Below are 72,089 nucleotides of genomic sequence, written 5' to 3'. Positions count from 1 at the left end.
ACATGAAGTAATAATAGAAGAAAATAACCATGAAGTTGAAGAAGAAAATAAACAAGAGCAAGAAGTGGAAGCAGAGAACACTGTTGAAAAGTCATTTTGGGTAATAATGCAAACCTTCATCACATAGTGTTTAAAAATTGTGAAACAAATAGGTTTTAATCATTTCATATCAAGATGTAGCATTGGTTTCTTTTAATCACTTGTAGGAGCTGCCTGATGAATATCCAGTATCTGTGGATGACTGTTGTCCAATTTGTCTGGAGCTTTATTGTCTCCCTACAGAATGTCATCCTTGTCATCACATATTCTGTAATTCCTGTCTGCGCAGATTGGCTCGGGAAAGGCCCTGGAGCACGCTCTGTCCATTGTGTAGGAAGATCATAACGAAATGTATCAGAGACAAAGGTATGAACTTTTGTACACATATTTATTATGCTGGAGTAGAATGTGTATTAATAATTAAGGAACCGATTTCTTAATTTTTTAAAATTGGGATTTATGATTGCAACATTGTTTAAAAACATAATGCAAGTAAACAAAGATCTATATTTATTTCTCTGTAAATTATTAAGGACAAATAACACAAACTTTTTTTTCAGATACACTACTGTATCTGCAATATTTATCATAGATTAAAACTTAACAAGGTAACCAGATTTCCGGAATTACATTTTCCAGATCAAGTGAAAAATTGTGTAAGATTTTGTCAAAATGTCAAAAATAGTGCAAAATTTTGTTAACAATTTCATAAAAAGCAAAATAAAGAATTCTGTGCCAACTTCCATGCACCTACATAGACATTTCATGCAAGTCATTCAACACAATTAACGAGGCCCGATCTAGTTGAATTGTGCATAAGTTTTAACGCAGCGTCAACTCAGGCACGTCACAGTACCCTTGACTGCCGTCACAATTGAACACAATAACGTCACAATTAAAATGACGTCAAATTGCGCTAAAATGTTTCGCTGATCTTGCATACTTGGTAACTCTATAGACTGTACATGTTGAAAGTTGGTATTTCTATTATCTACATGTTTTTTTTTTATTTTTAAAGTGATAAACAACTTTGGAACATGATTTATTTTGAGGTATCAATTTCTTGGTACATATTCATTAATTTTACCTTATTTTATTTCAATTTGTTAGTTAAAGAAAACAAACATTGCAAACCATTGCAAACCAAAAGTAAACAATTTTAGTCTTTCTCCTTGAACATGTGGAAGTCTTAATACACACACACCCTTTTTTTATTGAGGACTTAAATATGCATGAATTAGCTTGATTAAAGAAAAATCAGTCTATGAATCATTTCAATGCAACCCCCGACATATATTTTATTTTTCTATATATTACATGATATAAGTCATTTGTCGCCTTTACCCCCCCCCCCCCCTTTTTTTTCCACGTATAATAACGTCGCGTTTAAAAAAAAAAAAGAAAGACGAAGAGAAAATTATTTCAAAATGTAAGAATTATTTATTTTTTAGAAAGTAATACAGTATTGTAATCGTTTGTTGATGTTATGTACACCCATGGCTACTTATTTCATGTCTAGTTGGATAAAATAAGTGCTAATTTTGTGTTTTGATATGCCCCCTTTTCACTGCAATAAAGGCTACCTTCAATTTTCTTTTCATTTTTTATAAGAAGAATGAAAATTGCATAATATATGTGAAAAACAAAATATTTCATCATATATTTTTTTTTAATTTTCAATTTTTTTGTTTATTAGAGGGTTTTACTATGTAATTGTGTATAAAAACACAAAAAATGGTCCATATCTTGACAGTGCCCCCATTTGACTACAATAAAGGCAAGGTAATAAAATTTCATTCTAATTTTTCTTAGCATAATACATACAAAAATATTTCCAAAAATTAAAATTTTTTATCATTCCGTTTTCGTAATTTTCAACTAGATCGGGCCTCGTTAAATATTTACTTATGTAATTTTTTTTTACGCAAAATACATTATCAATAATTTATTTTAAAAAAATATTTTATACTGAAACGCAAAAGAAACGCAACACTCTACTTTAGGGGGAAATAATTATGTAAAGAATTTTGTATCTTTAAATTATGGATATCTTCATACCATAACCGGAAGTCAAGTTTGAGTCTGCTTAACAGAAATCAAAAATTGCATGTTTAACATAACATTTGGCAATATTATGGAGTTTTAAGGGTTTGTACTGTTCATCTTAAGTAATGCAGCAATATTTCAAAAAATAAAATCTCCTTTCGATTCCCGTAACGATGCTAAGGCTTCTTGAAAATGGCTAAAGTACGCATTCTCATTGCTCTAGCTGGAAAATCTCAAAGTAAAGGTGATGGAGAGTTGATGATGCGAAAATACACTACATTACTCCTCAATGGGGTCTTACGTATCGTATGCATAAATGCTAAGTTAGAGAAAATTCTACCTAATTATCTGAAAAACAGGCATTTAAAAATGGCAAAGAATAATTCCTTCGCTTAGATATCGATATTGATGAACCTACTGTATCGTAGAAATTAAGCTGCAATTGTTGTTTAGGGCAGTCTTGCACGTTGTAATTGAATGGCTGGGAGGGGGTGTCTTAACAGTCATATGTTGCTTTGTAAAGTTGAAAGATAAACATTTAACACTTTTATCAGAGTCGGGTTACATGAAACATACTTTTTTAGAATGTTGCCCTTGAATTTATTTATATATTGTAATTTATTTAACTCGTATAGCTACAAACATACTAGTATGATGTGCATATTAATAAAATTTTCCAATTTCAAAATGTACTTAAATGGGTATTTACTTGGGACCTGTTCAATTTAATCCATCTCCGCTCCCTTAGTAACTTCATATGATGATGTAATGTATAATTTTCCGATGCACATTGTAATTACAAAGTAAAATATAAATTTAAGAGTAAATGTAAATCTTAACATGATTTACTTTCATTTTTACAACCAACTAATATTCTATTCGTAGGACATATATTAAAAGATTTTCCTTAAACTTAAACATTTTCAGAGCTAGAGTTGAAGCTCGCAGACCTTTATCCAGAAGAATACAGGAAAAGATTTCGTAAGGAACATAAACTGTGTTCAGACCGCTATCATCCCCTCCCTTCCTACAGACACCACACTGTCGGGAGACGTCGGAACAATGTACTAGAGTTCAACAAGACGTGTGTGGTTTTGTTTGCTGTTTTGCTTGCGATTATCTTCTGTATTACGCCTTTGATATCCCTGGGGTTTGTCACGGTTAAATTATTGGCGTTTTTTCTAGATTCCTTGTTTAGTTTTTTGGACTCTGCTCTCACTGTTATAACTGTGCATGATATTTTACAGCTGTTTTGAAAATAAATTTGATATTGAACTGTTTTGATATATGCATGTATATAAATTGTACCAAGTGAGTAAATTGTTAACTTTTAATCCTTGGTAAGGTTTCTGTTATTTGTGATAAAATTTGTTAATTCTAATTTTGTTATTTAATTCAAATTAAAGAATTTTATTATTTTTTGTGTTGAATTATTTTAGTTTTTAATTTATGCTCATGATGTGGAAGACAAAGAGAATATTGTTCTCTCTCTCTCTCTCTCAATTGGAAAGCTTTACTTAAGTTAAATATACATGTTAAAATGTTCTTGGGAGCCAAAAAAGGCATACAAAGAAAAGCATAAAGTTTATTCACACAATAGACTTAGGACAATTTATCAAAAATGTGTATAAAAATAAATACAGTCAAAATAAATATCTACAAAGCTCAAATTACATCCCAGAATCTAACATAAAACCATTGTTTGTATAAGGAGGGTAGGAAATGTTAGTGTAAGTATCGTCGTCTTTTTCTACTCTCTTCTTTTTCCTAGAGATAAAAATAAAAGTAACATTATTCACCACATTGTATGGATGATCAACCTTAAAGGAAGAATGGTCGATAACATATTAAGAACACCACCCACTTTGTAAGCTAATGTAAGCTTGTACTTTGCTAGATTTAATTAATGGTTCAACATCTTGCTATAATTAATTCAGTCACACAAAGACAGAGATTCAAGTTCCTTTATTTCCTCAAGATGTGCGGCAGAGTTTGTTACCTGTTCAATGTTTAATATTAAATTGTGGGGAAATTGTTCAATAAGAAATCACGTTCACTGTAAATAATTTTTAATATGATTAAGCACTATGAATGAAATATGATTGTCTTTATTTCCTTGTAAATGACACTGCAGTTTTATTGACGTGTTTTCACAATCTCTATTCATGTTTTACATTTTCAAAACAAAGAGCGATTTGAAGACTAAAGTCATTTAGGCCGTAATTAAAATGTGGGTTATGCTTAATCTAAAAAATAGATATCTGATTTGTATTTAATGTTAATTGTTAATGTGTCGATAGCTGACTAATTCGAGTAGTATTTTGAATGGGAATAATTTTTTTTATTTTTGGTTGGGGAGGGGTTCTTTAGGTCCATTAACAGTAAACCATTCACATCTCAATCTTTAAAAAAGTAACATGTCACCTACTGCTAATATTAAAATTAACAATTTCTTTGTACTGACCCTTTCAGCCTTCTCTTCTGTAACCAGAAGATTACCCCTTACCTGCAGCAGAAAAAATACGTGATGATAACGATGATAGCCACACCAACTATAGCTGCTATTACTGCCCCCGCAATCATTCCCATACTGGGTATGGCTGTACTCTTACTGGACTCTAAAATAAAAAAAAAACGTTTTATTATTTATAAAGAATACATAAGTATGTAAGCAATGAGAATCACAGAATTTTCAAAAATCTCAATTTTATATGTTTCCAGTTCAATTTAATTTTTAATTTTTTTACCACTACAAGTGATTCCTTTCCAGCCCGGCACACAGCCTGTTACACAATGTCCCTGGGTCCGTTCACACGTGCCATCTATACAGTTTGGGGGACACCTCTTCTGGCACTGGTCACCGTACCACCCATCCTCACAACCCTGAAGACACGCCCCAGTGACGTTGTTACATGAAATAGAGTTCACATTCCTGTTACAATATTTACTGCAAACAACCATGCACTGTCCTGTTTGCTGGTCACAAGTGTCACATTTGGCGGGGCATCTTTGCTTACAGTTTTTGCCCCACATTCCTGCAATGCAGGAACTACATTGTTTTGTCGCTTGATTGCATGTCAGACAAGACCCTAAGCAATCTGTGGTTGGTATTTTTGTACCATCCATTGGAGTATTGCAGAGTAAGCCTGTCCAGCCCTCCACACAACCCTCTAAACACTGAGCAGTTGTTCCTTCACAGGCGCCATTCTTGCACGTGCTGCTGCACTTCTGACACAAACCATATCTAGTGTAATAACCATCCTTACATTTTGTACAAAGAGGCTCACTAGGGTTTGACACTGGTTCACATGAAATGCAGTTTTCTCCACAAGAGCGATCACAACCAGCATTGATAAGGTCGTATCCAGTATCGCATTTCAAGCAAGCATCTGAATTGCAAAAAGCACAATTTTTTGCACATTTTTGGTTACATCGTTTTCCAAACCAACCATCTACACATCCAGATAAACACACTTCATCTGCATCGCATGACCTGTCTGCACAATTTGCACACGATGCCTTGCAGTAGTTGTTGACTAACTGAAATCCAGGTGAGCATTTAGTACACTTTTCAGCAGAGTCACAAACTTGGCAACCTTTCATGCACGATCCAGTACATTGCGGACCAAAATGGCCGTCTTTGCAACCTAAGTGACAGTTTCTTTGTATGTCACAGTCTTCTTCAAGACAGAAATCACACCCAGCAATACACTTGTTTCCAGATAATTGATAACCACTTCGGCATTTATCACATTTTTGACCATCAGCACACGATATACAACCTTTCACACATTCTTCAATGCATTTTTTACCATACCAACCTTCATTACAACCATGATCGCAAACCCCATCGCTTGAACACAGCTGGTCTTTGCAATTTTCACAGGTAGATATACATCTCTTCCCTTCCCATTTAAACCCTCTTAAACAAGAGACACACGAATCTTTAGAATTACACTTTGAGCACTCAATAGGACATGGATGATCACATTTCTTTCCATACCATCCGTCAACACAGCCTAATTCACATTCACCTTTTTCGCTACATCTACTGTGAACACATCTGCTACATGAACTATAACATTTTCCATTTAACAAGGCGGCTTGATTATAACACTCCTCACAAATTTCAAAAGAACTACACTTTGAACATCCTTCCATACACATTTCGTTACACTTCGTTCCAAACCATCCCTCCTCGCAACCGTGTAAACATTTTCCAGATACCTCGCACTCATTCTTAATGCAGTTGTCACAGGTCTTTGAACAGTCCTCCGAGAATCGCCCTGTAACACACTCTAGACAAGATCCTGTGTCTCTAGAACATTTTGTACAGTTTGTTGCACAAGTCTGCGAACAAGATTTACCATAGTAACCATATTTGCATGACTGACACGTGTTTGCAGTATTATCGCACTCTGCACAGTGTTCAGCATGACAGGTAGAGTCGCATCGATCTCCAAACCATCCCTCCTCACAACCATCCGTACACGAACCTGTAGTCGTGTGACATTTTTCTTTCCCTCCTTTGCAGTTCTCACTACAAGGATAACAATAACCATCTTTTTCCAGGAAATATCCACTATCGCATCCCACACACACTTTTCCATACCCAAAGAAGGGCTCACACCAGGTACAGTGTTCTAGATCGCAAAAAGTATCGCATCCTTGATCCTTCGGATAATAGTTAGGTTCACAACCATTAATGCACGTTCCATCTCTAGAACAAAACTGATTTCCACCAGCACAATGTTTGCATGGACAACAGGCACCTTGTGATAAATACCAACCGGAGTTGGCTTCACACTCATCACAATAACTTCCCGCCCATGTCAGCATTGGTTTGGTACATTTGGACATTGTACATGAACAGTTTTTCTGAGGTTGGCTGTATCCTGCAGCACATTCACTACAAACAATTTCGTTAGATATCATATCCTGGGAACAAGAAGAACAAATTTCAGGACATTTGATATCACACCTACTTCCGGCTAATCCAGGAATACACACCATGCATTCATCTTTAGATGTACATTTTGAACAGTTCTGAATGCACTTTTGATCACATTTTCCTCCAAACCATCCATCCTGACAGCCATACTCACAATACCCGGTATCCTTTTCACAAGTTAGACCTATACAGTTCCCACACCGTTCCTGACATTTATCTCCGTGGTATCCTTCTACACACTCCAAACACTCGCCTGTAGACACGTGGCAAAAGTCGCAGTTGGTAGGACACGTGTAATCACATTGACTTCCCCAGAGATTCGGTTGACACATCAAACATTCGCCATCGGTTTGGTTACAGACCATGCAGTTCTGAGAGCATTGTTTTTCACACGAGTCCCCATAGAACCCATCGTTACACCCAAACTGGCAGGTTCCCGTGGCTCGGTCACACAACCCACGGCGACAATGGCCACACTGACTAGTACATCCATCTCCAAAATACCCCTGAGCACAGTGAATACATTGACCATTTTCTATGCTACACACGTGACAGTTGTATTCGCATTCATTCTGACACTGTGGTCCCCAGTAGTTTGGTTGGCATGATGTACATGCTCCAGAGTCTTTGTGACATGAAAAACAGTGAATGCATTCAAAATTGCAATTTTCACCAAACCATCCATCAATGCATGTCAAACATCGACCATTTGACTTTTCACACGTTGAGCATGTATTCGGGCATGTGTTCTCACACTTTTCACCGTAGAAACCCGTCAGACATCTCTCACAAACGCCTGTCGTGTTGTCGCATGTTTTGGGTTCGCAGTACAGGCATGTGGCATGAACTGTTGGGATAAAGAATATATATAATGTAGTACACATTTAAATTGCTAAAATGGGTTGATCAAATACGTATTACAGAAACCTGTATCCTCGTTTATCTATTCCGACTTTATTTATTTTTCAACTCTCTGTAAAATAACAAGATTATAATATATTTCAGTTTTCTATACTATATAGACCATCCCTGATAGGTAGAGAATTCCTATAGATTCTTATTGAAGTGTTTCTTGTCATAGGAAGTTTGTGTGCATTCTATTCTCATTAACCTTAAATCAGTGTTGACAAGATGCATGATTCACAATTGGTCAGAATTTTACCTGGCAATAAATTATCTATTTTCAGGTGACTGTTTTAGATCTTAGTATGAATGGGCGTTACAGGTGCACGATTATCATTTAATTTATGAGACATAATGAATAGTTTTCAATTAATCACGATAAAAGTATTGTCAAAAATCACAAAAAGGATCCGTGTTATTTCAACATACATCATGTCATTAAGACACAATAATTTAATTTAATGACACGCCCACTTAACATTTTATCGATTATAGAATTTGAATTTTCATAAGAATAAATAATTATTTACATACAATAGTTCCGACATCCCTACGGCAGCTGAATAAAAGTCTAGATGTAATGTACCAAAAGTTCTATTTTCAAACTCCAGAAGACTGATTGATAAACACTAATAAAATGTTATGTAAATCTTTAAAACTACAACTTTCTTAAAGCAGTTATGAACATTCATCTTTCATATATAATTACCACTGTTATGTAATTTTTACAGACTGGACTCTTCGTGATTTATGAAGATTTCAGTCGATTGTAACTCAAGTATTTTTTATTGTTTAATAAGAAATAGCCGTCTTTCTATGGATAAAAATTGCTCTAAACTTTCACCAAGAATTTCTCTATTTATTTGTTTCACTGTTATGTGTAAAAGTGTGAAATGGATGGGCATGATAAAAGCTTGCTGATTGTTGTATGGTGTGTTTAAAGTTTACTTACTGAAGTTTCCGCTTCTGTCTTTTATAGAAAATCCTTCACTTACAGGAAAACACAAAATGATCCCAAAAGTCACCAGAACCACACACTGGACACAATCCATCGTTGTCGACCTTATTTTTTTTTTTCTCTTCTATATAGAAAAATAATTACTGATGCGTATTAATTGTCCCTCGATTGAATCAAGAAGAAACACTGCTTGCATACATAATTAATTCCGATGTCAGATGGTTAAGTTTCGCTCAATCTCTGGATAATTCCTTTTGAAATATCGCATTTTTCCTAAATTAATTTCTTTGTTTGTATTCTTCACATTTTCGATGAAAATAAATTTGTCTCTTTTTTAAAAAATAAACATATGTTTAATTAGCTCTAAAGGTCTTCTTTACATGAAAATCTCGACTGCGCAATGAGAAGATAAATCATCGTTAAGTTTTTCCGTCAAAGGTAAGGACTTGAAATTTGCATACCTATGGTATGATTGGGCAATGTCTGTGCACACTTTAATAAACTTACGGATCGCTGAAGCCCAACTTTGATTAACTTTATAAGATGGTGTTATGATTAATTTTAACAAATTTTTAATTATAAAGACATAATTAGAAGTTGTTTGTAAATTTGATTTTTTGCGGACTTTGTATATCATACGATTTGCATTGTAAAAGGCCAATGTTGACATATTCATTACCTTTGTAAATAATCTTTTTTTTTTAAGGTTAAGGAAACGAAGAAGGAAATGTTGACTAATGACCATTTCCCTAGTTCCCTCTTTATTTCAATTTTTCAGGTACATTTATTTTAAGATTGTACTGAAAAACGTAATCACTTTACATACTAAATGTTGTTTTGTTCCATCTGTTTCTTTTCTCCTTTTTTTTTGTATATGAAATCATATATTAATGGCTTATACCATGCAAAGCAAGTTTTCAGTTCGAGGCTACACGTATATAGAATTGATAACTAAAGAACATTTTAAGAAATTATATTCGGTTTTATATGTAATGTTGTACTTGATGGAGGTAACGGCAAAATTTTACAATATGACAATGACAATTTGTTTTGACTGCAATCCTGTAAATTCGAAATTTACTGCAAGACATCTATTTCAATATTGCTAGCATGCAAGTTTGACAGTAAATCAGTGAAGGAACTGTATTAAGTAACATCACTTGTGTTCATTCAACCATATGCACACATTTTTTATAAATTCATCTTTTATACATGTACACATTTTGATGAGTTAGGTCTTGAATAGAAAAATCATTGCTTGATTTCCTGAAGCATCTTTATATGGACGTAGTGATATATCATATGTGGTCTTTAAGTAATTAAAAATAATTACAAGCGAATCCGTATTTCTTGCATTTGCAATAATGACATTTACTTTTCTCTTAAGGTTCGTTATATATATTTTTATTCAATCCTAGATCCCAAATGACATGTACATATTAATGATGCTTTGCAAACAACATGTTAAGAAGTAAACGTGAGAGGCATTTTTATGCAATCACTTGATGGGCAACTGTACATGCATGTCTATTAAAGAAAACTTTTTTGCATTAAAAAAATTTTGATGAAGACACCTCATTAATCATTTTGGAGATTTATCAAAAATATCGATATATATATCACTATATTGTTGAACATCTGATCTATGCAGCCCAACACTAAAAGCAGAACCCCTGATCCAGGAGCCTGGAATTTCACAATTTCGGAAATAGCACCCTTGCTCATCATATTCATGCACTCAGTTTATCTGATAGCTTCACAAAAGCAGAGGACATATTTTCACAGAATTTATGCATTTTACAAAATAATTTGTAGAGCCTTATCCTAAAATTACATAACATTCATCATAACCATGCTTTATTTTTCTTTATCATCCAGAAAAAGAAATGAGCAGAGAATTTAAGATTTACAAAGATATGAATAAGCCGTAAAGATTCACAATTTTGAAAGAGGTTCCTTTGCACTTAGTTTATCTACAAAATATACAGAAGATTTTCAAAAAAATTATTATTTTACTTTATGTTCATTACAGCTGTTCATCGGGCCCTGGGGGGGGGGGGGGCTAACTTGGAATTTATAATGTTATGTTTCACTTCATTTAAAGATGTTTCTATGCCAAATTGGCTGAGATTGGAAGAAGTAGAAAATGTTTGTAAACAACGCATTACAATGGAGAAAAATAGATTCCAATACCTCCCCTGTTTTATTCAGGTAATTCTAAAGATAAAGAACACTTGATGGTTTAAATATTTTGACTAATTTGTTTGAATATCGGACCATAATTTTTCTAGATATACAAAAGCAGAAATAACTAATTATTATATCATTATAGAGTTCATTTAAAGGTATTTTTTTAATTATTACAAATTCTCCGTTATCTGGAATATCATTAAAAGTGAATTCCAAATTTAGTCTATACAAAGTCAAACTTTCCAACGGCTTGTCATTTTCGAAAGTTCAAAATCACAAAAAGTCTTCTCCGAAAGAAAATACAATCAAAACAAAACAAATTTTCACGAGTGATGAAAACCTCTTTCATCTTCATTATAATTGAAACTCCACGTTAATTGATTATATATGAACGCATCAATTGTTATAGATTTGAAATGTACGTTTTGAAAAAAAAAACACTCTTAGTAAATGAATTTTAATAAAGAAGGTTTTTTTGATTCACAGCGTCGTTAAAAATGAAGACGCTACTAGTTCATGTTTACAGATTGATTGCTTGTTATTTACGTTTTTTTCGAGCACTAGAATATAAAAAGAGGCTTTATACTCTAATATATATATATTATATTTATATACTTTGAATATTTTATGATTGATTTATATAGATACTAACGACAAAACTCGGATCAGAAGTGTGTTTTAAAAATTAGGAGACAATGTCATTGTACAGTGTTGCTACATTAAATTTGATGGTCTTTTTACACATGTTACAGCTTTATTTTAAAACTCCTTAATTACCCTTCTTACGTTACAGTGAACCTTTCAACAGAATTTCAAAGCTTGGCAATTTTTTGGTAAGTTTCAATTAAAAAAATGAGCCATTTGATCTAGAAAATACGGAAGCCCATAAAGAACCTATAAAAATATTTTTGAATTTGATATAACGAATTACCGAATTTGTTATAACGAATTTAATTCATTATAACAATTTCTTTGAATTTGTTATAACGATTTTAATCTAGTATAACAAATTTGTTGAATTCATTATAACGAATTCTTTAATTTGTTTTAACGAACTAAATTCGTTAAAACGAATTCAAAAATTTGTTATAACAAATTAAATTCGTTTAAACAAATTCTAAAGTTTGTTAAAACAAATAAAATTCGTTTAAACAAATTCCAAAGTTTGTTATGACAATAAATCTGTTATAACAAATTAAATTCGTTTTAACGAATTCAATTAATCTGTTTTAACAAATTAAATTCGTTATAACGAATTCTAAAAATCTGTTATAACAAATTAAATTCATTATAACGAATTCTAAAAATCGTTATAACGAATTCAAAAATATTTTTTGATAGGTCCTAAATGGGCTTCCGTAACGAATTAAGTTCGTTTAACCAAATTCAATAATCAGGGCCTATTGAAAAATACATGAATTCGATATAACGATTTGTCGAATTCGTTTGAACGAATTTAATTTGTTATATCAAATTATGGAATTCGTGTTAACGAATTCAATTCGTTTTAACAAGTTTTAGAATCTGCTAAAACGAGTTTAATTCGTATTAATAAATTTTTGAATTCGTTATAACGAAATCAACAAATTTGTTATAAGGGATTACATTTATTATAACGAATTCGAAGAAATTGTTATAACGAATTGGATTCGTTCTAAATGGGCTTCCGTAAGAAAAGACAATGTCAAATTAATTAAAACAGGCTTTGTGTTTTTGAGTTTTTAAATATTACTTTTAGAATTTTTAAGAGAAAAAGAGACAGGGTGATTACGTGTAAAGGTCAAATAACCTTTAAAATATGTTTTGTCTGTAAAAGAAAGTCATGTTTCTACCATCGTTGGCATTCTTAACTTTGAGTAGAGTGAGATTTTTTTTCTTTCCTTCCTGCCAAAGGTAAATCCCAAAAAGCATTGCTGATTTAATTTTATTAATGTAGTAAACTAAATGAAGCCCACTGTGTAGTGCAAAAAAAAGTTTTTAAAAACTATATAAACGTATATACCAGGAAAATATATTGCCGATAGTCACTTGACTGACTCTTTACATACATTGTACATTTTTTTTTGCAAACAGAAACAACCTCAATTTTTTTTTGCCATTCATGCATGAAATACGACTTTCGTCTTTTCCCGTATGCAAAACGTGTTTTCAGCCCTACCTCAAAATAAAATAGGTGAGGAGAAGAATATTATTTTTAATTCAGTTTAATTATCTTGTGTATGAAACATCTAGAAATTAAGAACATTTTTAAAACTATTGTTTACTTTTTTGTATTATTTTGTGAATCAATACCCTAGGATTGATAATGCATTAAACAGTTTCGAGCAAAGTTACCCCAAAATGCTAACTACTAAAATTAATTTATCTTTAACAATTTTTGATGAATGAAAATGTTTTCATAAATTAAAAGACAAATACAAGAAGCCATTGGCACAACAGATGGTGACAGATAACAATCGGTTGTCTCAATCTGCGTAGAGTGTTAAAGATCAACATATTTTATTCTATAAGACTAAATAAGTAAGTAGTATAAATGATTGTACTAACAAGAGAAAATTGCATTCTCTTATTTTTTAAAATAAATTGTTTCCAGCAAAGGCTTTCTTGTTATCATGCACTTTCCTTTTTCATTTCCAATGCACCTGTAGCGACATCTTTTCCCTAGCCAGCCGTCCAAACAGCCGTTTAAGCACTCACCGGTAATGCTATCACAAGGTGACAACTCATTGCCCGTTTGTTTGCAATATCTACTACATAAAACAACACACTTGCCAGTCTTTATGTCACAGGTTCTGCAATTTTCGGGGCATATTTTGTTGCATCGTGATCCCCAAGACCCTGCATGACAGTTAGCACATTCCCCAGTCATAGCGTCGCAGGTAAAGCAATTTCCTCTACAAAGCTTGACTCTTGGGTTGAATTTCTTCTCACTCTTCTTAACATTACACCATCCTTTTGTCCAACCGGGCTTGCATCCTTTAATACATGTACCAGTAATTTCGTCACAAACATCTCCTAAACAGTTAGAACTACACGGCCTGCATTTTCCTTTATAAGTATGATATCCGGTTTTACATTTTTTGCATTTCGCGGCGGAGTCTGTCGATTTTTCACAGACATCACAATTTTGAATGTCGCAAACAGGTAGAGGGCAGTGCTTATCGGGACAGAGAGAGTCACATTTTTCTCCATACCCTCCTTTCTCGCAACCATCAAGACAAACCCCTGTCTTCTGGTCACAGCGGAATGAACCTCCCTTACAATAGGAGCTGCAGGGTTCGCATCCATCATGCTTTAAGAAGTGCCCTTGGTCACAACCCTTACATATTTTGCCATGTCCATAAAATGATTCACACCAGGTACAGTGAGGAATGTCGCAATACTGGTCACAACCTTCAGTTTCTGGGAAGTATTTCGGTTCACACCCTTTCTTACAAATGCCACCCGCATCGCAAAATTGGTTTCCACCTGCGCAGCGATGACATGGACAGCATGTTCCTTCTCTAAGATACCAACCTGTAGCACACTTTCCACAAGTGAATCCCCCAACACTACTTTCTTTTAATTGTATGCATTTTGTACTCGTACAAGAACAGTTCTTTTCTGGTATTTTGAACTCTCCGCTACATTCCATACACTTGATATCGCCTGAGAACATATCGGTCACACACGTTGGACATCGTTCTGGACATTTAATATCACATTGTTCACCGGCTAATCCCTTCTCACAAAGCATACATTTATCTTCAGCAGCACAGCGTCGACAATTCTTCATACATTTCTTATCGCACTTGGCACCGAACCATCCATCTAGACATGAGCCTTGGCAATATCCTGTATCTTTCTCACAAAAGCCATCCAAACAATTGTTGCAGTCATTTGTGCATTTTTTACCATGAAAACCTGGGTTACACTCTAGACAGTCTCCAGTCGTAATATTACAATAATCACAATTGGTTGGGCATTTGGTGTCGCAGTACTCCCCCCAAAGTGGAGGTTCACACATCAAACATGACCCGTCAGCTTGGTTACATACACGGCAGTTGTTAGAGCATTCCTTCTCACATTTTTCCCCGTGACGCCCGTCATTGCAGCCATATAAGCATTTTCCATTTTCTCGATCGCACAAGCCTTGTCTGCATATACTGCAATTCAGATTACACCGTTCGCCATAAAACCCATTTGCGCAAACTTGGCATGTCCCCGTCAGGACCTCACACCTCTGGCAACCATCCTCACATAGATTTTGACAATTTTTTCCCCATTTATTTGACAAACAGGAAGCACATGCTCCAGTGACTTTATTACATGTATCACACTGTTGGCATTCCTGCTCACATTTTTCACCGAACCATCCATTGACACAAGACTTGCATTTGCCGTCTGTTTTGTCACAGGACAAACATGTGTTTGGACAAGTTTCTTTACAATTCTTCCCGAAGAAGCCATCTAAGCACTGGCCACAGGTGCCCGTCACGTTATCACAGGTTCCCGGCGTGCAGTAAATACACCGGACATCCCCTACACAGGAAAGAAGTTCAGGCAAATTATATTACGATAATTTCTCAAGACGTTATAAAATATAAACATGACATAATGAACTATCTAGGTACTAAAATTGGGACAGTTAATCATTTAACTTCAGTGTGATATGGGCAAATTCTGTGTGTCCTTGATTTTAAAATAATCCAGTGGGAACAAAGTAAAGAACCACCTTACTTAGACTGTTTGATTTTATTAAATAGAACTAGGACAGGAAATAACACTGTCTCATATATTTCAGAATTATATGATTAATGAATGATTACATTTATATTTTTTTCAGTCTTGATGTTAAGATGTATATCGTGAAAAAGATATGATAATGAGATTAAAAATAAATTTATGGATCATTACACAGGTGTAATAATTTGACAATTTAATCAAACATGGTAGAAACAAAAAATGACTACATTCTTATGAATATTTTGAACACAATTTCAAAAATATGAAATAGAATGTACTTAATTGAATGTTCAAAAAAAAAAAGAATAACCTGTAATGTTAAAATAATTCGGTAACACATTATCAACTTCAAGTACACCCATAACTATGTATATACTTGTATAATACTAAGTATAATAGATTCGTTTCCTGCTGAACATCAAAAAATAGATTTTGCCTAAATGTATTACCAGTAAACCAGACATTGTCAGAAATTGGTGAAATGCTCTTGAATTATACGTGTTACATTGGGGTATTAAAGTACCTCTTTGAAGAAATAATTTGACTTTGCCTGTGAAAATTGTCAAAGAATAAGACAAGAAAAAATGAGATTGATTATCTGCAGGGATTAAAAAAACATTAACAATTAAATAAAAAAAAGAATTACATGTAGTATTATTATTACAACTTTTATTTTAATATTATTTTTTTAACCAGTAATATACATTTTTATATTTTTTTTATTTATAAACAAAAAAGCACATAAAAAGAGATATATATGTTTTGCCATTTGTTCGTTTCTTACCGTCCATTCCGTGGTGTGATGAATGTCTTGTACCGAACTGCCCATTCGTCATGCTAATCAGGCCGGCCAGGATGACAGTTACTGTACCTAGTAGTTTTTGTCCTGTCATGTTCCCCGGCTTCACTGTTGTATGTCTCTTTCTTATCTATACTATTTTGATTTAAAAACATTGAAATATTTTCGCGCATACATAATTAAGCAGTGACGGAAAATGTGGTTATCAATTGTATTATATGAGAACGCATGACAGGCACCTTTAGATATAAATCTGTAATTACCAGACAATTACTCCTAACACTTTAATGCGAATAAGTTATAAGCATAATAGCAGAATCCAATTTGATTCTCTGGCAGAGGTCTGCATATTTCAACCTGAATAGTTTCCTTCTGATTTAAGACAATTGATTTTCTCTTTAAATACCTTTCAAAATTACAAAATCAAAATCAAAAAAAGAGTTGCTTACCATCCAATACAGGTGAGTTCATTAAGTATTACATGTACAGCTGTAGCTTAGTCTAAGGCACAAAAGAATATAATGTAAAAGGTCAACGGTAACCAAAGGTAACATCGATTTATCAACATTTATCATCGCAATTGTTTAAAGGAGAGACAGGACACCTGTCACATGACACAATTGACTACGTCATAATCCTTACTAATATAGATCATAAAATGTTATTTAATTCACAAAAAAGTTATGGTTTTATGTGCAAAGTTTTGTGATTTATTATCTTATATGAAAATATTTCAGTTTAAACTTTCATATCAATATTTATCTTATATTTACATTTATTATTGATCTACTCTCCTGTTTCCTCTACGCTTCTTGTCTTAGAGTCAGTGACGTCATATATGTATGTGTTGGTGTAGCGAGAGATATCAGTCACGTTTATGTTAAAACGAAACATCTCTGTTGGACTTTTTTATTTAGGTATCAGATGAAAAAAGGAAACACATAATAATTCTTTCTTCCATGTTACTATAGCATTCTAATGGTAATCTAACAACCAAGCTATATGATAAACGTGATGACTTTAAGTTTTCTATCGTCAACTTCCCTTGCTTATGCAGCAGTATACCTTCATCACCTGCATACGGAGTATATATATCTCAGTTGATTCGATACGCAAGAGCGTGCTCTACGTATGAACAATTTCTTAAACGCGGTAAATTATTGACAAGCATTGATGAAACAAGAATATCAACATGTCTCGTTTAAAGTCATCATTTCGTAAATTCTATGGTCGATACAATGACCTTGTCAGCAACACGATTTATCATTGAGTCATATGCTGACTGACGTTTTTCATACCAATTGTTAGTCCATTATTTATACACTGAATTGACGATTTAATTTTTTTCCGTTATTTCCTGATCATGACAACGAGCACACGGCGGGTGTGACCGGTCGGCAAATGCTCACTCCTCCATGGCACCTGATCCCACCTCTGATGTTTCAGAGGTCCGTGTTTGCTCTGCTCTTATTTTGTATATTGTTTAATGGACGTTGAGATTGAATACTGTTCGTTATCTCCATATCCTTATTCTAACAAGCAAGAAAGCATTATTATTAACCATCTGTGATATTGGTATTTTGGCAAATAGGTGTGTCTTGAAGGTCAATACATGTTCACATGTAGTGCATGCAATGACTTTGCCAATTCATGTGCTGTCTTTTTTAAAGTTATTATTTCACAATCAAGTACTTTTTAAAATTGCATTTAGAGGTTTTGTCTTTGCCAAACATTATTTAAAGGAATGTCCTGTAGATATGAAATGTGTCGAGTTATGACAGGTAGACATATGACCATTGAATTTTCATTGATGGAGGCAGGCCACACAGAGTTCATCACTGGCACTTTGGGCTCTTGTCGTGTTGGCAAATACAGATAGTTTGTGTTAGGTTATGAAGAATGCTGTTATCATTTAATATTGAAAATTTTCAGATGTTGTTCAAAACATATAACTGAATGGGAAATTCAAAACTGTAATTAAATGCCATCATCTATGCAAGTATGACCATGCTCCTTCAATACCTTTTGCTACTTTTTGAATCAAACTGTGTAGATATATATATATATTTAAAAAACAATGTATGTTGCTTGATCTATCATCTTTTGCAGCATGTCGCATGAACATCCTAGAGTAGTCCATCTACGACAGTATGCTAGAGATGAAGAAATAACTGATCACATACTGAAACAAAAAGATTTCAGGTTTCCAAACATGGATGCTTCTCTCCCAACTGTCATTAAACCATGTGGCCTTGACGCAGTGACAGTGATATTTATACGATGAGGTAGCTCCATACTGTGCCAGTCATGACTCATGAGGCATATCCCCATCCATGAGTATCGTAACCATCAGCCATAAAAGTTGAACAGAAAGTGAAATTCAGAAAGAGAAAATGTGCATATTGACATTATAATTGTAACAAATCTGGCAACATACAAACTCGTCCGATGAAAGGTCATCCCAAAACTTTGTAATTTATCTGCTGTCATGGATGTTAAGAGTTTGATTTTATCCAGTTCTTAAAAATCATATTCTGTTGTTTTGATTTGATCAAGCAGTTTGTGTTTTAGAATGAAATAGCGTGCATTTTTGATTGCGTTACTTTCAGTGCTTTAACGTCACTTCAAATTCAAAGAAATCACTAATTTTAGATAGAACAACCAAGTAAAGTCCAATTTTCTTGACAATGGATGGGGATAGCAAAGAAAAAATCCAGATGGTTGTTACTGTCGGCTATCTCTACCAGATAATATAAAAATCTCATTTTCTCCCTCATTCGGTTCAAAAATCTCATGGCTTGTCACATATTTGGTTTGTATTTATATCTTATATATCGTGCAAAGGCTTTCTCGTGACGTCATAATTGCTTTCCCGTAGTAGGAAATGTAAACAAACGTCGTGATTTTAAAAGCTTACGAACTGTTTAATAATGGCGACATTGGACTAAGCTTTACCTTTCGATATTTCTATAGTTTAAGGAACAGGACACTGAACTGAAAAAAAATCCTGTCAATGACTTTTCTTTTTTACAAATATCGCTTCGTATCGTGTTTAAATATTTTTTTAATGCGCATTGAGTAAACATTATTCAAGTTTTTTTTTTCATTCCACATTCATTCTGCATATAGCTGAGATAAATAACGCATTTTTTAAAAACAATTTTCACGACAAAGACATAATTGGGAAATTGTTTCATTATTTTTTTTACATGTAATTTACATCTTAATAGTCTTTATAAGCTGTTGAAATATCGAAAGTCCAATATCACATATATATGTCATCATTGACACGACGTAAGCGTAAATACGGGAAAAAATTATGAAGTCACGCAATAGGCTTTGTGAGATATATAAAATATAAATACAAAAATAAAATTGCTTACATGTAAACAAAAAATATCATTGTGTTTTCGGTTCCATCTAATACCTAAAAAGTTTACTTAGTCTAACAATTGCCTGTTTCTTAAAATTTAAAAATTCATTAACATAAGATCATCAATAATTTTTCATGAAGTATGATTTAAATCTCTCTTAACTTTTTTCCTTCAATTTGTTACATGCTGTACATCTTTTACAATACATAATAATAAATGCATATGACAAATCAATTATAAAACTTAAGCAGTTGGACAGAAATAAAATTTAATGCAACAAGACAATAACAATTCGTCCACTTTCAAACAATTGTAATTTTTGAAACTTCTAAAATAATAATAATTAATAAAGTAATAGTAATAAATATACCATGTTAAACATTCTGCAAGATACATCAGATTCTTACTCCTATTATACCAGCATTAGTAACTTTTAATTTCATCATAGTAAACCCAGCCATTCTAGGTATGATAAAAAGAGATAAATTTAACTTCACATAGAAAATGAAATTATTTAGACACAATAGAATTCATTTCCTTATCACAAACAGCATAAAACTATTGCATGCAACATCATTCTAGATTTATTCATTACTGTCACGTTTGATTGGATTTCACATTAAAAATACTCATTGAAATGCATTTCTATAACATTTGGACACCAAAATACTATCGATTTTTCTTTCACGTATCTTTCCTTAATATGTATGTCACACATCTTTCCTTATTATATATGTCATTATGATCTTTTATTAAGTAAGAAGCCAACAAATTATAAGGATCATAATACACTTTCATCTGATAGAACCCCGGGTCTATAAAAACCCAAGTCACCATTACTGTCCATCAATGGCATTTGCACTTCACTTTCCCGCCAAAGTTCGCAGGTCTCGGAATGAGATCGAGTATTATTATTTTCCAGGTTCTGCCGAAAGTCGTCCTCATAAGATCCAACATTGCACTCGGTGTTCTGTTCAGACACAAACTTTGGCATGCTGTCCCTGAGGCAGTCACTACAATAATCAGAGTATCCATTACATTTCTCATAGGTATTGTCAAGTGAGAAGGAATCACAAACTTGTCCACTACATTTACGACAAGCAACAACATTCACTGTGGGTTTCTTCGAGAAACTTGTCGCTCTTTCCATTGATTCTAGTCGTTTGATCCGATAAGATTCGTCCTGAGACTCCAAAAAGTAAGTGAACTGATCCCCTTTTCCCTGTAAATAATGAACGTATTCAATCTAATGTATCTTTATTCAAAATATGCTTACTGACTTAGTTTTCTTAACTTACTGAGGTTTTCCCATAATCTGCTATTCTATTTATTGCAAGAGAATGTTATGAAACGTAATGAAATCTTAGTCTGATTTGTGTCTGCTTTACCTTCATGCTGACGAATCCTCTTTCTGACAGAGTATATCCTCCTAACTTATCCAAAATCGCCTTAAACTGACTGCTACAATGAATCTTCAAAGCTGTATTAAAGAATAGAATATTATAAAATTAAATGACAGAATAAAAAGCTTAAGAAGCATGATAGTTTAGTATTTTTCTCGGATTCTGGAGTTTTACTTTGTCGAGCTTGTAACTTCCTGATTTCTTAAACAACTCAAAAATTATCATAAGAAATACAGATTAATTCATATTTTCTTGTAATAGTAAAAGAATGTCAGAAACGATAATTGCAGATGCAAGCTTATAGTATTGTCTAATTCTTAAGTTTTCAATCATTTTGAGCGATAGGTGAGCGATAACTTTTTATCCATCTTCAACTCCCTAATAATGAACGGATAAAAGACAAAAAAGAGTTATCAAGGAATGAAAAAGATACTGTTAATCACTTTTTATACGCGACAACTTTATTTTCGCGTAATTTCACGAGACAGCCTGCTCGCGAAATTTTAATTCTCGCGTATAATAGTATTCCTTAGGATTATAAGGAGCAAAAACCACAATTCTTGAAAATTTTGTATCGATAATCAAGAGTCAATCATGAGTCAATGAATATCTCGCGAAAATAAGGTGTCTCAAAAATTTTACTGATCTACAGTAAAACAATAAAGGAATTTTATGTTAGTTACTATTCCAAACATCATTTCTTCTCATTTGCATGTGAAAATGCATATTCTTAAAGAATGCAAGTACTTGTTGGGTTTTTAAAGAAAATAATTAACAATAAAATCGAAAATTAGAAATAATAATTTAAATTTCATGTTCATTTCAGTTAATAATATTTTCTTCATTGCCTGTAATAAAAAAAATTATAATTTATTGATAAGGAACAAGGAATGCATTAGTTGACATTTCTTACGTCAGGATCCTTAAATAAATGACCCTAAATTAATGTCCGTAAACTTAATAGACTATCATACAAAATCAACCGCAATTATAGCTCATTCATTAGACATTCACAGTCACTATAAAGACTATTGCCCATCCTTTTATACATCAATGCTATACGCTTTCTTGCTTTTGAAGGAGAATTTTATAGAAGGTGTTATCAGTGCATACCAAGTAGGATTTCTTTTAAGAGAGAGCCAAATGCATGTATTCTCACTTGCGGCTGTGTAAAATTGCCAAGAAAACGACATTTTCTAGTTTCTTCCAAACAACAATTTCCTCTATATATGCAATCTTGCAGATGCACAAAACATACGCACAAGTTAGCTACATTTAAATTAAATGTTAAAACTGTATATTTGATTTTAACAAAGATTCAAAGAGAATTCCAAAATGTTTTCTATGATGAATGACCAAGATGCTATCATAAGACGAAAAAATCTTTGATGTTTTAGCCTCTAGTTGTACTCTCCTTTGTTCCTGAGTAACTAACAAAGAGGCGACAAAATCCTACAATTTAAATAAATGCATGTAATTTTAACGTGGCCCTTCAATCACGTAGGTAAACACTTCAACTTCATTGCTTGACTAAACTTAAAGAATTTAATGAGAAATATGTTCAGTGTAAAAAGGAAACAAAGATTTTTAGTTCACTTGTGCCTGTGACTCAAGAAAAGTTTTTCTGATTTAGGATGTCCAGTCTCTGTCTGTCCATCTTTCGTTTGTTTGTTGAACGTCCCTCTCGAAAGTTTTTCACTCATATGGAGACGCCACCCCATGCCAGTGGAGAGCTGCAAATTTTGTCCTATACTCGGCCCTCGGGGCAATTGAGCATTGGGGGATCTTTTTCGTGCCAGCACCTACTGCGATACTGCGATATCTGAAGGACTGGTCTCAATGTCCCACAGTGGTTTTCAAACCCGCGACGTAAGAATCAACTCCTTATTCCTCGACTGTAGGGAGACGCTCTTCCACATTTTATCTATCATCTATCGTGTGTCGTTAGTAAATTTTTTAAACATTTACCTTTTTTCAAAAGCCAATGGAGTAATTTCAACGGAACTTGTCATCAAGCATACATATACTTAGGCAATAGTAATAAGTCTGTCGAAATAACTAGTATGGACAACGGCCATTTTTAATGGGAGATTATTAAGAGTTAGTAAAACTCTAATATATGAGGAATTGGGCCAGAAAAAAAAATGAAGGTTAAATCTTCATTACATTTGTTCAAATCATGACCTTTGAGTTAGGATCAGGCCATAAGTATTTTACAAGAGAAATCACAATTTTTTTCATCTTTATAAATTCAGGAAGATAAATCATGATAAATCATATTTATATGGAGGCCTCCTCAAGTAGTGTTAAATTGATCGTTACCGGAGGCAAGGTGGGGACACAGTGGGCTATCAAGTTTACTATATTTGAAAGATCTTTAAGAAAATTTAGGAGCAATAAAGCCCTTATTAGTCTTTTAACAAGTAGGTATCCTTGTGACATGTAGATTCAAGTTTGGATGTTGGCCCTGTAGGAGATCAAAGTTTTACATATATAGGACATACAGGAAGGAAGAAGTTATTGGTGAAGAAAAGCAGGGACATTGTGATTTAGGTGAGCCTTGTGGCCCATTAGCCGTTTTATTGTTTCAAAATTGTTTTAAATTCTGAACTTATTTTGGCCTCCTTGATTCAAAGGAAAATTTTGAAATCATATTTTACATTTACAGGATACCACAAAATAAATGGCATGATTTTGCGTTAAAGAAAATATGCGTTGTGAAAACATGATTTCGTCGGATTCTAATTGATTCAAGTATAAGAATGAAAATTCCGTAAAATGATTGCATATCATTTGGATACCTCTAATCAAAAGTACTGCAGAATTGCCCACGACCTAAAATTTAAGAGGAGTTCTAGAAAGAGGAAAGTGTGTCACCTAACCCAATTCAAGTCATTTTCAATTTTAAAAAAAACTCACAAATTACCTCCATAATTGGATTAGGAACAAAGGTTTCAACTTAAAAATTTACTTCAGAAAGATGCATTATAGATAAGTATAAAGTATTTTATCCTTTATATTTAAATTTAACTAAATGCTTCTTGTGAGGCAAACTTTCTACATCTCATAGATCATGAGCAGTTTAGGAAACGTGTGAATTTCTACAGGATATAAATTACAAAGACATAACCCACAGAAACTGAATCATTGCCATGTGCAGTCTTGTTAACAAATGTTCTCGATATTTGATAAGAATACTTTTTGGTTAAGGTTATCCGATCCTTAGGTTCTGAAAATCAGGCACTGATTAATTGAAAATGCTCACAATTTTAAATTCTCAAATTAAAATGTATTTACCCACGGTGTTTCTTTAAAATTCATCTTTAAATTTAATCATATTATAAAGGGAAAATTAGTAAATCTCGAATAATTTTTCAGGAAATGCAATTTGAACTACCTACTGCTTATTTTTTAATTGATAACTGATCAAGAAATACATATTAGGAATAAAAATCATAGGTATCCAGGCTTTTAAAGAAAATTGCATGAATTTTACAATTATTTGGACTTTACTTTCTCCTACTTACTTCAATTGTTTCATAATGCATAGTGTATGAAGTGTTTCTTTTCAAAGAAAACACTGTAAATCACTTCTAATTTCAAATCATGCATATAAACATTGGTAACTAAGGCTAAATTAAAAGAAATTTGATTTTTTAAAATATGCAGGTTTTACTTCATTTTTCTAGGTACAAATGTCAACTTTTTAAATACCGTTTGTTAAAACTTTAAAGAACATTGAATCATACGTAGAGGCATAAAATGAAAATTGTTGCATGAAAAAATTTCCATTTCAAGCTTTATTTTAATACTTTTTGAATTAAATTATAAATTAAAGAGTGTGTGTGTGTGTGTGTGTGTGTGTGTGTGTGTGTGTGTGGTGGAGAACAATAATCAATCTAAAATCCTCCCTAACCAAAACTACTTAAAGCTTACTTAACTGTAATAAATCAAGGTAGTTTTCAGGAAGAAAATACTGATCTAGACAGATTTGATTAATTTGGAAGTTAGCATGCATCTACGGGCTCCTGTTAGTTTCTTTTTTACTTACGTAGTCCATTGGTTTCCATACGAGATGCAGTGTTTACTGTGTCTCCAAATAATGTATAACGGGGCATGCGCAGTCCAACAACACCTGCTACTACTGGACCTAGAATTAGATTTTCCTTTAGTCAAAAACATATATTTTCCAATTCTTTTACACTTCAGTCAAGTATGATCGCAAGTTTGCAAGAAGAACACCAACTCGATCGAAAAAAAATTCAAAATTTAAAAACAGAGTTAAAGTCCGAATCTGAGAACTTTAAAATGCGCAAGAAAACATATGCAAACATTTAATGTAAAAAAAAAAAAAGAAATATAAAGCATAATAAATTTTATTATTCTTATATACCTGAATGTATACCAATACGTAATTTTAATGTATCATCAGGCCTGTGTTTTATTTTAAAGGACAATATAGCTGACAAGAGTTTAAGTGACATTGATGCAATCTCCCCTGCATGGTTATCACCATTACGTATCGGAAGTCCACTGACAACTAAGTAAGCATCACCGATTGTCTCCACTTTGTAGACGTCATAATGAGCAATGATTGAATCAAAGCAAGTGTACAGTTCATTCAGCATGTCAATAATCTGTAAGTATGAAAAAGTAAATCATTAATTGCATTTAATTTAACTGATATTTGCAAAGCAAAATGTATTATGTACAATTTCTGACGTCTTTTAAAAGATGTATATATATATTTTTTTTAAATCTCCGATTAGCTGTTTTTAAATAAAATTTGAATAGCGCATGACGTTTATTCGTAAATCGAAAGATAATTGCATTGGAAGTGAAAAGCGTACTCAAGACCCATTGTTAAATATCACGAAAAAGGTCCACGCAGTTTTGTACTTTTATGCTGTTCTTATTCAACTTGATCGATCATATTTTTATTGTTGTAAAAATACATTTTTAATTGATCTAGAATTTAAATTAACAATTTTTATTATTAACACATATTTCGCCCACTACAAGCATTTCACTCAAATTTCAATACCCAGTTCTTAACAATGTTATAAAGAAAAGAAATGAACGAGAGACTACATGTATGAAGCTTTCTTAAAGTTGAGGTAGAAATCTAGTATATTAATGGAGATATGTCACTCCAATGTTTTGGCAAAAAGTATTCTGTAGAAAGTGATTTTATGATTTTTTATGTTGTCAATATGTTTTCGGGTGTGACTTGTCAGGAGGGAAGGTTTATTTTTCCTTTTTTGTGTCCATATGTTTAATGCCTTCTTTAGATATTTGTATTGTGTATAGAGTTTTTGTGATCGATAAATGTTCGTTTTCGTCACCTTAGACATTAAAATGGTTTAAAATCGAATGCAAATACCATTTTTAAAAGAGTTAATTTTTTCACTAATATTAATAAACCTTGCCCTTCTTAAAGCCTACTATTGAGAAAGAGGCAACCGACTTCCAAAAACAGTTTTTAGAAATCCTACTTGAAAACACTGATTCAGATATTAACTAAAAAAATTCAGTAATGAAAAATAACCAGTTCTGGTATTGATGGGAAATAAATTTGGTAATGCTTTATCGATACATTGCTATTTATTTCTGTAAAAACATCAGATCTTGTACTAATCTTGATCAACTTTCCAAGTTCAAGGGTCAGTGGGTGTTTCATCGACATCATCAAGTTCGATAACGAAGTAGGGACTATATACTAGCCTGCATGGGTGTGCTCTCCGCGGACAGGGCGGTGAAGCCCACAATATCACTGAAATACATGGTTACACTGTCGTAACACTCGGGATTTACGTAATGACCCCTCTTCAGCTTGTTAGCTATTGGCCTAAAATTCAAAGTTAGATATAAAAATTTCAACATATTGGAATTCCTTTATCTGTGCCAAAGTTTTTAAGAAATATTAATATGTGTCTTACTGATTTCAATAAAAAAAAATGAGCTATTATTCCTTTTGTGCAGTTCCGTGTTATAGCCAATAAATGTGATCAATCAGGAAATGCTAGACTTAGTTATGTTAACACATTTAATGTCACAGTAACATATACTTTAACCATTATCGATCACTGCGGCGAAAATGACATTTCTAATGAATATTTTTTTAAAGTAGACATCACGAATGACAGACATGAATGTAACGATCCATTATAAAAATCTCGACCATGACTTGGGTAATACATGGTAGCCTCTATTTCCCCTCACGTGACTCTCACCTTGGTAACATTCGGTATAGAAGATTCTCCGTCATCTGTTTTTCTTCCGACAGCTGCTCAGTTCTCTCTGCTACCAGAGCTTCAAGGTTGTTTGCATACTTCTCCATGATGGCCAACATGTTATCAAATATATTTGGTTTTCTGGGAAGGAATGGTTTGAGTTTTATTACATTAAAAGTTAATAATAAGAACTGTTTAGTTTGTATTATTTCGAGAGTAATTGACATCATAAAAATGCCAAAATATTTATTTAGTAGTATTAAAATACAGTGAATGAAACAACTTGATAATCTCTAGACTTTGCAGTTAGGATAGATTGGTTTATTGTTGTCTTCAATCTACGCATTAATTTAGAGAATTTTTATCCCATCAATTTGAGGAGTTAATTATAAGGGAAACATATAATAGAATTTTTTTTCTGTCATTTGCATGTGCTGCTTTCTTTTAATTGCTTAAAAACTCAATGAAGAGAATACTTGCTAATTATTTGACAAAATGTTGTCCTTTTTATATATAAAAACATATATACAAAATTGAATCAAAGAGGTTCTTGCAATTTTTAGTGTTCTTTGTTCAGATTCACGTTATCAAATCCTAGACATAGTGGATATGATTGTACTTTCACGAAGGACTAAATACAAAGGTTTTTATAAAGTTTAATCCTTTCTGGTCAAATATTTGTTTCCAATAACTTCAAAATGGTTGCTACTTTCTATAAGATATCCTCCTTTGAAAGAAAACTTTCAAGAATTAATATTTGACTTTTTTCTACAAATTTCCAAATATCATTGCTTTAATAGGTTTCTGTCTTACTAAAAAGGAAAAAGTTATCTGTTAGTTTAACACCCTTTTATTATAATTTTATAAAACCCCAAAATTTGGTGAGGAGAAGAAAAAAACTTAACTTAGTTTCATTTTTGAAAATGTTTAGAAATACAAGAAGTTTGTTTAGGAACATTTTTAGTTTCAATGGAGTTTTGAGCATAATTACTTTCCGTTTTCTCAATATTTCATACACTAAAAATACTAACAAAAATCCGTGGCCCTGCAATGTATTTTGTTCCCCCGAAGTCTCTTTTGTGACAATGAATTATCTAAAAGAGCATTAATGTTGCATTTTATGTACTATATTTGCAAATGTACATTTTTCAAATATACACGTGTTTCCTTATCAGATAATATATGATTTATTTGCTTACAATCCCTGCTGCATGGGTTTCAGGCGGACTCTGATGTACTTAAAGTCTGGTCTGAAGTCGGGGGCCTCGTGCCAACATTCCGTGATACACTGTTTAATAAAGTCTTCACATGACAACCGGGTTATGTCAGGACGAAAGGGGGTCTCGTCTGCGTCACGGATCACGTGGTTCACGATTTCTAACAAATGTTACATGTTCATGATGTACAGTGAAGACATAAGGTAAAATGATGATTTATAAGCATAATATTGATTTGTCCTTCATTTTATATGCTTAAGAGTTTTCAATAGTTAGTCTTTTCCTTATTAAGAAATAAAATAGTTAATTAGTTAACTGATGCCTATTGGTTTAGAGAGAAATAAATTAATTTTAATTTCAAGATTAGTATAATGTACTATAAGAAAAGATTTATTACTTACGCATAAAACCAGTGTTTAATTTTTTAATGTTTATTTGTTTCCTTGAAAACTTTTGAGTTTAATAAATAAAAACAAACCTGCCGGCGTGTACTTCGTATTTCCCCATGGACCTTCTCGTCCGTGTATTTCATACAGGATGATGGCGAAAGAGTAGGTATCCCCTTTTTGAGTTCCATACGTGTGAGCATTTTTTGAACGCAGCAATTCTGGTGCAGTCCATAGCAATTCTGAGGTTAAAGCAATAGGAATTAATAAACATAAGTCTAACAAAGGGAAGAAACTGTTTAAATTGCTTGTCTGTGAATATGCTCATTAAGAAAAAAAAGTTACCTTACCATCATACTGTCTTTCTGTATCCCCTTTGGTATTCATTTCTTTGCTAAACAACTGCTGCAGACCAAAATCTGCGATTTGGAGCACCCATCGACTGTCCACCAAACACGTGGACGATTTAAGGTTTCCATGGAACCCAATTTCACTCTCATGAATAAAGATCATTCCCTGCACAAAGATTGAATATTTAATTCAGACACAAATCACTTTTTGTAATAGAAAACAAGACCATAAAAAAAGAGAAAAAGAAGACGAAGTCAATACCTTAATTAAATCAGCCACGAGCGATGCAATGAACATATCGTCCAGATATATGTCCTCATTTTTCAAAATATCCTATAAAATATAAATATTGTCTATTGACTGTTAAAAAAGTAACATAGAAAAATTTTTCATAAGGATGAAAAACAGAAATTCAAGAATATATTTCATTTACGTTTCTTCAAGAAACTCATGTAGCTTCAAATTAGACCCATGCTACATGCATATGTATAATCATTATGAATTTAAAAAAACAACAAAAGATCAGGCCCAAGGATCATGAAGCATCGTAGGCTTAAGTCAAAATCTTCATGGTGTACTTAAATGTTGTGGAAGTCAAGCAGATCAAAATTAAAATATATTCCAATATTGATTCACAAGAGTGTTGTAATTTGCAAATTTTGAGATTAATTCAATAATTACATGTAATAACCATTTTACAGGCAATTGAAAAATTGACTTAAGTCTAAATTTGTTTCATGATCCTGAGGCCAGATCCGATGCTTAATTTAAATTCCGAAATTTCAAACTGTAAATTAATAATTTAAATATTATGATTCACTGAATTTTAAAAACCCAAATTTTGTCATATTCTGACATCAATCGCTAAAATATCAACAGAAGTACTAGCAAGGAATCTAGATTTTACATCAAATTGGAAATAGTTTACATGTGTCTGGATGTGGTGAAATATATTTCCTTCAAAGAAACAAAAAAAATATATTAAACACATTCATGTATATGAAAATATATTATACACAACTAAATGATTGATTGATTGAATATTGTTTAACGCCGAGTTGGCAATTTTTCAGCCATGTTTCGGCAGACACAACTAAATGAAATCCTATATAGAAAGTAAAACATTGAGGTTTTATATTTAACCCTCGCATGACGCAATGCTTCGAACGTTTGCCTTGGAGTTGTAAAGTAAGGACTTGATTCATACGACGCAGGTTCGAATCCTTTCGCGGGACGTGGATACTGGACCTTTGAATGAGGTCGTATTAATCGGGGTCCCGTGTGCGGTAAGTTCTGGCACGACAAAAATCCATCATTGCTCAATGACCCTCGAGTACAGGTCTAAATGTGCAGCCTTAAAGCGGTAAGTGGTAAAGAGTCTAAATATGAGGGGCAATTTTCCAAGTGACGTCGAACAAACCACAGTTACTTTATTTTCCATTTCACTTTTCTTTGCTTCTCAGCTGTACCTATAATCTGAGGCCGGTGCTCTCAATGAAATCAAATTACATTGTATTTTAAAAATACATCAATTTGTTTCATTTATTTCTATTCAAACTCTAAACCCTAATGTCTAAATGTATTTAACTAGTATTTGTAGACTGAGATAATCGTAAAAAGTCCTACATTCAAAACATCATAATTATATCTTCTCACTTTTTTCTGATGACAAAGAATTTTCTCACTAATTAATTTTCGTTATGCTGTAAATACGCTCATGATCTACCTCTGTAAATTACTCTTTGAGCCTTTGAATGTAATGAATATTGTTGCGAAAAGAGATTTTAGATAAAATGAAGATGGAAGGCATGTTTTCCAAAAATTCCCAATTTTAATAAAGGGATATAATATCTTGCAATAAATTCTGCAATTTATCATATTTATGCCAACTTGTTTTTTCTCCTAAATTTTCACTTATTGATAGAACCTATACACAAAAGAAAAAAATCCTCCCCTATGCAGCGCTAGTGTTCTCATATAATGGGTGCAGTAATGATTAAACTATTGTAATTGAGAAGTTCCACAGTTAATGTCATTCTTAAAGAAATGAGTATTGATTATATTGCATTAATTTGTACAAAAAAAAAACGATGACGCATTCCCTCATGCTTTGATTGTAATTTCTTCTGTACAAAGGAAAACGGGGAATAATTACACTTATCATATTACACGCTTGTCAAATTATTATTAAAATCATGTAAAGTGATATAAAAGCTAAACATTCCAATTTCTCAACTCATTTCAATAATAACAAGTATTAATCTACCTGTTTTATTTAATGCAGTGCAAAAAAATATTAATAATTGTTACATCATTTGGTTTTCAGCGATAATTAAAAGTTCTAGCTAAAATCCCCAATGGAAACTATTATAAAGAAAAAGAGATAATTTAAATTTTGTTGAGGTGCTTGTAACTTGTAGCATTTCGACATGTGTATATACTTCTAAGACTCTTTCTCTATCATCGATTCTCTACTTTTAATGTAAAGAACAGATTCTAGAGAATCGGAGAATAGTTGAGCTCCTTGCAGATTTGTGGTAATCTCTGATGAATTTGACTTTGATAAATTCAAGCAGATTTCCATTAGCACTAAATATGTCTTATGTTTTAAGATTGAATAGAATAAATAAAGCTCTCTACAAAAATAACCAGAACAAATGTAAAAAAAAGAAAGTCAGTCAAGGTTTTTAATGTGTCTTCCACACAACGTGGTTTAAAATCACGTTTACAAAGGAAGACAAGATGCATCTTTCTCTGGCATGCGCATATCAAATTCTTTCCAACAAATTCTTAACAATCCAGATTCATAACTTCCCGTTAGAAAAAAGGTCGATGCTAGATTTCTTAAGATAATGAGAGAAATCTTATTAATCATTCTAGAAATTAGGTCAGCGTAAACAGAAACAAGGTCATCGAAAGAGAAAAAAGGATGAGGCACATCAGCATTGTGAATTTTCCATGCTACAGGATCTGAAATTTTCTACCTTATGCTTAATATGATATACAATATTTTACAATTACGATGTGGGACGCCAAATTAACACATACCCAATATTCAAATACTAGAATTTGTAACTAAAAATTTACATGTATCTTCGACACCTTTTTGCTTAAATAAATTAATGTGAGGTTTAATTCTATTACGTCAACCTTTAATTCATTTGGAGACAGATACAATCACTTTGAAGATATGCACGAAGGATATGGAGATAACGAACAGTATTCAATATAAAAGTCCACAAAACACTACAAAATAAAAGCTGAGCAAACACGGACCTCTAAAACATCAGAGGTGGGATCAGGTGCCATGAAGGAGTGAGCATCCCCTGCTGACAAATCACACCTGCCGTGTGCTCCTTGTCATGATCCGGAAATAACGGAAAAATCCGTCGTCAATTCAGTGTATAAATAATGGACTAACAATTAGTATGAAAAACGTCAATCAGCATTAGACTTAATGAGAAATTGTATTTGCTGACAAGGGCATTATATCGACCAAAGAACTTACGAAATGATGACTTTAAACGAGACGGCTGATATTCTTGTTTCATCAACTTGTTTGTCAGTAATTTACCTCGTTTTAGAAATTGTTCATACGTAGAGCATGCTCTTGCGTATCGAATCAACTGAGATATATAAACGCCATATGCAGGTGATGAAGGTATATTGCTGCATAAGTAAGGGAAGTTGACGATAGAAAAGTTAAAGTCATCAAGTTTATCATAAAGCTTGGTTGTTAGATTACCATTAATGTCTTTTTGAAGTAAAATATCCAAGTATGAAACAGATGTGTCAGACTCTGCGGTATCTTTTACCTCAAGCTAACCAGGATATATCGTATCGACATAGGAATGGAAATAACTATTGTTAATTGACAATACGTCGTCGATATATCTAAATGTTGAGTTGAAGGCTACAGCAAGTGTTTTCTTCTTTTCACGCATAAGGTTTTGTATAAATTCTTCTTCATATGAATACAAAAATAGATCTGCTAATAACGGAGCGCAATTGGTACCCAAGGGAATTCCAATAGATTGTTGGAGGACCTGGTCTTCAAAAATCACATAGATATTGTCAATCAGAAACTCAAGCATCTTTTTTGATGTCAACTTCAGAGTACTTGTGTGTAGAATCAGAATGTATTTTAACAAAATCATTTTGCAAATGATCAATGACCAAGTAAGTAAATTTACGAGTTCCATTTATTTTTGAAAAAGCAGCTGTCAATGATATCAAAAATCCTGGAATGGTTGTGTATAAAGTTGAAAAATCGTAAGTTTTTAAGCTGTTGATACTGGTATGATCTTGTGATTTCAAATAGTCCAAAAGTTCTTTGGAATTTTTGAGTATCCACATCTGATTCACACCACTTCTTGAATATATTGTTGCACTGTACTCTTGAAAATTTTCCTACACTACTGTCATGATTTTAGTGAGCAGTAAAAGAAAGAGGTTTGGTTGAACATTTACTGGAACCCACAATATATCTTTGTTTGTAAGCATTCTTATGAAGTTTCTGACATATGACTTTGAAGAATTTCTTCCTTAGAAAGGGAACTATAAGTTGGATTACCACTTGTAGAATTAAATGCAAGTTCTTCTAAAACACAATTTATATAATAAGCCTTACAAACGAAGACAATATTGTTACCTGCTTTGTCAACAGGGACCAGTACTTACTGATCATGTAATCTGTCTAATTCTTTTTTCACTTCTGGATTATTGAATACAGAAGGATAGATGGTTTTTATATTGCCCATCAATCTTTTGATACGCGATTTTGATATGCATACGTAATTTTGAAGATAGGTACAAATACTAAGAATTAAGGATAGGTATAACTTTTGGGAACCGATCCTTATGCTGCAGGTTTGAATCCCACTCCGGAACATGGAGATGAGATCTTTAGGTGAGACCAAACCCTTGTCGTACTAGGTGCTGGAACAAAAAAAAGATCCCTCTTTGTCCAAATACCGTAAGTGCAGCTAAGAGATCTTAATTTACAGCCCTTAATAATCAATTTGAGTGAAAATTCCTGAGGGAACATTAAAAAAACATACAAACATACATGGAGATATATAAATGAATTGTATTTTTCTTATAATCATTAATCACCGGCAAATGGTGGCGTCTCCATATGAGTAAATGTTAAACAATATACAATCAATGAATTAATCATTTTATTCATTTACTGTAGCTCCATCTTTCATTCAATTGTATCTTTTTCATTCGTGTTTTAGGGGGGTAAAGGTTAAGTTGGAAGATAGGTCTAACTAATATTTGATTTGTATTTCTTTTCAATTTTTTGCACTTATCTTAAAATCAATTTGCATATATCTCCAAAAGAATAAAAGATTTTGAAATTTAAAGTCTTGAACTTTTTTGTCAAGTATACTAGTTTTTCAGAATATAGTTCATGACTTAAACCTATTTGAATGATTTCAATTTAATCGCAGTTTTTTTTTTATTTGATATAGTTTAATTGGCATTGTCTAATATTTGTTTTAATGTTAGAATTTAAAAATGATGCTGAATTTTAGAAATGAATGTCCAGACCAAAATCTGCCCAAAAGCTCAGGATCGAACCTCCTTAATTCATCTGAAGAAAGATACGATGCATTTGAAGACAGGTACGACAGAAGTGAAGATCGGAACTAATGATAAGAATTGAGGATATGAGTATTACTGATTAAAGATAGGTTAATTAATTTAACTTAGTTATAATTTATTTGAACCTATCTTCAACTTATTTGTCGAAATGTTTTAATTGCACCTACTGGTATCTTTAATTGTCAAACACTTTTAAGATATTTATAATTCAACTGAACCTATCTGTAAATGAATTGAACATATCTCAAATGAAATTAAAAAAAGGTTTATTCATTTAAACCTAGATTTAATTGTTAAGATAGGTACATGTTAAACTTTTTACACTAACTAGTATCTTTATATGCACCCTTTTTAAAAATATTTGATGAAAGGTCTAATTTTTTAAAGATAATTTGAAATAGTTCTCTTTTTTATCATTTTTTATCGGAGAAATTAAATTTATGAACTGAAGTGTGTGTGTGTTTGAATCTGGTTTGCACTTGTTATAATCAGGACATTGATTACGTTACAAGAGACTGAAAACCCTTACATACGAAAAATAATAAACTTACAATTGTATTACAAAAATTATAAACAACGAGCATAAAGTCAATATATTCTGTTATAGCAGTTTCTTTTGACCTACGTATACTTCAAAAGTACTTTTCAGTAAAAATATGTTCCTTGATAATTACCTTGAGGCTTCCCCTGGCACAGTACTGTGTTACTATATAAAGATGTGGGGATTCCACACAGACCCCTATGAACTTGTTGATGTTATCATGGGTGAGTTCTTTTCTGATGTACAGCTGTTTCTTCAGTGACTTGTTCATATCTAGGTTCTTCCTGGTCAGTATCTTGATGGAGACCACGGTCCCTTTGTAGGAGCCCACTTTAACAGGATGTGTAGCCACTGAACCACGGGAACTGTTCTTCTTGTCTGCCTTGTTGTTGCCGAAAAATGACCTTCCTGAGTCAGACTTTGTGGTACCTAAAAGTGTTGATCTCCCTGATTCATCACCATCGATGAGGAACCTCCAGGATGTTTGTGACTTTCTCTGTTTTAATCAAAATTACAAAACTTCAGCTGGTAAATTTTTTCATGTAAAGCATCCAGAAACAATTTTTTTTTCAATACATTCTGTACCTTGCTAAAATCAATTTTCAGAATTGATAGAAGTGAGAATTACACAATTATTTTCATTGTCGAAATATATCAATCAAAAATCTACGAAAAAAAATTATCATGAATAATCATAACAAAAATGTTGATAATTGTGCAATGAAATACAAATGAAAACAATGTAACAAATGCATGAGACTTTTTACAGCATCAATTCCCTGTAGGAAAAAAAACATTATAGTGTAGCAGGTTTGAATGGATAGCTCAATTTCAGAAACCAAAAAAAAAAATCAACTGTTTTATATTATTTCAGCTCGATAAATATCCATTGTGTTGAGTTTTTTTTTTTTAAATACATTTACGACATTAAAAAGACCAAAGAAAGTTAAATATTTCAAAGAATAATTGTAGATGTTATATAGTACATTTTGGAGACGTTTTAAGTGGAACGAAATCTTATAAGTTAAGCTGAATTCATCTTTCTTCAACTCAAACTTAATGTTTGCATTTCTGTATATTCGGCTTTCAAGCAATGCCAATCTTGTGATCCACAAAGATTTTACTAATTCTACAGCAATCGAAAATTTATTTATAAAGCATATAATTAAAGCTTAATTGGGATTGCAGATAAATGTGACAAGCCTTATATACATTTAGACAGGAGGAGTGTTTTCTGTCGACAATATACATGTAATACAAATATAGCCCTTTCATGGGGTCGATCTATAGATATAGCGACTTCACAGAAAAGAGTATAAACCGAGCGAGAAGTGCGAGGTTGATATGCTTATTTCCTGAAGACAACACGAATCAAAAGGGCTACATTAGTTATATAACAGGGAATTGACGAAGCAAATTTGAAAAAAAAAAATGGGGAGCAAGAATTTGTTTTGTCTTTTTAAATCCAAGGAGACTAGAAACTAAATAATTTAAGCTATTTGTTTGTGTTTCATGTATAATGATGGAGTACTATCGGGAATTTGCTAATTTTATGAGCTTCTTTAATTTTATAATATTAAAAATTTTATAGAACACATAGCTAAGAAAAGCCTTGTTCAAGGCATTGTTAAGTGTTGATAATTATTAACGTTTTCAAAAACACAAAGTCGTATCATAGATTCTATAGTTTTAATATTTCCAATTTTCGGAAAATCAAGTCGATACCGTTTCGAAATACATATCCATATTGTATATATATAAAAAAAAGTTGGCGGATGCTTTTGTGCTGATGCTTTCTATGTCTTTGTACAATCTAAAAAATTGTATTCTCATTAAATTAAAGCCTGGCACAGCTATCTACTTGTAACAAAATTCAGTACTTAAAAAGAAATTCTGAAGAGAACAAGTTAAATATTTCTGATAGCTATGAAAACACATATAAATAATGAAAAATAGATGCATATTAAAACATTCAAATGACATAAATAGAGGTTCATGTAAGTGTATTTGAATTGCAATATTAGAATATTGTATTCACATATGATAGCAAAGCTTCAATTACATCAAATTAGTTTGTCCACAACATATTTACTGAAGTATTAAAGTTATTTGAACAACACAGATTTACAGAGCACCCTTTGTAGATTAGTAATCCCATATAGTAAACATACAGATGTTATAAAATGGAAGACAAGTAGCATCTATACAACCAATGTACAATGTAACAAGAGACTTGTTGCAACATGGATATAAAACTACTCAGACTGTTAAGTGATTACAAGTACACATTCATGCAAAATACTGGTTTATTCACCTTTATTAGATCGCTTCGTGATAGACCCATTAAGTAACTATAATATTTAGGGAACAGACTTGGGAAATATTCACTACTTCGCTTCTAGAAAAACAAATATATCATAAAAAAGGATTTTCAATGCAAGTACAATGTTTTTGTTAATCCAAAATCATACTGTAAATATATAATATTGACATATTTTTGTGCAAATAGATATTTTTACCAAATATTTGTGATTTCTACGTATTAAAACATATACTCTTTCTCTCCTCTCTCTACGCACACTTTTCATTTATCCGACCTACGCTTTGTGCAAACATAAAAATACGAACATGTTTGATATTTGCATTAACTGGATAAATACCATGAAAAGGTTTAAAAGTAGGCAATATGACACCAATACGGAGAATTTATGTTCCTACTACTTAGGGTGCAATTTTAAAGAAATTATTCCAAATTTGAAATAACCATTTTAATAATAAAATATATCAGAAAAGTTGAATCAGAAATGGGAAGCTTGGATTCCAATTTTTACATGGCATGGACAAGAAGAAATGTATTTTGCATTCTCTTATCCTGTTTTCGGCAAATTGATTAGCTTAAATGAATTCATGATATCCGAAAACTATCAGCTGAGAATTAAAGAAGCATTTCGCCATATAGTTAAGAACAGTTGTTTGTCCCTTGAGCGACATTTAGAAGCGAAAAACAACGTTAACGGTAAAATTTATTATCAAAGTCTTCCGCTATTGAATACTTCGTAACCTCATCAGACAAATCAATAGCTTTTAACCCTTAGATTTTTTAAAATACTTAAGAAATAGAATAAGTCACAAAGGGAATACAAAACGTTTATTGTAAGCCATGAATCTGAAGCTTTTTAAAGGAAACTTATCTAAATGTCCCCACCAGTATACTTTCGATCCTAGTCTCACTTTTCCACTGTATATAGAAAAAGTGAGACTCAATTCAAAAATGATCTCGTCTTAGTTTTTACCCAAGGCCTGGTCATATTTAATGCTGTAATGTGCCAAACCCTATTTTTATGTTGTGCAGTAACATCAGTAAGACTCCTACAACTTTATTTAGGTTAAATTGTTTTATTGATTAATCATCACAGGAAACAGTTAGGTAAAGCAATACAACGGAATCTCTTGGGATTTGGATCTTTAACGAGAGGTTCCTATAAATTTTTTGCATTTTTTTTTGGGGGGGGGGGATAAAAATATTCCAAATAAATCAAACATAAACATTAAGACCCAGTATATTTAATTACTTCTTTTTTTATATAAATTTTTAATTATTCAACAAAAAGAAAAAAAAACTGAAAATTTCCTAAAAATTAGTGAACATTTTTACAACTTTGTTACTATACTGAGAATTAAAGAAGCATTTCGCCATATAGTTAAGAACAGTTGTTTGTCCCTTGAGCGACATTTAGAAGCGAAAAACAACGTTAACGGTAAAATTTATTATCCGCTATCGGATGCTATCGGATACTTCGTAACCTCATCAGACAAATCAATAGCTTTTAACCCTTAGATTTTTTAAAATACTTAAGAAATAGAATAAGTCACAAAGGGAATACAAAACGTTTATTGTAAGCCATGAATCTGAAGCTTTTTAAAGGAAACTTATCTAAATGTCCCCACCAGTATACTTTCGATCCTAGTCTCACTTTTCCACTGTATATAGAAAAAGTGAGACTCAATTCAAAAATGATCTCGTCTTAGTTTTTACCCAAGGCCTGGTCATATTTAATGCTGTAATGTGCCAAACCCTATTTTTATGTTGTGCAGTAACATCAGTAAGACTCCTACAACTTTATTCAAGTTAAATTGTTTTATTGATTAATCGTCACAGGAAACAGTTAGGTAAAGCAATACAACGGAATCTCTTGGGATTTGAATCTTTAACGAGAGGTTCCTATAAATTTTTTGCAATTTTTTTTTTTGGGGGGGGGGGGGATAAATCAAACATAATCATTAGGACCCAGTCTATTTAATTACTTCTTCTTTTTTTATATAAATTTTTAATTATTCAACAAAAAGAAAAAACTGAATATTTCCGGAAAATTAGTGAACATTTTTACAACTTTGTTACTATAAAAACACTGGTTAATTCTAGCTTTTGGTTCTTTTTTCTCAGTTGTTTTCTTTTTTTTTTTCTTTTTTTTTTTTAATTCAGACACTTTAAGATTTGGTAATTTCTCTCTATATAAGTTTCCTTTGGCTCGTTAACATTTATTTTACTTTTTAAGTAAAACATACATTAATTCAAGATTTCCTTAGTACTAGATGGAATTTAATAAAAGGAAAGTGTCTAATGACAAGGAATCAAGATCATTTGATCAAGGTAAAAAAGGACTGGAAATGAAAAAAAACCAAATGCATGGTGATAAAACATTAATGGCCGGTTGCGTACCCATGGTTCAGATAAGTACAGCTCAATGGTTGATCCGTGGATCACGTAAGCCGGGTTTAAACCCCAGTTGAGTCGGGATTACCTGAGTCGCATTTCTGTTGCACGCTATAAAACTGAGTAAGGTTTACCTAATCTTGACTTACTCGTATAAAATGTTGAAGGATAATAGGTTCCCTAATATTACAGCACTTTGAAACAAGTTTTAATACTAGTAACTGGTTGAAAATTAAAAGGATATATTTAAAAACAATGATATATATTGATGTTAAATTGTAAATTGATAATGCTGAAAAAATGCTATCACGTTACGCACGGTGTTGGTGTCAAAGAACTATATGCGGTATATTGCATATATTTGCCCCCACAAAAGTCAAATTTTGAAAACTTCCTGAAATGTGCTGAATTCAATAAATTGTATGAGAAATATAAATTAAGAGAAAATATTATAGTGTCAAAGCAGTGTATTCACAATTTTTGTTTTTATGACGTCACAAACTAGTCCGATTTTATATCCTTTTTCAGAAAGAGGACAAAATGGACAAAATTTCAACAATTTTAGCTTTAAAATTTATAGAGCGCAAGTTTGTTCAGGAACAATATTGACATATTTCATTGATATTATCATTCTACACATTATACATCAAAATATTGATCCTGAACACACATGCGCTCGGTGATTTTTACTCAAAATATCGACGAAATATGTACATTTTTCTGTACAATTCATAAAAAACTGAAATTTATGTCATGTTTGTGACGTCATTACGTACATATGGCGTCATTACTTATGAAAATATTCAGTGCTTTGAAGTCAGCATATACTCCCCTGTTTAAGAACTTAATTAAATATATCCCCATCAAAGTTTGATTTGGGGGGCAAATATTGGTTATTACCGAATAAAGTTCTTTGGTAACGTTATAAATGACGTTTAACGTCGCGTAAACGGAACGTAAAATTACTCATATCAGTGAGCGACTTGGTAAAACTTAGCATGAAGGTATCCCTGGGTTTTATATAGTTAAAGACACTTTTTATTTACACTATTATAGAGTAATGCATGTCAATATTCCCTATAGAAGGAAAATCAATAGAAAGCGTCACCAATACCGTGCGTAACATATTTACAATTTACATGATTTAACTCAAATCACGGCATCTTTCATCGAAACTCAAACCATAAGAAAATATAAAAACGCAAACAGAATACAGCTTTTGCATAAGACTGAAAAGAAGAAAACATGAATGGGGTCTTTGGAATAAGTAAATTAGAAACAAGAAACAAAATCAAAACACAATATACAGGTAAATAATAAAGCAAAAATGTATAAATTTAGATTTTTACTTTAAAATCAAATGAAAAAAAATTATAAGACATTATTTTTGAGAAAACACTAAATTATTATCTATGTTTTCTGTAGAATTTTATACAGCGGCAAAATTATAGGGGACGAACATACCCTCCCCCCCTCCCTCCCCCATGCCCGGTTCCTCCGATCCGGCCCTGTAGATAGCCTGATTCACTGATAACTGAAAGACTTTTTATCCTCATGAAATTCGGCATTATTAGAAATTATTGGAATGTGTATCATCAGCTGTTCGAAAGTTTAAAATTCGTAATTTGATTTAAATTTGGTATATTAGAGAGTTTCCATAAAATTCCTGTTTATGTACATTTATGCATTTTAATTAAAAGTTCTTCCAAAACTTCATACTACAGCTAAATCAGTGTGAAAACGGCACATTGAACAGTTGTTGAAGAGGTGTGCAAAAAGAAAAATCCCCATGTTGCTGCAACATGGCCAAAAAATTATTTTGTAGAATAGCTTTTTTTGATAATGCAAAATATATCAACGCAATCATAATTGCCATAAAACATTTCTGCAACATCGAAATATCCGAAATATTCTACCCAAAAATACATCGAAACCTTGTAAAGCTGGGTTTAAACCACCTCTACACCAGGTTCAGAATTTACCGTAATTCTGAGCCGTAAATTTACATGCGTGCAACGCGAAAACTTGGATTTAAACCCGGAATCATCGATCGTAGGTTTAAATCTGAGATACGCAACCGGCCATAAGAGTAATAGTTGTTTTTAGGTATATTACTATCAGAGGGTAGGTAATAATTTAAAAGACAAAGGATCAATTGGGAAAAAGGAATAAAGGTACCAATGATAACTATCTATGACATTGTCATTCTACACAAACACAATATACTCCCTCTCTCTAAATTTTTCTCAGGTTTTCCATTTACACATTGGCATTTGGACGTCTTTACTCAGTAATTGTGAAGCGACCAAACAAACGTTTGAAATCATTTATTTATTATTTATTTATTAAATGAAACTATTTGATGTTAATATTTGAATCTGTATCTACTACCCTTCAGCTTTTGGAAACTTTGTGGCTCAATCATAAATCAAGGGACAATAATTCAAGGTTCTTTTGCAAAAAGAGTGACTTTTAAATTTTTTTTAAACTACTTGTATGTTTAAAAATTATATATTTGTCAAATTTAAAGAATATGATTTCGATAGTTATATGTTTAGTTAAATAAGATTTTATGATAGATTTTATTATTTGATTGATGTACTCTGTTTGCTGGAGGTAAATTTGGATGTTTTATGTTTATGCATAACATATGATCAACTAAACACTGTCTTATGACCTTCACAGACGTATTTTATTATTTTTGGAAAGAATATAGAACTAAATCATCAAAAAGAATTTACTCTTTGTGAATGAGACAGAAAATCTATAATACATAGTCTACCAAAACAAGCTTTGCCGATGTTTCATTTCCCCCCAAAAGCCGTAACTTCAACCTTTTTCTATAAATTGATTGATCTTATTAGTCAAAATATAGTCATCCTTGTATTTCTAGATTATTATTACCGAAATTTCCAGACGAATTCCAAACGTCATAACCATTAAATTTCATACTGATTGCAAAACAAATAGATGAAATTTATTAATCTAAATGTAAAGATAGAAATTTATGCTTACAGATTTTTTTTGTTTTTGTTTTTTTATTTTGATAAAGATATAACACATCCTGCGTCTTATCGATTAAATGGAAAGTCTCTTCCCTTACCTGAGAAAACCGCCAGTAAAAAATATCGGCATTAAAGCAGGGCGTAACTTTTGATTAAAAGTTTATCATAAAGTTTATCAATTCGATCTGTAAAATTTCTGGTGATGTTTCCAATACATTTTGCAAATCATTCACAAACTGGAAAAGTGTGGTTGTGATAAAAGCAATTGAAATCGTTTATATTGCACATGTATATCTTGTATATTTTACGTGTAAATATAACTGTATAACTGTTTATTTCAGCATATTAAAGGTTACCTTTCGTTTGGCCGGAGAGATGACTTCTTCAACGTTGTCTATGAACATAAGATCTCTGTATTCTAGTTTCCAAAGAAGCCTTGCTATCTTTTGTTCGTATAAGTAGTGTCTGGAATTAAATGATAAAAGGTTATGTCTTATGATGTGCTTTTTGTTTACTCTGCTTGATATAAAGAAATTGCCTTGGGTTCATATCTGCATCAGTAAAACATTGATTAAACGGAAAATAAATTTAATTTTTATTATTAATTTTGCTTTATAGTGAAATGTCACACTTTTCTTTCTGTACTTTGATGTAATTTTATTTAGGGTAATATTTTTGGGATAGATCATCAATAAGAGTTTACTGAAACCATACACACACCTGCAGATAAATACCATTCCAACACAGACAGCTGCCGCTATCACACTGCATATGGTGGCTAGCCTCCAGTCTGAAAATCAAAAAATCTGCCTCGTTTCTGATAACTTTCTTCTTTTTGTTTTAGATCTACACATATAAAAGTTTACAATTTCCGTATACATGAATGATGAGTAATGTATAAACAGTCCTTGAAATCTGAACATCAGGTGAATTATAATTCAGAACTAAGTGAGTGTTAGCAAAGGTTTCAAGTTTGCTGTTTACAAACTAACCGTCGGGGAAATTCATATTCCATTCCGAGACAGCAAAAAACATACATACTCTTCCTTTAATCTTCGGCTAAGATTTCAATTAATTTACTTTCTGAACAAAAAAATACTACTAGAACTCTGAAGATAAAACAAACAGTATGAAAAATATGCATGGATATCTTCATTAATTTTTCAAAGATGACAGGTATTCATCTTTAATGAAAAAGTATTGGTTTCAAAGAAAATAATATAGTTTACTTCATTTTACCAGTCTACGTAAATAACATTATTTGTCTATACATGACACCTATTCCTTCATCTGATATTGCTTTGCATTGCTCCTAAACGGTATCATTTGAATGTATTAATTAGCTTCAATTCTACTCATTATATCCATATTCCATACATGAGATATGGAGATGATGAACAGATATCAAGCTCAAATGTCCAATAAAACAACACAAAAACGGAGCAGAGCATACATGGACCTCTGTAAAACAGAGGTGGGATCAGGTGCCATGGAGGAGTAAGCATCCCCTGTCCACCGCTCACATCCATCGTGTTATCCTTGCCCTGATCGGGAAAAAAGAGAAACCCGGCCCCTAGACAATTATATATAACACCTAACAATTAGTTTGAAAACACCAATCAGCATTCGAGTTAATGACAAATTATATTTCCTGACAATGTAAATGCATTGATTATAGACCTTGAAAAGGGATGACTTTGACCAAGTCTCTTGATATTCTTGTTTCATCAACATATTTGCTAATAACTTGCTTCATTTAAGAAAATATTCTTATGCAGAGCGTGCTCTTGCGGTCTTAATAATAGTTAATTTCTGGGATATTTTGGAAGCTTTATTAAACTATCTGTGAAAACTCAATATACATTTGTTTATTCTATAATATTTCTACTTAAAAGCTTATGTTTTAGTAACGACTTAATTCTACATTAGTATACCAGTTTCGTATTGGCATTTCTCTTCGTCGAATCCACAAGGCGGCTCATCTCTAAGAACCTCTGTCCATTTCATTTCTTTATTTAGTACAAACTCCTAGAGGATGATAGGAAATATATTTTTATGAAATATGATTTGAAAACGCTGTCGTTCAAATATTTGAAAAACGGGAACATAAGAAAAGGAAGCAAATTTTATTGAGTCGCCTTAAAATATGCATTATCTTTAAAATTCCACATCTGAACAAATACTAACGGGCACTCCAAGATCATTAGAGTATCTGTTGAAACAGCCGACAGGACCAAGAAAAGGTTGACCTTCAGCTGGCAAAGTCAAGGACAAAAGTGAGTAGTTCCCTTCTGACTCACCTGTTTCGTCCACGTAAACATCAAAACCTTGGATACCTGAAATTACCCAATATTTGCTCTATAATCAATTCTAAAACATGCAGATATTTTATTCTGGAAGATATAAAGTACACGTAAACAGCGCTTCAGAAGACCCTCAAATTTGACAGTTTCCCTAATTTTAGTTTCTGAAATATTACAGTGGACCCTCATTTATCCGGACTTTGGTTTCCAGTCAATTTGTCCGGATATGTGAAGCATCCGGATATCTGAATCACCAGTTAAACAAGACAAAAAAACATTTAAGAATTTTGTTCCGATGAAAAATCGTCCGGATACTGAAGCATCCGGATATCTGAGGGTTCACTGTATATGCTTTAATTAAGTATATTATGGGAACTCTCTCTAATAAAGAGGCATCATAATACCCTTGGCTGACATAAATTGGTGTATAACGGTCTCAACTCGTCGGATGACTCATTTAGATCTGTGGAAGAAGCATGACGTCACATGTAGAAAACGTAAATGTATCTATTCCGTGTGTCTCCATGCTTCTAATCGGAAAACCATTATATGCGCGTCAGAAATTTGCACTCAAAAAGGTCAAGATAATGCCAAGTATTCCTATAAAAGGTTTCTCAAAAATCAATGCAAATCAGCTGAGATACAAATTTATTTTAAATACAGTTTAAACTAAAATAATCACGAGGTGACTGGGGGTGTACTACTCCACTGAACACAAGAGGCTCACTGCGTAGAAGCGTTTGAACTAACAAACATGTGAGCGAGCCGGATAATAACCGTATAATAAGATCAATTCTCTCAATTATTGGCATCTTTTGTCTCATAAAAATGTGTCCATTAGCTTGATAACGCGATGTATGATTTTAATAATATTGCAATTAAAAGATCACATCGTTGAAGTCTTTTTAACAATAAAAAACAGTATCAGGAAATAAAGACTGTTCAGTGCTTTACTAAATCATCCACATCTGAGTTGAGGAGGTGAAAATTTGGATCATTTCGGGAGAATAATAAATATTTCCCAATAACAAAAACTGAACTATCATTTTAGTTCATTTCAGGCGAATTTTAGATACATGTATTTCCCAATAACCAAAACTGAACTATCATTTTAGTTCATTAAAGGCGAATTTTAAATATTTCCCAATGACCGAAACTGAACGATCATTCTAAAGACACTTGTCGCATTTCATCATAATTCTTTTAATATTTAAGATAACAGAATTATATGGAGGACAAAACACATAACTTTCGAGCATCCGAACGCTACCTTTAGCGCCAATATTTGCATTCATTCGACAAATTCCAAAGAAAATCCTATCTTTAGGTATACGACATATATATACATTGGGGGACTACATTTTTGCACCTAGATCCAAGATCATGTCTGGTACAATGTATAGAACGATTTAGCCTGAAAAGATTTTTGTACATCTGGTCGTTGTGACCACTAAAATATCACTATAATCATATTCAAAATACACTGTAAGCAAAAACTCACTTTTAAAAGAAGCTTTCTGGATGTTTGAAACAATGGATCTACCGTTTTTGAGGCTACTTTCATTGTTTGATATAACAGAATCCAGAGCGCGTGCCAACACCATAACGGCATCGTACAAATGGGCAGCGTGAATTGGAACAACCTGCTGAATCTGTTGAAAAATGATTATTATTAAAATTCTATTTTCATTAAATACAAAAAATATTACTATATTCACCCATTTTGCAATAAAGACTAACCGTAATGTTTAATAAAGGTGGCGGGCGAGGCAGGCTAATTGGTGGCTCCATGTTACGCATGCGCACATCGTCGATAAATTTGTCCCAATCCGGGTTACTGGGAGAACGAGGGGATATAACCAGAACATTGCGGAAGGCCTGCCAGTGTTCATCCTTCAGTTCTGTCTCATACGGGGCTGCAAATAGAAGGTGAATGTATATCTCTATAGGAAAAAAAGGCCAAAAAAAGTGTTTCTTCTTTCTGTGTTGATGTTACCAAATGAAAATATATTATTTGTCCTTTCTCAGAAGTCAAATTCATAATATTTACACAGTTATTGTGTTATATATCTCTTTTTATAAATTGTTAAAGAAAAACTTTCCTTTTATTTAAAAAAAAAAGTAAAAAATATAAGAGGGTCATTTGCGCAACATTCAAATAAGCTGTCGCACAACGTTTAGCAACAAATCTCTCAAGAAGTCGACGTTCTCATTGTTATACATGTATTCACATTTAAGACGTAACTGTATGTTCGTATTTTTAGATTTGTTTTATATTAAGTATTTTCAGATTTTGTATACTGCATTTGAGTTTCCGCTTTCTAGAAGATTGCTGAAATCATTTGTAGTTACTAAATAACCTATTTTAATGGTTATTGATGGAATAAATGTATTGGGTTTTCTTAATGCTCCATAGTTTCAAAAATATAAAATATGTTCTACAACTCCATCACGTTTTGCTTCTTCTTTTTTCTGTGAGTTGTATCTACTTCAAGAATTCTAGTATTTGAATAACGATTAAGATATATATCAGTGCACGAGGAAGCATATCAATATATTTCGTGTAGAAGCAAATTCTCTTTTTTTTCAAAATTTGACGAAATCATTGCTTACTAATTACTTCAGTAAAAAACATATAAAAATATCGGAAAGTTAAAAAAAAACAAAACATTGCTTTGACTAAGGTTCAAATACCGAATTTCATGAAAATGTATTTCCTCGTTGGCAAAAAGTAGAAACTATGAAATGACTTCCTGTACAAATTTTCTGTGATTTTCAATCCCAATTCACATTTTAGTTCTAAGTAAGAAATAAGGTAACTTCTAGAACACCCCCCTGCAAACAGTTACCAGATTCTAGTTTCTTTACAAACAACCGTACAGACCACAAAGTTCTGATTTTTGAAACAGCAATTGTTATGTCATGCTGAAATAGACGGTAACAACTTGGCAAGTAGAATAGTTTACACATTGGCGTTAAAACTGTTCTATCAGTGTTATTGATATTAACTCACTTTTCAAAAAGTGTTTAAGCTTTGAGGTTGGTTGTTCATCCAAAACTGTAATGACTGCAAAATCTCCGTTGTCTTTTGGTTGTTTGTCCAAACTTCGGACAAAGTCTATGAGAGCATGATAGTCACCAAGGAAAACGTAAACTGGAAAAATATGAACATTTCATGAATCATAAAGCAGTTCTTTATTTCTTTGTTCTATAAAGGTTTTAAACCTTGTTAAATGTCTGCGTTTTAAATGTTCAAAAACGCATACCTTGCAAAAATAATAACACTGACAAATCAATATATTCTAATATCATCTTTCTTGAAAAAGTAAGTTGTACAAACATACTTCAGTGATTCATTTTTTTTAAATATGCGCAGCTAAAAATTCTTACTTCGTGTTGACATGACGGTGGCATGAACGTATTCTGACATATCTAGTTTATTGGTATAAGGCTCTTGAAAGAGAACTTCTTTACGGATTTCGATATCATTTTCCCTCAATAAGGATTTGAGATCTTCTGCCGTCTGGTTCCATACTGTTCTGTTACCCAGAACGAGGCTGATTTTGCGCCAGTTGAAATGGCGTAGTAAGGAGGTTATGGACTTGGAGACTTTGGATGTTGATGGTTCAGTTCTTACAAATGTCTGGCGGATTCTTCTTTCTAACTGAGGATCCTCTGCTAACTCAGAGTCGTGACATCTCTAAAATCAAAACATAGTTCTCAGTTAAATGTCTGATCAACAAACAGGAATTTTCGGCATTAAGACATTTATTTTAAAAGCAGTATTACTTTTCGAGTTTGATTCAAAAATGAAAATAAAGAAATCATGAAATTTCATATTCTGAATTTGAAACCCATAGCCTAGCTACAGAAAGATATGAAATGGAAAATATTTCAAAGAATTTATACACGAAATTTATATAACTTTAAAAATTGTATGTTGTTGACTTTCTCGCAAATGCGTTTTTTTATTATATACCCATCAATTTCCTTGTTTTTGTTACTGTTAATTTTACAGAGTTTGATCCGATTTTCCGGATAACCACACTGTGGTTTTCTGAATCCATATCACCACTCTCTGAAACTGATGACGTAGTACGCAAAAACATGACGTTATTTTTCTTGCGCGTTAAAAAGTCCCTTGTTATTATGCTTTGTTTTACGGATAAATATTATACAATTGATCTCTAAAGTTTTATTCTGCTATATTTAGCTAGTTATAAGGGGGTATATAATAAATTTATGATTATAACAGTAACTTGATCCGAAGAGCCGTATCAGGTCTCGTTGACAGGCGTGGATCATCAGATCAAACTCGACGCTTCGCGTCTCGTTAGATCTGATGATCCGCGCCTGTCAACTCGACGTGATACAACCCTTCGGATCAAGTTACTGTTATAATAATATATATTTACCATACGCAAAAGACAGTAGTTCATGAACTTATCAAATTCATGTTTTCAAATTCTTTACGTCCTTTGTATTTCTCAGATTTCTCAGATGGAAAATTTGTCACAATTTTACTTTCATTGTAAAATGACTTACACGAGGATCTATTTCAAACATTCCAACTAACGTCATGTTGATTGAAGAACATTGATTTTGAAGAACTGATAAGAGACCAAGCTTTTAACGATGTCTAGTGATAATAGTTTGAGATGTATGTTTTATGGTGACTGATACATGTATCTAGATTTCCTATTTTCAGCATATCTAATTGACTGCTACCAGTAAACACTTTAAATGTTGGATTATGCCTCAAACGTGATTGTTATGGCGAAAAATTTAATATGACTTGCAAATAAAATCTCTTGCTCATTCTCAATATTTGCATTGTTGAACAATACTTTGTTGGGTTTTTTTTAGCCCATCATTTCGATTTGTTGAATATGCAACGTACTAAACACCCTTGAAAATCAATCAGTTGTAATTTCCACTATGTAAGTTAGGTCTCTTTATTGTTATGAAGTTATTAATATTGATTTATTGCCAACATATTATTGTTCCTGTGGTTAGGGCAGACAATATAAAATGTTCTTTATTTGCCGCAAAGTATCGTAGGATTGCCAAAATAGTGTGCATGCATTCCCCCATCCTCACACATGAATTGAATTCCTGCAAAAGTCTTATTGTGTCCATCAATTCGATGATATTGATTGAAGGTTGTTATATTTTTATAATACTCGGTATTTCAGGGTTTAATATGCCAAAGTGGTTGCGGCCAAGTTTAATGTATTTAAGCCTTTTTTTATTTTGAAAAAAAAAAATTAAAAATCCAGAAGACTTATCCAAGTCTTGTAAATGTTTACTTAAATTATGTACTATACTTTACAAAGATGATGTCCTGATCATTCTCTGTCTACAGTGTATTTGGGACACAAGGTAAGAACACCTGTGGCATATGGTTTGTAAACATGTATAGAGGTTTAATTAATAACATAGATTTCATTATTTGTACGTATGAATGAACTTTGATTACAAAAGTACCCACAAACAATATAGAAAACAAACGTCACTCAAAAAATGAGACTGACGTAATAAACATTAATAAAGTAAAAATGTCAATAAATATATCCGATATACAATCTACATTGTTAGTTTAAGAGAAAAAAAATAACAGGTGTATAATTTAACATTTTTCACAGTGAAAGTAAAATACACTCCTTGGAGAAGTATCAAATTGGAATTAAAGAAGAGTGATTGACAGTATTGTTTATTATTATTATTATTATTATTAAAACCTGTGGTTCTCCTCTTTGTAAGTTTAAAATACAGATTGCATTTATCCCTATTATGAAAAATGATTCAAGATAAAAAAGAAACACATAATCCTAAAGCTTTCAAACAATTAAATGCATCTATAGTTTTACATTAACAATGTATTGTAGATATCTAGAACGGGTATCATATTTAAGCGTTTAAGAAAGCACCTCAATAGATATAATTGTGTCCTCCGAAGAACTCTTTGAAAATTATTAAATCTGAAAAAGAAGAATCCACATTCGACTTTTACTGAAGATATAATTAGTGGCAGTGTACGGAAGTCTCGGGAATAGGAGAAAGAAGACAGTTTTAGATTTCGGTACAAGTGGTGTCATCTACCGGTAAAGAAGAATCCAAAGAAATAAGTTAGTATTTAGCACTTTACTGATCGCATGATGCCTGCACAGGCCCTGGTTGTCTTTATCATATGACTGAACAGTATTCACAAATCCGTTCAAATAAAGTAGGTACCCATTTAAGCTTGCAAGCACCATGTGTATAAACAACTTGTTTTGGAGACAATTACAAGTCGTTGCGAAAATGTCTTTAAAAGATATTTCTTGTATATAAAGTAACAGTGAATCTTTCCTCATGTACATAATGTAGATTCATTTGTTTTATTTTTAAACTGCTTTTTTTGCTTGTTTTTGCACTAAGATCCTTTTTATTCTGTTATTTGAATTATTAACTACATTGTTGAATTTCTAATGTCCTAGTAATGCATTAAAAAAGACAGATTTTTCTAACTATTTTTATGAAATCTGTAGAAAAAATTTGAGTACCGTACTTTTACATAGGCATAGAAATCAATTTTAGTTACTGTATAATGTCTCTTTTTTCCAACTCTTTTTTCCAACCAAGGTGTTTTATTCTTATATAAATTCTTAGAAACAAAATTATATGAGAATGTCAGAGAATATTAACAGATGAGAATTAATATTTCATTATATATGGAATGTAAGTACATTAAATATTTAGGCAGAAAAGTATACTTTTGTTTTTTACTATAGATGCTTTTTTTCTGAAGTGGAAATGTGACTCAAAAAGGAGAGCAAACTGTTAATTTGTTGGAATGTTTAGAATATGCAACGAGAGACAATTTTCATCTCAGTTTTCGATTCTCTGAAATATTATTATGAACAATAATTCTATGTGATAATTTAATAACGTTGAGAAGGGAAGTAGTCTTATCTCCCTACAGATTACCTAGTTATCTATATGTAGGAAAAGGCAACCCTTCTAGATCTGTTGATGCCAAGACAATAAATTGCACTGTCCTTTTATATAAAGAGAGAGCTTTCTTACATTTGAAGCTTGCTAGCATTCTCTGTGCTATTTATTTATTGACTGTCTGCACTAATAGTGATAATAGCAATTATCTGAACTATATATAACACGTAATAATTCAAACAGCCTCAACAATCTTGTGCGAATTTCAAAATTGAAAGCACTTGCAGACAATCATTTTCCTAACTTCCACGATTCTTAACCATCAATCTGCGAAAATCGAGGAACACTTCGGACATATTTATTACCTTCTGAAGGAAGCAAGCAAGAATTTTTTTCAATCATTGATATTTTTTTTCGTAATTAAGCAAATATTTGTTGGAGTAATAAACAAAAATAAGCTTAAAAAGAGACGGAACACCCTGAATTCTGTAGTATACTTTAAAAGAAAAAAGACTTTCACCTCATTCATTAAGTTCAAATCCGTAAAGCACGTCTCTATTATTTACACAAAGTGAGTACATTTAAATAAAAACGTAAAGAAGTTTGGATGCTAACGAGGCTCTCATTAGTGAAGTTAACTGACCAGCTGCTGGCGGATTGTAAACAAGGCACCAGGTTTGTTGTTTAGTCGATTCAATACTTATTACATGAAGGAGCTTAGATTCTGTGTGTTATTACACACTTAGGTGTCAAAGACGTCATGTTTACACTTATGAAATATTTTATCCAACACGTTTTAAAAATCAATGCAACACTTTGCACTTTCTAAGGAATGACAATTTTAAAATACATGTACATTTGTGATCATGTCACGCACATAAAGCCTGATCAACATCGACTCAATGCCCTTCCTACTATACATATAGATTAGATACAGAGGAAATCGCCGGAAAGGATATATTTTTCAACACTTATTTAAGTCACCCTGATGTTAAGCAATCATTTTCAAACTGTGAAGAGGCTCGATCACAGCAAATTATTTTTCGTTCTGTTCTTTTTTCTTATTTTTTGAATCTAGTATTTAAAAAAAATGTGTATAAATGGCAGTGTCCATGTTTTGCTATGGGAAACCCAAAATATGTGTCGGATCAAAAAGTAAAATAGGAGGTGCACAATGGCAATATGTAATAAAGATTCTGTGAAAGTTTCATCAAATTTCATTCAGTTGTATAAGAGGAGTTGCGGATAAGAGATGGGTACCCCAAAGCGTAACAGACGGACGGACGTACAGACGGACGGACGGACGGAATTAACGATTACTATATACCCTCTCCCTTTTCAAGCGGGGGGTATAACGGACGGAATTAACGATTACTATATACCCTCTCGCTTTTCAAGCGGGGGGTATAAAAAAAATCAATTATTACAAGAGTTCACGATACTTAATATCCAATATTCTCCTTCCACACTGCACGTATTATTTTCTATCAAGAATCCTTGATGTCAGTCCACATTTTAATAAGAAGTAAGCGAAATTGAACGTCAGCCTTCAAATCAAAACTATTAGAAACGCGTTTTAGCCAGCCTTTGATATGTTAACAGAGAGGACTCCAATGGTTTTATGGGGGGTGGGGGAAAGAGAGGTAAATGGCCGCTTCTCAGTTAGAAGATTCGAAGCGCTAAGTCGTTTTGCGATTCTAATGTTTAGTTCTGATTCAAATAGTAAACAAACATTGTAAACATTCAGAGATAAGTGGAATAACTGTTATTGACACTTCCCTGACGTGAAAGCGAGTAAACATAAAGGGGACTGTTAGTCAATTGATTTACTTATTTAAATATCTGGTCATCTGCCCCATGTCTTGGTTTTTTATGTTAAATTCATTCGAGCGATTATCCACAATTGTTAAAAATTAGATTTCCAGTAAATAATAGTACAGAACAAATCTATCAAATTTCAAAACATTACGTACATGACATTTGAATAACTTTTTTAAACCTTGAAATTCCTTTAAGTTGTTACTGAAAGTCAGCCTTCAAATTAAAACTTTTAGCGACAGTTTCTTACTCAAAATTGAATAGAATTTTGAAATATTTTGAGAAATTTATTTATGTGCTGATTACATGATTAGACCATGCCTTTAATAAAAAAAAAATCTCGGGATTTTAATACAACGTCGAAAGCCTCGTCAAAATTCGATTTCTGAACAGAATTAGCGCTGGCTGTGTCTGAATACATCAGCCTCTTTCTGTTAATGTTTTATCTAATAACAAGCCTGATTAAAAACGTTATTGAATTCTTATACTAGTGGATGTCTTGTGCCACTTTTATGTCATCATAATATCGTATCTGATGATAAGATTGAAAACAATCCAAGAAAAAACAACAATTAGGAAAATGAAGTGCAGCTTGAATATTTGAATAGAAAATACTGTGTTTCATTAACTTTTTCATTCCACCCCTTAAGAAAAGTTCATGGCAATAATGTGTAAAATAATTTTATTCTCGGGGTAAATATGTGCTATGGTGCAGCATGTCCTTGTATAATCTGATATGGATGGTAAGTGTGGAAGATACGGGAAATTATTTGAATGCTGTTTTATTTATTTACGAATGACAAAGAAGGAACACATGCTTCAAAAAGTACAGATGCACTTTTTCATGCTCTTATCTCCATCTGTTAAACAAATTAAATACTTGAGATACCACTGGAGCTTCGCTATCCAAAATTGTGTGAATTATATCTACATGTACTAAGATAAAGTGAACAATAGCTAGATTCTAGATCTGCATGTCCTGCAGTTTCGCTCAACATGCAAAATGCCAAAATGCGAATTCTTCAAACTTGAAATAGAATACATTTACTAAAAAAATAAAAAGAACACAAATCAACATTATGATTTGAAAAATGACAACCGAATGAAAATTAAAAGTATATGTCTCTTAATATAGAAGGGTATACTTACATATACCACCATGGGCATGTTCCAGGCTGCAGCATTGGTGGCCGCGATTCCACAGGCCCCCTCTGGACCAATGAAACCAAGGGTACCATTAATCTTATGATCTGTCATGTACCCCACCGTCTGTAAAATATCCGAATGTGTGTCGGCAAATATCGGCTCCAAAACATAGCCGGGTAAAAGACGGTCATCCTTGTTGATATCATCAATGGCACGATAAAAGGCCCCCCCGTATAATAGTCCACCAAAGTAGGTACGAGAGGCCAGGAACGAAATCTTAAGTGATTTAGTTACATTTGACACAGAAACTGGGCTACACAAGACAAAAACACACAAAAAAAGCAAGAAGACGTTTAGGTTACACATGGACGTTAAAATTTACAATATATACACACAACATCAGCACGCCATTGGATTTCCTCTTATATACTTCCAAAGGGAGATTTCGTCTTTTATATGTATGCAAATATTTTTCCCAATATCATTGATCATTAAAGAGTTTAAATAGCTATGTAAATCCAAAATGTATAATTACTGATTGGTCCCATTGTGTTTCACACTGACGACGGTGTTTGCTCATTTTAACGCACTCTCTTGATCAACACATCTTGAATTTAAAATTATAAGAATCCGCTAGTGAAATTAGCGTACCTCCACTAAGTATGTGTAAATACACAAATTTCGAGAGAGGGGTAATTTAAAAGGGGATTGTTATCGGTTGTATATAATTCCTCCCCATTCAAATTTAAAACTGACCACATGTTACAAGATGAGCTCCTGCCATGGATTTGAGGGATTTTTCCGAGTAAAACGTCCCATTGTTGGCGTTTCTCCCCTTCCTTGTATTTAAGTGTCTTCCCTATCACACGAGCTCTGGTGTTTTCCTATACGAAGCGATAATCTGCGCTCCGGTTTATTAAGCGTCAATACATTGAATGGAATCAATTACTTGACACCTTCAAAACATGAAATATTATATTCCGTTAAAAGTTCTGACAATGATATATTTTTTTTAATTATATACTATAGATTTAAACGTATAAACAGACAAAAGTAAAAACAACTCATTATCATATGTTGAAAACTGTTTGATTTGCACTTTGGATAAAGATGTCTTCACGACTTTTAGTTGTACAAAAACATTAGAAAATGAAACGATTATCAGGTTTGGGGTACAATTTTGGTGGCTTCGGTTTTATTAAATGCTCAAGTTTATGTTCATGTTGTAATCATCTGATTTGATTTAACTTTCTATGTAAATTAATGTGTAATGTAAAAGATAAAGTCTCTTAAATCCAGTAAAGAATACGAATCGTGAACAGGATCAGCTGTCTCGGAGAAGTAAATATCCCCTGTCAAACTTTCACTCCCGCCCAGCCAGGAGATAACATCGTTGCCACCTCATTTGCTGAACTGCATAAAGAAGAGTATTAGATACATGTATATATCATTTTACACAGCAGTACGGGGTGCTTCTTATGCAGACATATCCAATAAATTTGTGAATTTTTTTCCTTTGACCAAGTTCATGGAGAACTATGGAGGCAAGTCATTCAAATTCTGTTAGTTGTGCCAATCACAAATTTTCATGTTACAAACAATACATTAAAGTGCATGTTATGACTAAACAAAATAAGTCAATTTATAAATAATAATTTTATAAAGCAACATTTTGGCTTTGTCAATAAAAAGGAACAATCATAAAAAAAAAATTAGCATCACAGAAATAATCTATTGCATCACGAAATATTTTTCAGTGACTCTATCTTTAAAATTCTTCTCCAAACGTGAGCTATTTTCGTGGCGCCGATATTGAACGACTGCTAACTCCTGTGACTAGCTGTTACGTAACGGTGAAATAAAATACGAAATATAGAGAAAACGAACAGTATTCAAGCCCAAAAGTAAACTTAATACAAACCGGTAATAGAGCAAACGCGAACCTCCGAAACACATCAAAGGAGGGATCCTGTGCCATGAAGGAGCAAGCATCCCCTACCAACTAGTCACATCTACTGTGTGCCTCGTGACTTGTTCGAGTAAACGGAAATTTAAACCCGTAGAGGATTCATTATGTAAATAATGGCCCAACAATTACCAGTAGTATGAGAAACACCCTTTAGTATTTGACCTAAAGATAGACAATATTTGCTGATAAAGTCATATCGAACATAGGACTTGCAAAATGAAGACTTTCACAATACTGTTGATATTCTTGTTTCATGAACTTGTTTGTCAATAGCTTTATCTCTTCTTAAAAACTGATTAAATGTATAACATGCCCTTGCGTATCGATCGAATCAACTAGAAATTAAGCATAAACCCCGTTTACAGCAGACTATAAGCATATATTGCTTCATACCTCTAGGTAAGGGAAGTAGACAATAAAAAAAAGTTGAAGTTATCAAGTTTATCATAAACTTTTGATTTAAGTCACCAGTAACGTCTTAATAGTAAAATAATCCAATATGAAACATATGTGACAGACTTTGTGGTGTCTTTTATTTCTAGTTCACTGGGATATATCAAATCGACATATGAATGAAAGTACCAATATGCTAGTATTTTTAATTGGTTATAAAATGTCGAGTTGAAGGCCACAGCAGATTAGGCTTCCTAATTTATAGGGAAACCAGATCAAATGATTTCACTTCGTGAATATACCTATCCTCCCAAGTTTCTCCTTTACTGTTGTAAAAATATCAGCGTGGAGCAAATAAAGAGACTTGGTAATGAAACCCACTATGTATATATTTATAAGGATTTTTACGGTTCTGACGTTTCCTTGGCCCGTAAAATATCAAATCAGTGAAATCGCCTGGAAAACATCAGATATTTCGGACTACTCAGTCATGGGCTATTGGACTTTTGTGAGAAGTGCTGACTATAACATTTGACGGCTTACTTTTACTTCGAGAAAATATGCAGAAACTCAGCAGCTGCTCATTGCGATAAAAATTTTAGCTTAAGAGTTTATATAAAACGATATTACTCGATCATTTCAAAGACCATATGACGTTGTCTAGGAAGGTAGCGGCAAGAATCCTACCTTCAGTCCCCTCCCTTCCACCTTAAACAACTCCTGCCAAAATGTTGTTTTTTTTCATTTAATTTCAAAATGAAAATAAAAGATTATATCTCTCATGAATAAGATATTTTAAGTGATTTTATTATGCTCCAATCATCTCTTGTGTTGTTAATAATGTTAATGCCCTGTGGCAACGCACTTTGAAAACATTATATTATGCACTTTGAAAAAAATTTTCAAAGTGCGTTAAAATTGAGACAAAATCAACGCACTTTGAAAAAAAATTTCAAAGTGCGTTAAATTTGGGACACACTCGACGCACTATGAAATTTTTTTTCAAAGTGCGTTAAGAGTGTACATCAACATTTTTTTCCAAGGGGAAATTTAACGCACTTTGAAAAAAATATGTATAAAACAAAAATTCTAGACTAAGATTTTAGTAATTGAGAGAATTCATTTGTAATAATTATATCTTTCGAAAAACTTTTTTATTTAAATGTATTGAGTTAACTTCATTCAGACAAAAGAGAAGACGAGTAGATGGTCTCTCAGCCCAACTCTTTTTTTTTTACAAAGCCGACGGTAGCAAATTGAACGTGGACAACCGCCAACCCCCTAAAGGTAAGCCCAAATTTTCCATGTCTATAATAGTTTATTTAGTTTTCCGAGATCAGGTTTAATAAATATTACGTAAATCTTTGTAAAACATTCGTGTGTCTACTAAGCCCCCCTCCCGGTACCGATGCCTATACTACACCCAAATATATATGTATTTGCATAACTATTGTGACGTTGAAAACTTTCAACAAATAAATGCATGCAAACTGGAAAAAATTAAGCACAGTTAAACATTTAAGAGAGAAACAATTTTCAAAGTATGGAAAAATCAAAATCGCTCATTTTCACATCCTGAAGTGACCTTTACACCGAAAAGTTATCCAGCATGTTCAATTATTTATCATACCTAAGATTTGCAAGAATATCGACCATACACATTTTTTTTCAAAGTGCGTTAAGATGGTCGATATTAACGCACCTTGAAAAGAAATTTTATTTTTTCAAAGCGCGTTGATTTGGTCCCAAATTTAACGCACTTTGAAAAATTTTTTCAAAGTGCGTTGTGACAATGCCCTTAATGGACTTTTGCGAAGAGCACTGACTTTTACAGTTGACGGTTTACTTCGACATTTAAACCTCGGTTACGTATGGAGGTACGGGTTGAAAATAGATAAGAAAACCTTTCTAGTGGTCATAGGTATGGTGTTATGGGGCATTAACATGTGAAGGGGCGTATTTGAGGGTAGGGTAGTTGTCCGAATCTTCATTGGAAACTTATATGTGCTTTATGTCAGCCCGTTATTTTCGTTTAGTTAAATGCCGAGCTGCATTTTTTTTTATTGCAGAAGAGCTTCCGTATATTGCCCATGTGTAAAAGGAAGCTGTCGACTGTAAAAGTCAGCGCTCTTCGCAAAAGTCCACTACCATAACTTTAACTATTATTAATGTTTTCTTATCTATTATCCATTCCGTACCTCCGTACATCAAAGCAAGCCATCATGCAACTGTAAAAGTCAGCGCTTCTCGCAAAGTCCATTACTATGATGGTAAATCTTTAAAAATTCTAGCTTCCATTGCATATATGAATTCCCTTTATGATATAATGCTAGTGTTTTATTTCAATTGTATTTTTTTTTTTTAAGAAATCTTATGATTTCTTTGGATTCCATGTGCCAATTTTGTTCTTTTATGTCTATCTTATGCTACATATATGTCATGTGCCATTTCCTGAATAAACAAACAAAACAAACCCTTGCTGGCCTGATGAACCGGTCAACATAAGATAAGAATTGTTTGACCGATGCAAAAAGCATTTAGTTAAGTTTTTTTAATTGCTAGTACAAGATATTTTATTGTAAATAAATATTTTTTACAAAAATATTTAAAAGGATATAAAAACAATGTACATGTAAATAAAGTGCCAGATCTGTATCTCGTCAAAGACAAAAGAACAATAACTCTGTTTTCAATTCTTAGCATTGTCTTTTCAGCTTTAAAACTATCTCAGAAATAATCCTTTGTTGAAGTGAAAAATACAATACGATTCCTGAGTTCTTATATCTATTTGACAAAACATTCGTCACAAATAAATTTAATATCATTTACTGCTAATATATCAAAACCTAAATGATGAAATAAGAAGATATCCTGCAAGAAATATACTCGAAAGTCATTTCGGATCGGTTACCAGCGAAGAGTATAAACATTCCCTATCGATCACCCGTCTTGTGCCCCTTATTTTTAATCGGGTTAACGGGGTGAAATAAAGTTAACCTTATAAAAAATGTTGACTGAACTAACGACAAGTTGTATAAGCACACAAGCTGGGCTTAATATCAACAAGAGAATTTGATACATGTTAACATGTATAAATGGCCAATTCGAACACTTTCGAATTATCAACCAACTTGTCAATAGTTTGTCTGGGTTTAAAAATTGTTTGCATGTACAACATCGTCTTATATATTGTTTCAATTGTGAGACATTACTCAGGTAATAATTCTTAGGCCATCATTTACACATTGAATTGTCTACCAATTTTCCCTTTTTTTTCTTTTAAACATGACAAGGAGCGCATGGCGGATGTGATAAGTCGGCAGGGGTACTTCTCCATATGGCACCTGATCCCACCTGATTTTTGGGGGTTCCGTGTTTGTTCTTGATCATTATCTCTATATTTCATTGCACACGAAGTAGTGAAAAAGGTAAGTAAAATAAGTTACTAGTGTCAATCAATTTTATATGTCGCTATAACTTGCATGAACTTACCTTAAAGTTTTTCGTGTCATCCATTCCTGGGAGTACATGGTTGTGGGTACCGAGGGGAGGGGCAATAATTTTACTGATCTATTGTGTACTACAGAAAACTTAGCTACTACTTTGTGTATATTTTTCATCCGTTTGACATTTTCTCAATTTCATAGTTGACTTTAAAGGTCTAGAAATGAAACTGATCGGGGATAGATGCGGGTTCCTTCTTGGAATTTCCCCCTCAGTACTTGTTGGTCTTACATAGTTATAATCCTCATAGTTAAAAGAAAAATAACTCCTCCAGAATTATTAACACCAACTTGATAATTTACTAACATCAACTTGATAATCATGATAATCTTGTATAGAAAACAAGCACAAGTTTTCAATTCAAATCTATTTATTATTATTAAATCATTACAATTTTACAATTAGAAATGATAGTTTTTCATCCCCACATATATATAAAACGCGCTAAACAGCAAAATCATGTTCAAACATGTAATTGTTATTTTACATGTTTATTGGTCCACATTACCCAGAGAAATTTTCTGTTAACAGTATATTCATACAATATCGTTTTAAATATATGTGGGAATTAAATATCAATTAATCAATTTACAAGCATATGTATTCCCCATCTCATCTAAGTTTCATTACATGAACATCAGAATCAACTTCATCATTACAAAATTTGTATTTCAAAGCGAAGATTGATTTTCTTGCTCAAAATTTCCAAGACAAAATGAAAATTTTAAGGACAATATATAGTATCAATCACATTATGTTTGCATAATGCAGCATGCACTCAGAAAATTTGATTCTTACATTCATGAAAGTACTTAATGATATAGATATAATATTATCATGGTGTCTTTTATCTAAACATGCTTTTAATGATCACTAGGACCCTACTCCTAAAGCTAAACAATTTCCAGGGAACAATATAATGGCCGACTCCCCTTCCCACTTCACCACTCATACTTACATCCACACTACATGCTGATCTTCTCATTTATGACACCCTTGAATCTTCATATGTTCAAAATATATTTTAATCAAATATGAATACCTATAATAACAATATTCTATATAGGATTGAATAGGATTTAAATGATTGTTAAATCTGAAGCTTCAAGAGCATCCATACACAAAGTTGTGATCTCTTTGTCCACAGTAACCTTGCCTCTTGAGTTATTACCTTGATTCAAAATCAACATCAGCTTTAGGTTACAGGGAATAACATATTAAAGTTTGAATCCATTTCAATCATGGATAAAAAAAAATTGGCAAAACCATGACATATAGCCTAGCTACCTTGCTAAAGCTTATATGTCTTACAACAATTGTGTAACATACAAATATTAACAGACATCTTGGTTATTTCAATTCAGTAAAATACACAAACTTGAATTCAAGTTTATAAAACAAAAGCACAATATAACTTGATTTATGTTTGGTCCCTATCTTCATTCAAGCATTAATGGTCAATGTCTAAATAGACATGGATAATTGAATATCTTTATACAAGAATCCACAAAATCACATTTTTTTTTAATTCAACAAAACTCTGAATGAAATTATGCTGTAAGTGCATGAATTTAATTCAAGATGTTTCTAAACCCTCATATAATATGGGTGATAAAGAAAACTGAAAATAATACAAAAATACACACACACACATATACAGGATATTACATGCAGTATTCAACTAAACTTCTTTTATTTTTTTTTTCTTGATTTTTTTGTTTTACATTAAAAAAAAACTCTTGGTCCCTCTACTTCTCTTCATGCAAAATGAAACTTTAACAACAACAAAAATATCAATTGATATATACAATGTTAAATACACAGGTCTGGCTTTACAACCTTTCAGTCTGCATCTAAGATTGATGATAAAAAAAATCAGAAAACTATGTACAAACAACAACAACATTATAATACAAAAAACATACATCTGGTTTTAACCTATACAATCTTTCTAATATAACGCTGGATATTCATGAAGGAAAGAGAGAAATGCAACCTATTAAAAATGATTGGTATACTATTTAAATAAGAATTTCCATCCAAATCAATAAAGAATACTACAAATTTTGTTATTTATTTCTGTTACTCTTTAAATATATACTTGAAAAAATCTTGAATATTTCAGAACACATATTAACATTTGCAAAGAAAATACACAAAACATTTATTTAATTACACTTTTAAAATACTTAGAACATAAAAAATCACATACTAAGAGAAACATACAAACACAAAATTCAGAGGAAAACCATCTCATTATCTATATACATGATTTTGTTGCCATGGTTCAAATAATTTCAATAAACAGTAATGTTTATGAAAATCATATATTTACAATAATATTCAAGTCACATTCTAAGTAATGAATCTGAAGTTTAAAAAAGAAAATCCACAACAAATAAATGTCATTAGAAAAGAACTATATTCTACAAAAATACTATACCTCTATAAGCACATGAAATGGAAATTATTTACAAAACTTGGCATATGTGATGTATTAAGGTATGCATGTAACATGTATAAATCAACTCATCATTTAAAATACCATACTGGTATTGTTCATGATGAAAATGGTGAGGATAATAAACATGATTGGTCAAAAAATGGAAATAAAAAAATAATGCTGGCAATTTCCAACATTATATCATCATAAACACTCTTTCATATAAGTCTTAGTTTAGGTACGGGAACTGTTAGGTGTAACAAATTTTGACAAAATAATAAATGTCATTTTTTCATCCATATTGTGCTTCTTCCACATTCTGTAAGAATAGAAATATACACAATCATTCACACAACACAATTTTATGATAGTACAACTTATCAATGTTGTTGATAAGAAAACACAAGATGCTGTGTTTAACAGTGATTAGCACATCTGCCCTAAGACACAGAATACGGAGTTGATTCTTATATCACTGGTTTGAGTCCCACAGCAGGAATTAGATGAGACTGGATAAACCATTGTCCCATATAACACTTAAGTGCTGGTAGGAAAAAGATCCTAAACTGCTCAAGGCCATGAGTGCCGAGTTGAAGTCTAAATTTGCAGCTATCCACTGGAAGTCTTCATGACGACTCCGTATGAATGAAAAATTCTCATGCAGGATGTTAAACATCAAAAATAAAAAATGTCATTAATTTTTGAAGAATTTGTTAATATCCACCCTTTGGCTTATGTAAGCTTTAAATCAAACAATTCAGTTTATTGCATTACCTGGTCATTTTAAGTTTTCCCAAACTTTTTTCTAACATTTTTCTTTTTAGTTGCTGTCTTGCTTTGATTCTCTGAGGCATGATATGTTGCAGTCATTGAAAATATCTTATGATCCATTGCTTGCTTTTCCTGCAGCGACATTTAATTTAATATTATAAAAAAATTTCACAAGAACATTACATACATGTATAATTATTTTTTTGTTCAATCAATAAAATAAGCATTTGTAGTTTTTTTGTGCGATATAAAATACACACAGAACCATGTAGAGACAAGACTTATATACACTGATATTTTAGAGTTGTTTTAATTCAACCAAATGATGTTGGAATGAAATTCTTTTGGGGGGGGGGGGTATTTTGGTATCATTTCCCACACTTTATCTTAACATTGGTAAATACACGAGAACTGAGTGATATGGAAAAACAACACTTGTTATTATTATGTTCTTCATTCCCAATCATCAGATATGTTCATCATTTGTTGGAAAGGGGGTGGGTGCACAACTGAGAGATGTAAACTCCCTATGCACACGATAAAGGTCTATAAGTACATAAGTAAGGGAAGTTGACAATTGAAAAGTTACAGTTAATACGTTTATCATAAAGCTTTGTTTTTAGATTACTATAAATGTCTTTTACTAGTAAAATATTCCAATATAAAACAGGTGTCAGACTTTGTGATGTCTTTTTATTTTGAGTCCGCTAGGATATACGAGGGTCATTCAAAAAGTTTTGTCCTTAGTGGAATAAAAAAATAAGGTCATAATATAATTTGCATTTCTTTATTTCATTCCTTCAAAGTACTCTCCTTTCACACGTATACACTTTTTTAGCAAATCACTGAAAATTCTTATATTGTTTGATGAATTGCAGAGCCAAGTGATGACATAGGTTATAGCGTGCTAAATTCTTTTAAGTTTTGGGGGAGAAAAAAGTCACAAGGGGAAAGATCTGGAGAGTAAGCAGGATGGGGGATGACATTAACCCCTTATTTACACTGTTGTAATTTGGACTTGTGGTAAATACATGAGAAAAGACCTTTAATACCAGTTTTTGGACGTTTGTTTTTGTATTGTTGCTTAAGTTTATGCAAAATTTTACATTTGTACATCTTTCCAGTAATACCTCTCTTCAATAGGAAATTGCATCAAAGAAAATGGCATAAAGAATCTTCTTTGTGCTCTGACAGCGTTTGGCTATCACTGGAAGCTTTCCATGTTTTGTCATCCAGACTTTATTATGAAACTTTCTCTGCGGCTAAAAATAATGAACCCACGTTTCATCTCCTGTTACTAAGTCTGAAAATAGTCGATTTTTCCTCTTTTTGAATAGTTTGATTATTTTCTTCGCACATGAAACACGACTGCTTTCACAGTAAATGATTATCCACCTTGCAGATATCTTCCTATAACCGAGATCTATTGTAAGAATTTTATTAACTGCTCCCATTGATATCCCTACTATTTGAGCTAAGTCCTTAACAGTGTATCTTCCCTCTTTCTCTACTAAATATTTGATGTTTAGCAAGTATTTTGCATTACTAACTGTTTTTGTCTTTTACATCATCTTTAACATTTTCTCTCCCATCTTCAAAAACGGTTCTGAAACAGCTGTTTGTCTCCATAGATATTGTGTACCTCTTCGAATGTTTCCTTTGCTGATTTTTTAAGTTTAGCACAGGCTTTTATGTAGCTTCTCATTTCTGTTGTTGTATTTACCTTCTTCCCCATGATAAACTATCCGTGTAGTCTATATATAATTCTTCAAAAACTGAAGCAATTCTTTTTCTGCAAGGACAGTGTGGTTGATAATGAATTCAATGAACCATAACAAGTGTGTTTGAAGTGATCTACGTTCAAATTTTTATGTAGGACTTGGGAGGACAAAATTTTTTGAATGACCCTCGTATATTCACATGTATCAGAGAATGGATTTTACTAAATTTAGTATTAGATAGTAAGAATTCTGTTTTGATGTTTTAAATGTAAAAATGTATATTTTCATACATGTATCTGGGAAAATAACAACTTCAAAAGTATATTTTTAGATGGTTACCTCAATAAAATCTTGTATGAATCTGACTGTGTGGTAAATATGTTTTACACACAGAGTGCTGCAGATAATCTCAGACAGTCTCTTCCTGTGACCACCAACAGACACATTCTCATCTTCTAAGCTTCCCTGGGGCCAGAATTCTTCATCATATATATAATCCAGCAACTGTTGATTTAAGGATATAGTATTGTCATGCCCTGATAAGCATCTATGAATGAATATCTTCAGTGCCTCAGCTAGCACTTCAAGGTGACCTACATAACTACCTCCAATAGTTTCAAGTTTTCCTTTTCCTTCCGGTGGCAGGTCTTCTCTGTATTTTAAATCCAAAGTTTCAAGAATGGTTTCTCCATTTAATTCCTCCAACTTCACGTACAGACTGACAACATGACATAGTTTCACTGCATCCTCTGGCTCTGGTAGGAGGCGTTTGTATCCCTTGTGGAATATAGCAATGTCTTTCCAACTTTCAAGATACTCAGTAAGAGGTAAACTTGGATCTCCTTTTGTTTTCTTTAAGAGAGACAAAGACATTCCAAGAACTGTCATGAGGATAGTGATTTGGGAACTGTCACTGTCTTTTTTCTTTAATATTCCTTTTAAAACATGTTGTGGAAGCTTTTCCTGGGGGATAGATTTCCTTATACTTTCAAGCAACTGTATGGTATTTTGGAATAATTCATCAACGAACAAAATTCTTGGAAATGTTGATGGTACAGAGATGTATGGTTTCCCCAATATTAGTCCATGTGCTAGCTCACTCTCTATTTTTTGTAGATCATAGCATCGATCTTTTCCTTCTCCAAAATCTGATTTACACTGTGAATACCTTAGTATTCTATCACCTTTATCCCCTTCTTTACACTCGGAATATAGGAGTGTTTCATCATCCCAGGAAGTGAATGTTATGATATCCTTGGAGGAAAGCTCCCACAATGAAGTTGATTTAATTCGAGATTGTCCATCACCAACCATTAAAAAGTTGAGAGACTGAGCATCAGTTGTGGAAGCTAGATGCAAACAGGAATCTATGAAAAAATTATGAACTTTCACCAACTCTAGCAGCACTTTTTGTATCACAGAGTTTTCATCAGTGATGATGCATTTGATGACTTTGCTGTTGGAAGATAAAATGTCCTTTTCCTGAAATGGGGTCTCTAGTTGCTCATTTTGTTTTGTTAACAACTCATTCCATGATGCTTTGAATTCCTCAAACCTTTTCTTCAGAAGGCGCCTTCTTGTTTCATCATTTTCCATTCGGAAAAACTTCTCAATTGTTTCTTCTTTACAATCAACCTTTTTCATTTTGTAACTTCCAATGGAAACAGTTGACTGATGCCATCTCAATATTGGCAAAATGTATTTTGGCAAATCTAATCTGTCTTCTTTCTTCAAAATCAAACTTAAAAATGGATACTCTTTTGAGTTCTCTTCAGAAAAAACCTGTGCTTTCAGTGCATCCTTAATTGCTGGAGATGTCATTCGGAAAAGTCTTGGTAACATCAATTCTTTTTCTTGTGGACCTTCTATCTCAGACACCTCCAATATCTGGCACTCCAAAGAAGAAAGATCTATTTCTTGTTTTTTGCAAAGTGATCTTCTAGCTTCCATTAGGCTTTTGTATTTCTCTTTTAGTACTTTATGAATACCTGCCTGGAAATGCTTTTCAAGTTGTTCCCTATCTTCATTGGTTTTGCAAGTATTTGGAGCACTGCTTTTTGTAAATAGAATACACATATCATAGATAGCTACATGAATTAATGTACACTGCTCTTCGTCATTCATTTGTGTCAGCGTTTTGATACATCTCCACTCCTCTTGCAGAATTTCAGATAACATTTCTTCTGTTTCCTCCTCCTTTTTCAAAGAAAGTGCTGTTCTAATTCTCTCAGGATCAGAAAAGTTAGCAGCGAGTGATAAAGCAATACAGCCATGAATGAAAAATTGCAGTAGATGATACACTATTGGTGAAAGATTTCCAACTGGAATCATGTTTTGTCTTGATTTTTCATATCCAATTTTTCTCTTCTTCATGATTTTTTCTGGATTTTGTTCATGTGTCTTCCATGGTGTATTACACTCTGGACAAATACCATGTGAACTAAAGAATCTTGTTTTACAAGATGTGCAGAGTTGAACATTGCAGTCAAAAGACTCATCAGCCTTGATTACATCCATTCCTGGTAGATACTTAGAACTGATGTGACTAGGATCTGTCAACATGCTGTGCCATATATTTCCAGTTTCTCCTTTGAAGATGATCAAAACCAACAAATGAGTTAACACGGAAACAATTTGTGTATCTGGTGCTTTTGTCTGAGTGTTAAGATGGAATAATGGATGCTTGAAATCTGTAATCTTCAAAACCAAATTTGCAACTTGACATTGAGTTTTTGGAAGTCCATCCTTAAGCATTTCAAATATTTTTGCTGAGGTAGACTTCTGTGTGTCGCTCATTTCCACTAGTTGACCTTTCAAGTAAAAGGCATTTAAAAGATTGCCAACAAACAGAAACATTTTTTCATAATTTTTCAGCACTTCTGCAACAATTTCCTTCATGTGTTTTTCTTCTCTTTCTTCCATCTGTAATAATGCTTGCTCAAATTCTTTGTTGTCATTTTCATACTGTGATATTGGATGAAATGTCATGTTCTTTGACAGAAAGAGTGAATTCCATCCTAATGTCTTCAAAACTGGTAAGTGCTCCTCCAAACTGTTTGAACATTTTTTAAGATCATTCAGTCCTACTGCTGAATTCAAACATTTCAGTAAATACACAAGAATACACTGTGTTCTTTGAGCTCCAAAATAATTTTCTTCATCACCTGTCTCCATTAATGCATTAATAGTTTTTGTGATAATTGGAAATGCATTTCCATTCATGTCATTTTCTTTAAGAAGGTTAACATACACATTTAACAGTGTCCGAAGATAGGCAACTGATGCAACCAGACTTAAAGAACATCCCTTTTGACTTCTTATGACAGATGTAGCTTTAAAAGCCAATTCGAAAATTTCATGTGCACTTCCCCCTATAATTAATAAACTTTCTTTGTTGACTTTGCACGCATACAAATTTTGAAAAATAGTCACCATCTGGGATGAAAGAATTGAATCCGAGTCCTCATTTTTGCATTGAGCTTCTATACACTTATTCAGAGCATGTAAATATCCATCTTCAAGTTCCAAAGCCTTATTTTCAATTAAATTAAATATGGTGTCTTCTTCATTTTCCACTTCTATGATTATTTCTAAAACAGGACAAAGAAACCTCAGACTTCTGTCAGGCACAGATTCATCGGCAATGGATGATAGAAGCAATTCAACAGTCATGTTCTGTTCTGGATTGATTGCAATGCTTCTTGAGAGGTACAAACATACCAATCGCTGTAGTTTGATGATGTTTACCTTCTTTTCACACTCCATAAATTTGATTTGTGACAGCATTAATCTGAACATTTCATTGCTTTCAAGTTCTAGACCTTCAGACAAATGGTTTCCAAATATTGATAAAACCTGCACAGCATCTTTACTATCTAGAGAAAGGATAGTCTGAGCTACATCATTGCAGAATCTCAGCATATGGAGAGATGAAGGGTTTAGTGAAATTTCTGCAAAAAGTGGAAGAACACCACTAACTAAGTACTGCCATTCCCGAATAGAAGAAAATTTCTCCAAAAGTGCTGTAGTTGGTAAAAATATTTTGCACAGTTTATCAACAAACACATCTCTCTCCTCCTCTGTGGTAATCTCAACTGACTCTGAATCGTTCTCTGCTGGAATTTCTACAGTTAGTAGCATAGGACTTTCTGATTCATCTGCAGTTTCTTCTTCAACAAGATCATTTTCAGGGGCTTCCTCCATTCCATGAAGAATTTCATCAATAGAAACATCTGTATCCTTTTTCACAATACTCATGACTTGGACAATTGAATCTAAAACACTACCATACACCCACTGTAAAACATGAAGATGTGTAACTTGTAACAGAAAATCATTTTGCAAATCTTTTGCACCAAACAGTGTGTGTGCCCATTTTATCACTCCTATTCTCTCTTCTTCAGTCAGATGTCCCTTCTTTTGTGAAGTATTCATAAGTGAAAAATCATGTAGATATTCAGGTAATTTCTCAGGATAATCAACTTCACTGTATTCCATTAAATCCTGTTCAACAATATCTTTGTACTTTGACACAAGTTCTATGAACAAACTTTTAGGAATTTCATCATCTTCGTCAAGTTCACAGGAAATCTTTAGCTGTTTCAATGTGTTCAAGAAGTCGTCTTTTATTTTTTCAATCCTAGTCAAGATGACAAAACTGAAAGGTAGAATCAAATTTAGTCTTTCTGAACTGCAGGTGTAACACTCTGGACCAGACTGATCTGGAATTTCTGTGATGTTCATTAAACTATCTTTGAAAGTTAGACTTCTCCACAAAGCAAATCTGTCCGATTGGCCACCATCTTTTAAGAAGATACTCTGAAGTGCATTGGCCTCTTCAAGTTTGAAAATAATCTTGCACAGAGGATTTTTGATTAAACCTAGGAGGTATTGTTCCAGAGCATGCATGTAGCATGATGCTTTTAAAAGAGCGTGTTTGTCACAAGCAACCTCTCTTTGCCATTCCACAATATGTTTCTCAGCTTCTTTTTGAATATTGGAAAATACCAATTCCTCCAAAGCAGCTAAAGTGTCCTCCGATTCCTGGACATTACAAACAATTTTCATCATCTTCTCTGCAGTGTGACCTGTTCCAACATACTGTATTGTTGTAAAAGCCCAAAAGATGTACTCTTTTAAGGTGCCTGTCATGGGTCTTCTATTTTCCAACACTTCCATAACAGATAGGTTCATCATTTCTGTTAAAGGTGTTCTAGGCTCACGAAGTGTGTCCAACATGGCCAGTTTCCAGTCAGAAAGAAAGTTTATTTGAGTCACTGTTCTATGCTTATCTTCCTGTCTTTCCAAATGACAAATAATACAAACATTCTTTAACCCTGTCACTTTCTTTGAAGAGTTCCTTTTGCAATTTTCTATGGTCGATTTTGCTAGAAGAATATGGTCAAAATCTTCTACTACATTGCAGTGAAGAAGTAGTTGGCATGAATTCGATTCAAAAAAATGCTGTATCTTCTGACTTAAGTGCTTTTCTGATTTGAAGTTTCCTAACTTTTCAGTAACTGCTCCCTCTGGAATTTCTGAGTTCAGAATGGAGAGGACATCCGTGTCGAAAGTAAAAACAGCCACTAAAGATCCACTTGACATTGTTTCTGTTGAAGCATGTATTTGGTCTAAAAACTTAAG

The 72,089-nt window shown here is 32.6% G+C and overlaps 5 protein-coding genes across 6 annotated transcripts in view; 1 reads left to right on the top strand and 4 right to left on the bottom strand.

Moving 5' to 3' along the window:
* LOC134265831 (E3 ubiquitin-protein ligase RNF180-like) overlaps positions 1–3,477 on the top strand; it is a 10,461-nt gene extending 6,984 nt beyond the window's left edge. Inside the window, exons 6-8 of the mRNA XM_062748059.1 lie at positions 1–100; positions 207–405; positions 3,013–3,477. The exon at positions 1–100 is cut by the window's left edge and continues 109 nt beyond it. Coding sequence (XP_062604043.1) covers positions 1–100; positions 207–405; positions 3,013–3,341 — 628 coding nt within the window. The 3' untranslated portion in view covers positions 3,342–3,477. The remainder of the gene's footprint in view (positions 101–206; positions 406–3,012) is intronic.
* Positions 3,478–3,654: 177 nt separating this feature from the next.
* On the bottom strand, positions 3,655–9,306 carry LOC134265816 (multiple epidermal growth factor-like domains protein 6). Its single transcript, XM_062748033.1, has 4 exons — positions 8,892–9,306; positions 4,833–7,883; positions 4,592–4,703; positions 3,655–3,852 (listed from the first exon to the last, which is right to left on the bottom strand). The coding sequence occupies exons 1-4, from the start codon at positions 8,989–8,991 to the stop codon at positions 3,756–3,758; spliced, it is 3,360 nt and encodes a 1,119-aa protein (XP_062604017.1). The 5' UTR covers positions 8,992–9,306; the 3' UTR covers positions 3,655–3,755.
* A 3,438-nt stretch (positions 9,307–12,744) lies between these two features.
* Positions 12,745–17,101, bottom strand: LOC134265824 (multiple epidermal growth factor-like domains protein 6). Its single transcript, XM_062748047.1, has 3 exons — positions 17,061–17,101; positions 16,597–16,746; positions 12,745–15,608 (listed from the first exon to the last, which is right to left on the bottom strand). The coding sequence occupies exons 2-3, from the start codon at positions 16,703–16,705 to the stop codon at positions 13,654–13,656; spliced, it is 2,064 nt and encodes a 687-aa protein (XP_062604031.1). The 5' UTR covers positions 16,706–16,746; positions 17,061–17,101; the 3' UTR covers positions 12,745–13,653.
* A 3,059-nt stretch (positions 17,102–20,160) lies between these two features.
* LOC134265800 (guanylate cyclase 32E-like) lies at positions 20,161–56,551 on the bottom strand. 2 transcript variants are annotated; one of them, XM_062748016.1, is made up of 21 exons: positions 55,649–56,551; positions 49,139–49,448; positions 48,762–48,902; positions 47,489–47,664; positions 47,250–47,400; positions 45,633–45,781; positions 45,380–45,473; positions 44,166–44,235; positions 43,802–43,910; positions 38,041–38,124; positions 35,860–36,222; positions 29,837–29,908; positions 29,575–29,740; positions 29,317–29,466; positions 28,821–28,998; positions 27,622–27,762; positions 27,113–27,236; positions 25,782–26,025; positions 25,440–25,538; positions 21,374–21,465; positions 20,161–21,207 (listed from the first exon to the last, which is right to left on the bottom strand). In XM_062748016.1, exons 1-21 carry the CDS (start codon positions 56,009–56,011, stop codon positions 20,767–20,769), a joined length of 3,717 nt encoding a protein of 1,238 aa, XP_062604000.1. In that variant the 5' UTR covers positions 56,012–56,551; the 3' UTR covers positions 20,161–20,766. The 2 variants fall into 2 exon arrangements, with proteins under 2 accessions (XP_062604000.1, XP_062604007.1); XM_062748023.1 differs by lacking the exon at positions 38,041–38,124 and having other exon boundaries at positions 20,163–21,207; positions 55,649–56,549.
* A 7,767-nt stretch (positions 56,552–64,318) lies between these two features.
* Positions 64,319–72,089, bottom strand: part of LOC134265870 (uncharacterized) — a 63,831-nt gene continuing 56,060 nt past the window's right edge. Inside the window, 2 exon segments of the mRNA XM_062748099.1 lie at positions 64,319–64,857; positions 66,786–72,089. The exon segment at positions 66,786–72,089 is cut by the window's right edge and continues 5,013 nt beyond it. Coding sequence (XP_062604083.1) covers positions 64,738–64,857; positions 66,786–72,089 — 5,424 coding nt within the window. The 3' untranslated portion in view covers positions 64,319–64,737.

This window comes from Saccostrea cucullata, unplaced genomic scaffold (assembly GCF_032062105.1).
Source record: "Saccostrea cucullata isolate Sc308-1 unplaced genomic scaffold, CSIRO_AGI_Scuc_v1 ctg157, whole genome shotgun sequence".
Lineage (NCBI taxonomy): Eukaryota > Metazoa > Mollusca > Bivalvia > Ostreida > Ostreidae > Saccostrea > Saccostrea cuccullata.
Note: the sequence above shows the minus strand (reverse complement) of the source record. Positions and strands in the feature narration are given on the sequence as shown.

Bases quoted from the DNA above. Each gene is read 5' to 3' on its own strand.
- LOC134265824 (XM_062748047.1), bottom strand. From the start codon at position 16,705: ATGACAGGACAAAAACTACTAGGTACAGTAACTGTCATCCTGGCCGGC. The intron at 15,609-16,596 runs GTAAGAAACGAA...TTTCCTGTGTAG, and splicing joins ATCACACCACGGAATGGACG to GGGATGTCCGGTGTATTTAC.
- LOC134265816 (XM_062748033.1), bottom strand. From the start codon at position 8,991: ATGGATTGTGTCCAGTGTGTGGTTCTGGTGACTTTTGGGATCATTTTG. The intron at 7,884-8,891 runs GTAAGTAAACTT...TTATCCCAACAG, and splicing joins AGACAGAAGCGGAAACTTCA to TTCATGCCACATGCCTGTAC. The intron at 3,853-4,591 runs GTAAGGGGTAAT...TTTTATCTCTAG, and splicing joins ACGTATTTTTTCTGCTGCAG to GAAAAAGAAGAGAGTAGAAA.
- LOC134265800 (XM_062748016.1), bottom strand. From the start codon at position 56,011: ATGTGTAACCTAAACGTCTTCTTGCTTTTTTTGTGTGTTTTTGTCTTG. The intron at 45,782-47,249 runs GTGAGTTTTTGC...GGGTAATTTCAG, and splicing joins CCAGAAAGCTTCTTTTAAAA to GTATCCAAGGTTTTGATGTT. The intron at 29,741-29,836 runs GTATTGACTTCG...ATCTTTGTGCAG, and splicing joins TCGTGGCTGATTTAATTAAG to GGAATGATCTTTATTCATGA.